The sequence below is a fragment of the Pinus tabuliformis genome, chromosome 4_1 (assembly GCF_031772625.1).
Source record: "Pinus tabuliformis cultivar Carrire ecotype Pingquan chromosome 4_1, CPIR1, whole genome shotgun sequence".
Taxonomy (NCBI): domain Eukaryota; kingdom Viridiplantae; phylum Streptophyta; class Pinopsida; order Pinales; family Pinaceae; genus Pinus; species Pinus tabuliformis.
Window position 1 is genome coordinate 944756953 of NC_142303.1, and position 72089 is coordinate 944829041.

At 37.6% G+C, this 72089-nt stretch overlaps 1 pseudogene; it reads left to right on the forward strand.

Moving 5' to 3' along the window:
• Nucleotides 1-13882: 13882 nt before the first annotated feature.
• Nucleotides 13883-16518, forward strand: LOC149179250 (xylan glycosyltransferase MUCI21-like; annotated as a pseudogene).
• Nucleotides 16519-72089: the final 55571 nt, after the last annotated feature.

A 72089-nucleotide genomic window follows, 5' to 3' on the forward strand; every position in this document is an offset into this window, starting at 1 on the left:
TATACATAAAAATGATGAGAGTGCGGTTTGGTCACCCACAAGTGCGTTAACATAAAAATATGTTGGGAAAAATGACCTGCTCGACCATCTGGCCAAATGGACTAAAGCGTATGGAGTGAAGCCTCAGCTGGAGTGGGTACATATGTTTTTTCATACTTTGGATGTTATACCGATGAATTGGTACTTGGAGATGGAACTTTGCCATGGCACTGAAGAATGGGATGTTTTTCGCCAAGGATTTTTTATGACGTTCAGCTTTGAGGATGGGTTTGAATGTATCGATGAAGCATTGTAGGAGGTTAAGGAAGCAATCTTTAGGATACCGCAGGATCCTCTAGATTTGATTCAACCTGATTGGACTACCCAGCTGAGCCACGCACTGGAGTGCTACAATGTAACAGTGAAAGAAGAAGATGAAGACTCGAGGAAGATTAATATTCTAGAGACTGAAGGTCACTGTGAAGTTGAGGGACTGCAACTAGAGAACCCAGACATAACCGAGCCACTCAAAACTAGATAGGTGAACATTGGCACGGAGGCAGAGCCAAAGTTTGCAAAGATTGGGGACTACTGGGACGACACAACAGTAGATAAGGTTGCTGAACTACTTAGTGAATATCAGGATCTATTCCCCACGAAGTTTTCAGATCTGAAAGGGATAATAGGGGACCTGGGTGTCATGAAGATCACTCTAAAACCAAATGCGAAGCCAGTTAAGCAAAGACCTTACCGCCTCAATCCGAAGTATAAAGAAAGGGTCCATTTGGAGTTGGATAAAATTCTTGTAGAATGTATTATTGAACCGGTGGAAGAATCTGATTGGGTGAGCCCAATAGTAGTTTAGGAAAAGAAGCAAAAATATGAAATAAGGATATGCGTAGACCTCAGGAAGTTGAATGACACCTGCGTGCATGATCCCTTCCCAACTCCATTCACCGATGAGGTGATGGATAATGTTGGTGGCCAAAAAGCATATTCGTTTACTGACAAGTTCTCAAGGTACCACCAGATCTAGATCGCACCAGAGGATAGGAGTAAGATGACCTTCGCGTTTGAATGGGGATGCTTCTAGTATACGGTGATACCTTTTGGGCTGAAGAACATGGCGACAATCTTTTCGCGCGTAGTCATCATGGTGTTCAAGGACTTCATTCATAAATTTCTAGAGGTATACTTTGATGATTGGACAATGTTTGGATTGGTAAAGTGCCACGTAGCAAGTCTGTGCTTGATGTTAGATACATGCCAGAGGTACCAGATCACACTCAATCTGAAGAAATGTTTGTTCTTTGTCCCTTTTGGGATCTTGCTGGGTCACGTGGTATGCAAACAAGGCTTGATGGTAGACCCTGCAAAGATCACGGTCATAATTAATTTGGAGGTGCCAAGGAGTGTGAAACAGTTGCGCGCAACACTGGGGCATACGGGATACTATAGGAAATTCATCAAGAGCTATGCCCAGATCACTGTGTCGATGGAAAAACTATTAAATAAGGATGTTACATTCTGTTGGAATGAAGAATGCCAGAAGAGCTTGGATGTGCTAAAGGAGAAAATGGTCACCGCGTCGATCCTAGTCTTCCCGGATTGGAAGAAGGAATTTCATGTGCATGTGGACGCATCATGTATTGTGCTGGGAGTAGTACTAACACAGGATGGTGAAGGGGACTTGGATCATCCTATAGCATTCACAAGTAGGAAGCTGTCCAAAGCTGAGAAAAATTATTCCACGACAGAGCGCGAAGGATTAGCTATGGTGTACGCGCTCTAGAAGTTCAGGCATTATCTGTTGGGTGGACATTTTAAGATGTATACAAACCATTCTGCATTGAAATACTTTGTCATCAAGCCTGTGTTGGGGGGTGTGAGATATGCAAGTGGTTGTTGTTGTTCCAGGAATATGATTTTGAAGTCATTGTGAAACCAGGATGATTGAAAGCAGGACCGGATCATCTATCGTGCATTGAAACGGGAGAAGAGCCTACTAATTTGGAGAATGGATTACCTGATGTGCAGCTCTTTGCAGTGTGCATCACATACAGTCACTTTGAAGATATTATACACTTCCTAACAATAGGAATGGCTCCGGAAGGATATACAAGTCAACAAAAGAAGGAACTGTTGGTGCACGCGACAGACTTTTTTGTCATTGTAGGCACTTGTACAAAATGGGATCAGATGAAATATTGCGACGTTATGTGCCAAAGTTTGAATGAAACAACATCCTCGTTGAGGTTCATGGTGGAGCCGTAGGAGGAAATTATGCAGGAAAGGCAATAGCGCAAAAGATTCTACGCGCTGGGTTGTGGTGGCTGACCTTGCATAAGGATTCAAAAGCGTATTGCAGGGCATGCGATGCATTCCAAAGTACTGGCAGACCCTCGTGGAGGGATGAGCTGCCACATAATCCAAAAATATCATTACATCCCTTCGAGAAGTGTGCAATTGACTTTGTGGGACCGATTCAACCTCCAGGAAAGAAGACGGGTGCACAGTACATCATCACCGCGACTGAGTACTTAACTAGATGGGCAGAGGCGCAACCTGTGAAGTGTTGATTTGGGGTAGCATCGGATGTGCTCTAGCCATGAAAATTGGTGGAGAGGCTAAGCACATGAGATCTCCAAGACCCATAAATGGTTTGGGCAGATTCTAACCGATTTGGGAGATATTAGAATAATTAATATTTTTTATGGAGTTCCTAAGCCTAAACTTAGGAAAAATAAAATATTTACAGGTATTAATATAAAATTGGGTTAGAAGGTTCCAAAAGTCATGGATCAAGCCAAATATAATCTTACCGTTGATTAGAGATTTAATCTCGGTCGTTGATGGACCAACGAGAAAAGTATAAGAGGAGGCTTGAGGGTTAGTTGGAGAAGACACCATAGTGATCAGTCATTCTATTCTCTAGAGCGAGGTTTGCTAAGAGAGATAGAATCATTGATCAACAATGAGGGGAAATGAATACATAGTAGAGAGGTAGAGTTGGTACAAGAGAGATAACGTAGAGCCAGGAGAGGTTGACGCAAAGGCAATTCGGTGCTACGTAGAGGCAGCCAGGAGCTGCACAGAGCTAAGAGAGGGCAACATGTGAGACGCAGAGGGTCTAGGGACTGACACAGAAGCTCCAGAATCTGACGCAGAGGCTAGCAAAACTGACGCAGAGCCAAAGAGGTAGCTCTGGGAGGATTTCTTGGGACAAACTGGGAGCTGGTGAGCCAGGTAGGGTGACGCAGTCCCTATCAAAGTGACACAGAGCAATGGGAGCTGCAATTTTTTCTGTGGGATTATTCATCCGGTGATTATTCAACCGAAATATCTGTCTCTAAGGAGAGGTACTACTGCTAAGGGAATTCTCTGTTGGGTGAGCCATTTTTGGCACCCTAGTTTTATTTTGAAAACTACATAATAATAAAACCCTTTGAATAGCTGCACCAGTTTTCCCACATTGGGTTTTTCCGGGGACATTGGTCCAAAAATAATGGTGTCACTTGTGTGCTTGTTTTCTTTCAGTTGATGATTTGTAGATGTTGATAATGTACTTGTGTTTATTTTCAGTATTTACACGGTAAATAACTTGTTAAGTAATTGAACAAGTAGGAAGAAATAAACTAGATAGTACAGGAAGAATTTTTAATGGGTTAAACTTAGAAATTCCAACATGAAGGATTGTACAAGCGCGACAATAACAAAATTCATCTTTGAGTACATGCTGACAAGGTTTGGGTGTCCGAAGATTTTGATGAGCAATCACGGTATGCATTTCCTTAATGAGACGATCAGTGCAATGACGGAGGAATTTCAGGTTTACCATCAGAAGAGCACACCATATCACTCGCAGGCTAATGGGATGGTAGAAGCTTTTAATAAAATATTGGAGAGCGTGCTAACAAAGGTTTGAAATGCTTACAGAAATGACTGGGATGTGCATGTACCTGCAGTGCTATGGTCTTATGGAATAACTTGCAATACGTTGACTGGACAAACGTTGTTAAGGTTGGTTTATGGCATAGAAGCTGTGATGCCGATGGAGTACATTGTACCTAGTCTGCGCATAGAGCACTTCATGTCTTCCGATTGAGATTGTTTAGGTTTTATTTATTTGGCTAGCTTTAGGTTATGATTACTTCATGATTTTAAAAATATTATATATTTTATGATGTTAGATTCGTAAAAAAAAAAGGTTAAATAAAATTAACATATTGAGTAAGCTTGTATGACTCTTTTTGTGTTAATGAATCTTTTGCTGACACCTACAACATATATCAACCACATTTATTAATGTGGTTGTGCTAATATATTTTATTATATAACAAATTTTAATTTTTATTAATGTAAATTAATAAATTTAATATTAACATTCAAATATATTAATATTAATTTTTTTATATGAATATCAGATTTCATAATTTAATTTAATAAAATAATACTATTCTTTTTAATATTAATGTTCAATTTAATAAGGTTTCTATATAACATGGTAACAAAACTTATAATAAAATTTGGAATTTTAAAATGTGGTAAAAACTTAAATTTTAGATCTTTATTGATTCTAAAATCTAAATTATGGTATTCAATTTTATTTTTTATTTTTTATAAAGGCTCAATCAAGCTATATAGCTTGATCGAGCCTCTATTAACCACGTATATGACTCAATTGAGGGTTTACAAAACCATCGATCGAACCCTTGTCAACCACGTATATGGCTCGATCGAGGGTTTATGAAACTCTCGATCAAGCTATTTGAATTTGAAATTTAAACACTCGATCGAGCCTCTGAAGTCCTAAAATCCACAATTTCAGCACCCCTTCTACAAAATTTCATGCAACACCATTTTGTACCCTAGCAGACTTAGGGAAAAATTTGTCCTTAAGTGGCAGAGTTGATCATGTTGGATTCATGAAGGAATCCTCTATCCAATGGAATATGAGTTTGACATTTTCGAATTCATATGATATTTTTCATCTAATTTCTTTTAAACATAATGTTTGATTTTTTTTTTTTAACAATTTTAAAGAGGTTGAATAAAAAATCAATATCATAAAATATACACAATGAAAAAATTTCAAAAAATACCACTATCTTCTTTACGAGTCCTCTTCAAAAGGGTACTCTTGGTTTTTCAATTTATTTAAATAGTTGAAAAAAACCTTATGCGAACACATGTATCTGCAAAATGCAATTGAAAAATTACTTCGCCAACTTCGAAAAATATATATATATTTTTTAATGCATAAAAAAGATTAATATGAAAAACTTAGCTCTCTCCGTGTAGATCATGCTCATATATATATATATATATATATATATATATATATAGATATTAAAAATTACACATTTTAGAGTAAGTTATGTTACGTGAACACACACATACCTCTTAAGATGTGTGAAAATTTTCAAGGACAAACATTTCATTTAATGGAAAATTGACATATTATACGACACTAAATATTTTTGAAAAAAATATCATTAAGACAACAACATAATTCTCCTCAAATCAAAACTCATAGTGCTTATATGAATTTTGAGGGTTTCAATTCAATAAAAGAGGAAAATTTTGAAATTTCATCGCCACATTTGGCCTAAAAGTGTAACCCATCTTCATGCATTCACCCAGAGGTACTAAATTTATTGAGGTACAAACTTCTTCTACAGTACGAAATTTGAAAAAAGAATTGTATCTTGAGAGTTTTGACCCCTCTCAACACTTGTTAGATATTATGCACACACTCTCTCTCACACACATATCATATGTGATTTCCCCTCTCAACACTTGTTAGATCTTACACAAATTCATATACATCATATGTGATTTTTCAATGTTTAAATTGCATTTTTGAATGCATAAATGAATTCAACATCTTGAACCTCTATCATTCTTACACACACACCATGCATGATTTTTCATTATTTAAATTGCATTTTTTAATGCATAAATAGATTCAAAACCTTGAAAATCCCCTTGAACACTTGGATTTTGTAAAATAGGATTTATCATTTTCAATTGCTTATATATATATATATATATATATATATATATATATAACATTGAGCCTTGATTTTTTTACCAAGACCTTGTTGCCTCTCCTTGCTCAAATATAACCACAATCTATCTCACACCTTGAACAACTTCTTTGTTCTATGTTGATCATGCCTTAACATGTATTACTCCTATGAATTCTACAACATTTCTTGTACCTGTATATGGGTCTGCTTGATCTTCTAAATATTTTTTCGACCCTTAAGGCATCCATTGTAACATCCTTCCTCACTCCTCCTTGCTGCCCATATGCACTATCTAAAGGTGAAACTGGAAAAAATCCAAACAAGTTACAAATGGGGAGTTACCAGTAGAAGTGTCAGCTACTCTTTTATAATAATGTTATATATATGAAAAGTTTTCATTTGAGGTCTTCATATGCTTGTGATTTTGTCCCATCAAAAGATATACCAAAGTGTTATTCAACTCCTTATGTTTTCCCATTTGTCTATGGATGGAATCTTATAGACCTCTTTAACGTCATGTCCATCTTCTCCCACGATGTAATCCAAAATGCACTAAGAAATCTTGTGTCCTTATTTGAAACGATGCTCCTCGGTATCCAAAAGTGCACCCAGACCTATCCAAAGAACAAATTCACTACTTATTTCCAACTGATGGTCTTTTTACAAGGCATTAGAACACATATCTTGCTAAACCTCTCAACTACCTAAATGACTAGTCATGTCCCATCCTAGTTATTGATAAAAGTCCAACAAAGTCCATGGAAATGCTTTCCCAAGGATGAGAATGAATAGGTAAGGGATGGTATAGAACGTGTTTCTTATTATTAGGCTTTCTAGTACGAAAATCATGCATCCTCTTATGAATCAAGCTACCTCTTCTTATATCTTAGGCCAATACACATACCTCTATAAGTTGGCCACTGTCTTCCCTAGACAGAAATGCCTCACGACCTTGGAGGTGTGATCCTTTCTCATCAAATATAGTCGCTTAACTTTAGAAATACACAACTTGTCTAACCTGTAGAGTAAGTCCTTCTGGAGATGGTAGTTAATCATATTATCACCATCACATAGATACATTTGGCTCTACAACTACTAAAAAACCTTCTTCAAGTCCTTATCCTCTACATATGCTTCTTTGTATGCATCATGGGTGAAAGACTCCACATGCATAAGAGTTCTCAAAGCTATGATACTTTATGTGGGTGACCTTGAAAGCATGTTGGCAAACTTTTTTATGTTGCCTTCTTGTACTTGATCACCAAATGAGACTATTGTAGAAACCCCATCCACTTGTAATGTCGAGTTTGTTGTAGCTTACTTTGAGCCTATAGGTATTATAGTGGTTGGTGATCTACATGGATGACTATTATTTTTCCATCAGATGGTGTTTTCACTTCTTCATAGCTTGCACCAAGATATAGAGCTCCTTGTCATAGGTAGTGTAGTTGAGAATTTCCCCATGAAATACTTCAGAATGGTAGCATACAAGCTTACCTTCTAGCATCAAGACCACTCCCATAACATGTTGACTCACATTTGTCTCCACTTTGAAGTGTTGTCGCAAGTTCAGTCATGTTAGAATGATGCTTGACTGTTATTCTTCTTTAACTCCTTAAAGGCCTCCTGTTGACCCTTTTACCACTGGAAACTCTTGCCACTTATTATTATGGCATTAAGTGGTGTTGCTGCATTTGAAAATAAGGCTATGAATTTTCTTAGGTACTATGTTGCCCCAATGAAACTCCTAACCTTAGAAAAATTAGTAGTCACTACACATTTCATGATGGTCTCCATCTTGGCAAGATCTATCTTCAACTCTCCACCTATCATATACCCTAGATACACTCAATATTGCTGTGAAAACTCACATTTCTTGATATTTTCCAACAATTGGTGCATTTTTAAATGTCTCTAGCACCAACCTAAAATGTAAGATGTTCTCCTCCTAGGATGCATTGTATAACAATATATAATCTAAATAGACAATAAAAAATGAATCTATAAAAGGGTGCATTATATTATTCATTAAACTCATAAACATAGTTGGCGCATTGCATAGGAAAAACAACATGAGTAACCACTCATACAAACCTTTCCTAGTTTTGATGGCAATCTTCTAGGTAACTTCTTCTCTAACTTAGGTCTAGTGATATCCAAACTTTAAGTCCAATTTGGTGAAGCATTTGGCTTGCTACAAGTAATCCATCAAATCGTCTATCTTGGGCAAGGGATACCTGTTGTTGAGCGTAAATTTTGTTTAAAACTATGTAACCAATACACATCCACCAAGTCTCATCCTTCTTTGGCACAATGATGATGGGTGACCCACATGATGAAGTACTTGGTTGAATAACACCCTCAGTTGCTACAATTGTTTCTTCACCTCACTTGCTTTTATAACAGACTGCTTGTACAACCCAATGTTTTGTAATGGGAAGTCTAGGAACTATTGGATCTCAAACTCCACTTCCCTCTTAGGTTGTAACCATTTAGACTCCTAGAACATACCCCTATATGTTCATAGGAAGTCTTCTCGTTGTTGTTTTTGTTTCTTTGTACAACCCTGCAAGGATGGATTTTCTCTCACTGACTCATACATATTGATTTTCTCTTAAAATAATAAAACATATGTCATGCTAGATCTAATCGGTTTCTTAGCTTGGTTGGAACTTATGAACAAAATTTTGGACTTGCCCTTTTGTGCATTGATGGTGAAGAATTTTCCATCCTTGATGAGGAAAAACTCAATGGATCTTCACTTGAAGATTACATCCCATATGTATATATAGGGACTTCCAAACACCACTCCACACATATCAAGGGGAACTACATCTAGTTCTACTTCATCAATAAAATCAAAACTAATAGCAAATATGATTTTACATTGTTTTATTACCATTATTTTTGCATCGTTATTTACCCGTCCCAATGGATATGGGATTGGATGATCACGAACTTCCAATCCCAATTTGTTGACCAACCCCACTGCAACGAGAATCTCTTGTGATCCTGAGTCAAACAAAGCATCGTTCTTTGTCTTCTTGACATATATCTTTATATGGAAGAATCTAGTATTTTCATTATCTCCTCGTTGTTGAAGGCTACTCAGATTCACCTCCTTATGCGCTAATGTACAAACGATCTTCTCATCTATGTCCAAGCTACTTTCAACCTGATTTCTCAAATCAATGGCCATATGTTCTTCTTATTTGCATCTTTCTTTCTATTCTTTGGGTTAAGCTATGGATAAAACTTCCATCACTCCATCTATGTATGAGCGTTAATGTTACATTTGTTAAAGTGGTTGCTAGGATCTTCGCACTGATGTGTTGTGGCTATTGTCTTTTTATCTTTTTCCCTTTTCCACTTCTTCTTTCCCTCGTTAGGAGCGCCTTATTACTCCTTTTACTTTGACGCACTTGATCTCCCTTTCTTCTGACTTGTGTTCTCTAAGTATTGTGCTTGTACACAAGCCTGATCCGTCGATCTAGGCTTGAACAAGGTCACTTGTTTCCGTAGATAGGTTGTGTGGACCCCCCATATACTTAAGGAGCACATATGGGTCCTTTGGGGAGATGCTCAACATTATGACAATCTTTCTAAACTTTGTGCTTTACTCTTGTACACTTTTCTATTTCTTCTGCCTAAAGTAATGTCAATGGATCAATTGGTCCTCTACATACATGATTGGGTAAAATCATGACTTTATTAGGGTTTTTAAATCCTCCCACTTAGTTATTGGAGTGTTTCCCTCTAACCTCAAGGTCTTTATGTGGTTTTCCCGTCAAGTTAGGGCATGACTCTCTAATTTCAGCTGAGTAAAAGAAATCTCCAGTTCTTCCTCTATATGATGAATACTAAAGTAAACTTCTAGTAGCCAATGATTCAGCTTCAAAGCATTGATCTAATCTTGATACTGCTTGATGTCGATCTTCGCTTCCATTTTGAACTATGAATGGTTCACAACAATTGAAATGGGTTGCTCTGTTTTGGGTTCTTTCTTAGATTCCCTCCTTGTTTCTTCCCATTTTGTCAATTTCCATTTTATTTGGCCTCCACGTTACATCCTCTATCTTCTCCAAATAACCCAAGCTTATTGGTTAGGACTGCCATGAGGAGGATAACATTACAATTTATATTTCTGACTTGTGCTTCTAGCCACACAAACCTCTCCTTCGTGGGATCATGATTATTATTCACAAATTCATTAGCCATGACTAGGGTTTTATGACTTTTGGTTTAGTTGATTTGGATTCCCTACAAATCCTCACAATATACCCAATGAAACCTACTCTGATACCAATATGATCTGTAAAGTATTGTAGATATTCTTATGGACAATTCATCACAACATATCTAATAAAATTATGCTTAAAATCCAAAATCTACACTATAAGTGTTTATTTCACCTTAGATTTATGGATTTGTAAATTATTGTTTATTGAGTATGCATGCAAATTATAATTATGTAGAAAATAGAGAATAATGAAATAAAACAAACAAACCACAAATTAACACAAGATATAACCTAAGAAACCCTTTCGAGAAAAAACCTAGCTGGAAGGTGATGCTCCTTTTCTCTCTTTCTCTCAATCGAAAATGAATGTATGTATAAAGAAGTGAGGCATATAGCCCATCGATTGTTACAATACAAAAATCCTCCCTATTTGCTCTCTTTCTACCCACTCTTGGCAAATTTATCATCTATGGAACAAAATGCTCTTAAATAGAATGGAACTCATTTTACTTTCAATGACCTAGTTATAACACAACCCGATAGCCTATTAGTGGTTAAGTTTGACTCATTCAACTCTTAACTAGAGTTACAATTTGAACTCTTCTAGAGTCTTCTTCATCATGATCACATGGCTAGCCCATTTTCCATGAATAATGGGGGTCGACGTAGTCCATTTTCCATGAATAATGAGGGTCTACGTGGTATTCTATGGTAGTCAAAAGAAGAATTTCAACTTTTGAGTAGCGTAATTTTTGCATGTGGACTCTCATTGAGGTGATTCTTGCATTATTAGAAAGCATGGGGGTTTCACTAGGATAGCAATACCATATCACGTGTATTCATATTGGTGGATATATATTGAGAAAAAAATGACATAATATATTGAGCATATAATAGGGGGTAAATGATTTTTATATTGGTAGGTATAAAAAATGGAGCTCAAAGTTAAGGAAAAAATATTAAGGGGTATAAAAAATGTTAATAAAAAAATGGATACCTACAATATCTAGTGAAAGTAAAGGTTTTTTAAATTGAGAAGGTTCATTGGGTTTGTATTGGTATGGGGTTAAACAATGTGATTTTTGGAGGTATTTTCTAATATGTAGTCAAATTAAGGGTATTACTAGTATGTCACAAATGCACGTGCTATATCAAAGGTTCATTGAGTGAAGCCCCTATGTTAGAAAATATCTATGTAGAATACTGCAAAAGGGTGTGCGTCTTAACTGGCAAAGTTTAACCCCCAAGAAAACACCATTTGATGTCTCGAACTGCTCTTAGAAGATTTCAGGCCTTAATTTGCCAAACTAGGTCCCACCAATAAATATGGTTCTACGAGCTAATTCCTCCAATTTTCTCACTCTAAACAAACAATATATTGTTATAATCCAAATCAATAGCTACTTTTTTATTTAGAGAATATTTTGTTTTTGTTTTAAAAGAGACACCGGAGAACTTCCATTAGCATGGAAACAATTATACATCTCCCTTATATTGGTTGCAGAAAGCTTCTCTTGGCCCAATATTTTTTTTATATAAGCTAGTTCACTAACATTTTATTTCAACGATAAACTATATATAGTTTGACTCATTAAATATATGATTTGTAGTTTTATTGAACATAACTATGAATATGGAAAGAATTATACATCTCCTTTATATTAATTGTAAAATGCTTCTTTTAAAACCCAATATTTTTTTTATATAAGCTAGTTTTATTTTAACTATAAAGTATATATAATTTAAATAATTAACTATATAATGTGTAATTCCATGCATTTAGATTTCATTAAAAAAATGCTTGATCTTTGTGATAAGGCTAAAAATAAAAAAATAATATGCATTTCAAGATGCCAGCAATAAAATTACTCAATGTGAAAACCAGTTAACTGCCATGTCCACAGTAAAATACCATTTGTTTCTACGGCCCACTGGAGAAGGGCTGGCCTGGTTTTACTTCTTGTCCATTTGCAAATATTTAAGTGTCTGCATCATCATGTTAAAACGCCCTATGACAAGCACGCGGTATCACCCTTGCGTCATATATATATTTCTCCCGCATTTATTGTTGCGTGAAGAGGAGAAAAACGATTCGGCAGCTGGTTTGTTTGTTTCATGCTGGTCCAGGTTGATAGAGAATAATTAGTTGGACTGATATTTAAACTCATTATTAAACAAGGAAATGCCGTGTGGGATGATCATACACCGCAGAGTTCTGACGCGTTTGGAATGATCCTGATAGCCGTTGAAATGCGACTGCTTGGGCGGCTGACCTGATGGTCATGGAAGTATACCGGGACGGAGGAATGGTAATGGACAAGTTTATAGAGGCGGAGGAATGGGTTAGGTTGTCAAAAGTCATCAGGATTAGAGTAATTTTTTTTTAATAAATTAAGCATTTAAAATCTGGGGTATTTAAAATTTTGAAGTTTGACAGCGTTAATCTGGATTTACAATAAAATGTTATTGTTTGGGCCTACCTAATAATAATAGATGGGTCTACTCAGGTTTATGAATGGTAATGGACAAATGATTTGGTTAAAAGTGGCCAGAATCTGGGCCAAAAAATTTCAAAAAATTAAACCATGTTTAAATCATGTTACATCAAAAACTTGTGTGCACCTAAAATCTTGAAATTTGACACTCGTAAACTGGATTTACATAAACCCCTACCTGAATTTATCAAAATATTACAGAAATTTCCATAATTTTCAGACCAAAAAAACAATCCGGTTAGACTACGGTGATGGTGATGGTAATGCTTAGAAACTGATTGAGAGGAGTAGAGGAGGAATTGCTGGGACGGCCAAAAGTGGTGGGCAAAAAAATTTCAAAAAATCTTGTAGATGTAGTATTTAAATTATGTTTTTGATGATGGGAATGGATTCAGCACCATCGAAAACCTTTAGGGCACCTAAAATTATAAAGTTTGACAGCTTTTACTTGGATTTACAAAAATCCCTGCCCAAGAGAGAATGCTGGGAAGCGAGAGAAATGGGCCATAAAAATAGCTGTTGAGGGATAGCTGCACTTCACATACAGTCAAATCCATACAACTTGAGAGGCTCTTGGTACCCAATTAATCTCACATTTTACTGTAGTATAACGATTATATTTTTTGTCATGAAAATTATAGAAATTCCTGCTATATTTTAAAAAATCTATATTATCAAAATTTCCATAATTTTCAGGCAAAATAATCATAATCATTAGATTACGGCAAAATGAAACAGACGAATTGCGTCCGAAGGGCCTCTCAAGTTGCACGGGTCTGACTGTATGTGAAGCGCAGCTATGCCTCAACGGCTATTTTCATGGCCCACTTCTCGGGCTTTCCGGCCTTCTCTATTTTCCAAGAACGCATTTTTCAATGGTCCAAATATCTAAATCCATGGCCCACTTCTCGGGCTTTCCGGCCTTCTCTATTTTCCAAGAACGCATTTTTCAATGGTCCAAATATCTAAATCCACCCACAGACTGGCATGGGTACACATGTTATTTACTTTGTGCGTGGAAAATTGGAAATTACTAGGAATTTCGGATATCCGGGAGGACCGCCTCCCTTGAGATGTTTGACTTTCATTGTCTTTCCCCTATGTCGGCCTTCTATTCGTCCTCCTATTCTTTAATACAAATGGATTCCTAGTGAGATAGGCCTCTCTCGAATGTTCCTCCCACTCCACGCTAATTTATCTATCTGGAGCAATTTCATTCCAGTCTGCTTTCTTCAGCCTCTGCTCCCGCTTCTGCTTATCCAAACTAACCTAATTGTTTCATCATCCTTTCCATCAGATTTGGGACATTCAAATCACAGAGAAAACCAGAATCATCCGTTCAAATGACTAATCGAACTAATGTTCCAGGGCTAGAGGATAAGGGAACAGGGCAGACAACTCGTGATTCACCCAGAAACAGAGGATTAATATACTCTGGATTGTTGGACATAAATCCAAGTCCAAGTTTAAATTCTTTCTGTTTTTTCTTTTACTTTCATATCTCTTAGGCTTTTGCTGTCTTTGTTGGGTCGATCCCATATTCAAGCTGTGTAAGCCATACATCCCTTTGTTTTTTATTCTAAATAGCTTCCTTTCTTTGTGAATGTTTTGTTAGCCTCAGGTTTTGTAATATGTTGTCAATGAAATATGTCTATTTCTTGTTGCAGATGGCCGCAGCGAGGAGATGGTTTACAGAGATGTATCTTTGCAAACTCGAATTGCTCTCCCAAACCTGAAGCCATCGAAAATCCAGAAAGAGGTCTTCCAGTCAAGATCGAACCCTCAACACTGCTGTGTGAGATGTTCTTCTCTCATCGATGGTAAACAACCACCTAATCGCTGCAATAAATGAGTACACAGGCAAGTCAAGTATGATGATGAAACTAATTTATTGTTTTCTGCTTTCTCAGGTGTAGGTGTAGAAAAAGTTAATACAACTATAAGGTATGGCAATGAAATTTTGTGCTGCGATCGTTCACACTTGAGGACAGACGTATGTTATTTGATCGGGGATGTGCGAACCCACACTCAATCTTCCTCTGTTTTCCTTTATTCCCATGAGAATAAAACTACTGAAGAGGAGAAAATCAGGCCATATACACGCAAATGGGAGAGCAGTGTTATGAACACGATTGATGATGTCACTCTCAAAATACTGAGCCGGAGAGATCATGAGAGTGAGCAACAAAATTCGTGCCGAGTGCAGCACTCGGTGCCTGCAGTGGTGTTCTCAACTGGAGGGTACACAGGAAAGGTTTACCATGAGTTCAACGATGGTTTATTGCCTCTCTATATAACTTCGTTGTGTTCATCATTCTTGAATACCATGAGTGGTAGATGATGAAATACCAAGATATTGTGAAGCAGCTGAGCAAGTGCCCAGTTATTGATTTCAGGGGAGATAAAAGAGTTCATTGTTTTCCAGAGATGATAGTGGGGATCAAAGATACATGACGAGTTAACTGTGGAGTCATTGCTCATGAAAACTGGTAAGACCATCAGGGACTTTCAGTCGCCCCTTGCCAAGGCATATGCTCCCCCTAAATTAAGACCTATGGCTGGATTTACAAACCTGATTAACGAATCCTCTACTGTTCCTCCTTATGGATTAAACACTACTTCTGCATCTATGAACATTAGCAACGTTTTAGTGCCCAGCTCTTTGAAGCCCAAACTCGTAATAATTTCTCGGCCGAAATCGAGAGTAATGCTAAACCAGAATGAAATTGTGCTATTGGCGGAGAAAATTGGGTTCCAAGTGGAAATTTTAAATCCCAAACCAACCACAGAAATGGTAGAGATGTTCAGAATTTTGAATTCATGTGATGTTATGCTGGGTGTACACGGTGCTGCCATGACACACTTTTTGTTGATGAGGCCTGGTTCTGTGTTTATACAGATAGTGCCTTTGGGTACAGACTGGGCTGCTGCTACTTATTACGGAGAGCCCGCCATGAAATTGGGACTGAAATATATAGAGTACAAAATCGTTCCAGAGGAGAGCTCTCTGTATGAAAGCTATGAGAGAAATGATCCTGTTCTTACAGACCCGGATTCCATAAACAGGCAGGGATGGTGGGAGACAAAGAAGGTGTATCTGGATGGACAGAACGTAAGACCGTCGTTGAAGCGTCTAAAGAAGCGGCTTGTCGGTGCGTTTACCTATTCTCTCTCTACTGCACACGCAAGAACAGAAATGGGAAATTTGCAAAAAGATTGAACATCTGGTTTACTGTATTATAACAGGCTGGGAAATGGAGGCAGCGATTTGTTGGCAATGGCATTAATTTGGCGGTGGCTACAGAGGTAATATTGGGGGTTATTGGCCACTAATATTTGTGGAATTATAACTTTATTAATGCACTGGCGCTGTAGCGTTGTGGGAGTGGACATACAGAGAGAAACAGAAAGATGGGAATGATATTGTGCAGAGTATTGGCTGACAAAATTTATGAATACGCAATTCTCTTTTGTGTGATGTCAACGAATGAATGTGAAATGAATCCAATGTCTCTATTTTTCGTTTATTAATTTATTGTAAATCGCTTGCGTGTAGCAATAATCAACAAAATAGTTTCGTAGCCGTGAAGGTAATGAATTGATTTTTTTGGGGTTGAAAATGGGTTTTCGGTATATTTGGAAAACAGGCGTGTCATAAGATTGAATAACTCCACGTAGAGAAGGAACATGTCAGTGCCAGGGTGGAATTTCAAAACGGACACATCTATTAAATTTGATGGTTTTAGTACTTACTCATCAGTATTTACTGTTTAGTATTTACTGTTTTAACAAAAGAATATGTTGGTTTTGTAATTTTTATTGGGAGATGGTTTTAGCAAAAATTTTTAGATTTTCTTATGTTGCATGTGGAAAATTTTAAGGTGAAATTTTGATTTGTGTTATTTAAATTGGTTTTTTGATTGTATATATATAGATTCAACACCCTGAAAAACCTTTAGGCCCCTGGATTTTGCAGTGTTACTCATCAAACTTATGTTTTCAATAAATTCCTGTCTAATTTTAGAGAAATTAGACCAGAAAAACTCACTAAAAAAACTTCCAAAAAATTACAATCATTTCATAATAAAGCTAATCAAATTCTATCCCTAACCAACACCATAAAACAAACCCCAATCTGAAAAAAAACATACCTACCCACAAAGAAATTATTATTTTATTTACTTTACAGAATGAGGAATTTTAGCTATTTTCAATCTCTGTGCATGAAAGCAAACAATTCCCATCTATGAAACTTCCACGTATTGCCCCTCTGGGAACTTTTATTATCTCTTTAAAAACAAATATCTTTGTTATTATTTTTATAATATAAGTGAAATTCACCCGTACTTTTAATTTCTTTCTTCCTTCAAAAACAAATATGTGTAAATTTTTATTATTTGTGAAAATTTTGTTGTTATTATTTTTTTAATTATAAGTAAAATTAGTTATGTATATTTTGTTAAAATATAAAATTTTTGTTTGGATTAGTTGATTTATGTGAGATTTAATTAATATATTATTAATTTGAATTATAAATATATTTACAATTTTATGTAACTAATGTATGGTTTATACAAATCAATAAGGCGGAGATTACTTTATTTGTGTTTTAGTCTATTTCAAGTTATTGATTTAAATTTATAAGAAGATTGAAGTTGGAGCCATTTATTAAGAATAAAAAATTATATCTCACAGTCAAATTGACAAAATAATTTATAATTTTTTTTTTTGATAAATAGCTATTATTTTAAAAACAAACCTTTTAAATGCAAATTACAAAACTTTAAAAGAAAAATTACAAATTTTCCTGGAAAAATATGCAACCTAGTTAAAATATATATATATTATTTACGAGTAACCATGGCTATAACATCTAATGTACTTTATGTCATTTATGGATAAGTTACAGTTACCATAACATGTCATTTATGGATAAGTTATACCGACCATAGCATTTAATATACGAAGGCTAAGAAGACGACGGTCCCCTGAAGGGTTATTTTTGTGAGGAAGGTTATGTATTTAAAAATTTCCACTCTCATGTGGGTAGTGTTTGTTTTAATTTTAGTTACCGCTTGTTTATTTACCATTAAAGTTGGTTGTGTTTATTTCGATTCTAGTTATTAAGTGTTTATTTACAATTAAGTTAATTAGACTAAATATGAGAAAATTTGTTCATTTACAATTAGAGTTAATCAAACTAAATATTAGAAAATAAATGTAAGGATGTTCGTCATTCATCAAAGTTAAAATTTTGCTCATATAGATCAAAATAAAAATTTAAAAACTAAATAACTATACAAAACATTTAAATAATGTTGACTAATAAAAAATTTAATTAACTGTATAAATAAAAAATTAAAAAACCATTAACACAACAAAGTTCAATCAATATTCTTTGCACTCGCTAGGTTTGTTTTCATTGTCAATAGTTGGATTCATGTGCTCCACTTACAAGTAAGTTCTATAATATGTTTTTTTGGCATAATCATGACTAATACACTCCAAACCTTGTAGTTTAGATTACAATACAATACCCTTGTCACATGTTTCTGTTTCTACATTTAGTCTCTCTATTACCTTAACTCAGTCACCAACACCCTTATCGCATGTTTCTATTTCTACATTTATTTATTTTTTCAGTATGAAAAAAGCATTATATATATCCAATGACGATTCAGTACATAAAGCATTGTATAATGCCAATACCATCATAGATCTTTCTGATACTGTCATTGTAACAATCCATCCCTATTTGTCAGCACAATATAGATCTCTCTAAATTGTGTCTATGTACCCAGTGGTAAAAATATACAAAAATAATTGCTACAAACATTGATCCATTTTAATCTAAAATGAAAACATCCATATGTTTACGTGAAAAGTATGCTATGCACAAGAAAAATATATATAAATAGTTTCAAACCCCCACTGGAAAAATCAAAAGAAAACAAAATATATCAGGTGTGTTCTCCTCGAAAGAGTGGATGATATCCTGGAAGTGGAAGCACCTCGACATCTACTATGTTGTCTCCCAACTTAATTTCCATATGCATCCCATCCAGTGCATCTTGCAGCCCCCTCTTAGACATGTGATCCACATTTTGATTGAACTATCGTCCAATAAGTACAATCGTAGAGTCTCTGAATGTGGCCCAAAGATTCTCGATTTGTCTGAGCCAGCCATGAAGCAATGGTTGGTATACTTTTGTGCAGCCCATTACATGGTCAATGATAATCTGAGAGTCCAAAAATGTGGATGGAAGAGATGTTAAGATAGTGTAAGAACTAGAGAAGACCCCATAGATCCATCACTTCAGCATTCATATTCGTGCCTTTGCCAGCACCCCAGTGGACCCAGAATTCCTGCTCCTTTGATATAGCAATCCAAAAACCACATCCACAATTGTTCCTTTGTGTCACACCATAAAAAAACCAGTTGGATACTCTTTCTCAATGCCTATCTTTTTGTTAATAATCTTCTTGGACCCAGTGTGGTGTTGTTTTCCAAATGTATACCATCTTATAATACGGTCCATCACCTGCATATCATTATCCCTGTAGTTTTCAAAAATAATTTTATTGCGCCATCCCCATATTTCCCAAAAAAAAGCAAGTGGGATGTTCCACCATGTGGGATTTTGTTTACTCCACCAACTCAAGTAGTCGGTAATGTTGTCGTATTGGTTATAAGTGAAACCAATGAAGCTAGTAATATAACTCCATATTTGTACAGTTATAGGGCACTTTAGAAAAATATGGGCATTATCCTCCTCCGCTTTCCTGCACAGTATACAAATCCCCGACCCCTGCCAATTCCTCTTCTGAAGGTTCTCCCATGTTAGATTTTTGTTTTTCCAAACCAGCCAAAGAAAAAGTATGATCTTAATGGGAATTTTAGTTTTCCAGAATTTGTAGAACCAACATACCTCAGTGTTGTGTACCTCCTGGTAGCAGAGAGCATTATATACATCAACCACCACAACACCACCTTCCTTCATCTTGCCTATCCAGGCAATCTGGTCCCCGCCTGCCTCACGACAAACTCCAACTAATTTCATGCTTATTCTAATCTTCTCCCACTCTCGTGCCATTTGCCCATCTAGGCCCAGTTCCCACGCTCGTTTCCATATTGGAATATAACCCTGCCATTCAGAAATGACCTGGTTCCAAAAGAAGATCCCACAACTGTTGATATGATGTATAAGGCCTTCTGATATACTTTTGTCTCTTTTTGTGCCAAGTATATGATCTAGTCTGATTATTATTCGATGCCCAGAACCCAATGTCCAACATATGTTCTGCAAAAAACATTTACTGATCTTTTTGAAACTGAGCCAAATGGTCGAGCCCGATGCGATCCCAATATGCCCTTTGTGCATCCAAATAGGAAACTCATGGTCCTTTAGATACTTATGTCTGATGATATTGCCCCATATTCCATCCCCAAATAATCCCCTCCATAATGACTTCTACAGTAATGCCCATCCAAATCTCTACAGATTCAATATCCCCTAGCCACCTAGTTATTTAGGAAAGGAAATATGATCCAAGTTAACCAAGTGGAGTTTAGTATTGTTGGTCACACCAGACAAGATATATTTGGCCATAATCTGATTCAGATACTTAATAATGGTGTGAGGGAGATAATATAAATGAGCCCAGTATACTCCCAACTGTGTGATCACCGATTGGGTCAGTGTGATACAACCACCCAAAGATAAACATCTGAATTCCCATCCAGTGATCTTTTTATAAAAACGGTCCACAAGCCACATCCAATCATTAACCTTATAACGACAGGGCTTAATATGATAACCAAGGTATTTCATGCCCCTCATCAATGTATCAGTTGCCACCCCAAAAAGTTTATGTATGTATGTATGCAATAACTCCCAGATCACACGTGCCATGTAGTATGATAGACTTCTGAAGGTTCATGTAAAGTCCGGTGGCATTCCCAAATTTTGCAAAGATATGAAATAAAGTCAGCCATGCAAACCTGTTGATCATCCCCATGATGAGCACATCGTCAACAAAAAAACTATGTGAAATCCTAATATCTCTACCCAAGACCAGTGCATCAAAATGACCCTCTGTCACAGGTTTTTTGATATGTAAGCTGAGCCCATCCATTGCCAATATGAATAATAATGGAGAAAGTGAGCAACCTTGTCTGAGTCCCCACCCTGCCCTGAAAAAATCAGTGGGGTAACCATTAATAACAACAACATAGCTAACATTTGTGATGCAAGTCATGATCCACTCAACACACCTGGCCTGGACACGAATTTTGTAGAGAACCATCCTCAGGTATCGCCAATCTAGGTAGTCATATGCCTTCTGGAGGTCGACCTTCATGATAGCGGCATTTAATTTTTTAGTATGGATCGAATGTATGCATTCCTCAGCAATAGCCACTACGTCATGAATTTGTCTATTTTGCAAGAACCGAAACTACTTAGGAGATATGTACTTTGACAGTGTGTGCTTAATCCTAGTTGCAATAGTTTTAGAAATAATCTTAAATATAAGATTACAAAGTGAAATGGGTCTATAATCTGAGAAAGAATCAGAGGATGTCCTTTTCGGAATGAGTGCTATGTAGGTAGAATTTATATGTAGATGAATGTATCCCATGGCACTCGATTCCTCCACCATATCAAGAAGATCCCGCTAAAAAATGTCAAAGAAGTGAGTGAAAATTTTAACCGTCCACCCATCTGGGCCCAGGCTCTTGTCTCCCTTTAAATATTTGAGCACCCCCAGGATCTCCTCCCCCGAGACTGCTTTGAATAGGTCCGTGTTTGCATCCTCATCAAACATGGAGGGATATAAATCCACCCCCCAAATTTGGTCCTCAGCACTGTCTAAATCCCTGCAATAGTAAGCCCTCACAAAATGATGTACTACGGCTCTACAAATATCCTGCTGCATTTGAAACAGGTTCCCTTCTGCATCATTGATCTTCCTTCTATGATAGGCAAATCTGTGCAAGCATTTGGTGTTTCTATCCCCTTCCCGAATCCATATGGCCCTACTCTTTAGGCGCCAAGTAGTCTCTTTAATTGTAGTATTGGTTTCCTTTTAAGTTCCAAAAATTGTATATGATTCCTGAGGGCAGTTTGGGGATTATGCATAAGAATTTGAGGGCATATGGCATCCAACTCCACCGAAATATGGTTTAGCTCTTTTTCCAATTGGCCTCATTTCCTCCTCTCCCATGCTTTAACCTCCACCTTAAGGTCCCAAAGTTTTTCCAGAATATGCGTCATGGGAGAGATATCCCGTACCTTGTCCCGATTCCATACTTCCCGCACAAGTTTGTTAAAATCTGGGTCTTCCAACCACACACGGTTAAACTTAAAATGCATCCCACATCTGTGATCCCCCCATCTCCAGTGTAGGATAATGGGATGATGGTCCGAGTGTTGTGGTCACCAACAACCCCCCTCTTTGTTGGATATTAGCAATAACATCAAGCAAAGGGGGACCCTTAACAAAAAATCCCAAAAATATTTTTATCAAAATTTTTGTATTTAACTCCCTAAAAGCTATATCGCATCGCAAAGAGAGAGTGAAGCGTTTTCCTATGCGCATAAGTACGCTGCAATGAAGCGATGCGACATTCATCGCATCGCATATTTTTGAAAGCGCCTTTAAAAGAAAATCTAAGGAATCGCCGACGGCCGATATGCGACGTCGCATATCGCAACGTCACATAAGCAGCGCACAGTGATCAAATGAAAAATGCGATATTGCGATATTACGACCTGCAATTTTGCGATTTGTGATCTGCGACGAATGAGACTATTAATTGATGCGATGCGAATCACAGAAACCACTCATCGCAAAGTTTCTTCGGCATGATCTGTAAACCCAAAATTGAGCGCGCACCTTAAGGAAAATTAATGATTGCACGCCTGAGTATCCAAAGATGATTGTGTTGCGTTTTTCGAAGAGTCAAGTCATTATGAGTGTCATGATTATGCATTCATTAGAACTTAAAGCTTTCATGTCAATCTTTTTGTCAATTCTCTTTTTCTTTGCGTGATCTGCAAGGCAGCAACTAATATAAATCTACATGCAGGAAACATCCAAGGAAAAGGGGAAAGCACCAATACTAGAAGAACAGAGAGGATATGCCTTCGCAGAGGGATGTCGCATGCAGCAGAGCCACGGATTCCAGAGTATCACTCCACAGGCACTGATGAAAATAGACTATCCAAGACTCAGAGTCAAAGGCACACAAAAGCAGCATGTTTGCAAAAGATCCTGAAGCTCAGATTGGATAAAGCAAAAAGAAAAACGCTGAAAAGGGATGATGCTTCAGAAAAGCCTGGAATAAAGAACGGAAGCAATTTTCAATATGTAAGATTGTTCAGGCAACGAAATCCCTAACTCATTGAGTCATTCGCATGGCCGGAATCCAAAATAGCAACAACACAATCAGTTTGAAAGAAATCTGGGTTATACTAAGTATACACACAGCAAAAAAACACCCAGCCAGAGGAGGATTTTCAAAAATATCTTCTAGTTTGTCAGAAAGAGGTGCCAGCTTTTTTTATTTCTACTTTTATCGCTCGAGCAAAAGGAAAAGACAACCAGCCGACTCTTTCCAGGCGAACCTTGCATTGCTTACAGCACTAAGGAGCAGATACAGAAACGGTTAGAAATTAGATTCAATTTTTAGAAATAAATTTGTTTTAGTAAAAGGGCGGTCATTTGAAGCCGTTTCCTAAATTTGTGTAATTAAGATTAGTTAGTTAGTAGTATTTAACCCTTCTCATGGCATTTGGAGAAGGGTCCGGAAATTTGTCAAAAAACTTGTCCTCAGAACATGCACTTTTGCACCCTCGGAGGGGGTTTTTGATGAATGGATGGATCGAGATTTATTTATGTTTACATTTTAATGTCTGCTACTGATGTTGCACTTCTGTACTCTTAGTAGATGTTAGAAGTAAGTAGAGATAAATCATTATTGCTTGAAGTTTGTGAGTGAAATCAGTCATAAATGGTACTTTTATCTCTTGATTAATTTCTGCTCATATTCTTAGAGTGATATACCGCTGAGTTGTTTATATGTTAATGTATGAATGTGTGGGTTACCATTTGGCACTTTTGTACGGTGGAGTCATTTTTTTGTGCTTGACATATGAATAACTAATTATGCGATATGCTGTTCACAACTGTTTTTCCTAACTTCTTATGCATAATGGTTTATCTTAATTGATTTATATTCTTATGATAGTTGAATGATCTTTATTACCAGTTGTTGTATGAAATCTTTTTAGATCGCATAATGAAAGAATCTTACCCCGGGTTAGTATAGATTAGATGTGTTGTTTTTGTTAGATTACAGTAGCATAGAGTCAGTTTAGAGTCTAGAATTAAATTAGCTTAAAATTACCTTTAGATTAGCATCGTCAAAATCTACACTCACACACACATCTTTTAGATTGGGAAGCTGGTCCCATTATCCCCAATCGGACCCGCTACACCAAACGAGAAAGGAGCCGCCAACCAGGTTCCCGACCGGGTGGGTATCCCCCTTGTTGTTGACCCGATTTCGGGGCCCTCAACATATTTGGCGCTAGAAGGAGGGCCCGAACTATGAATGGCAACTAAGTCAAAATCTAAATGCCATTCTGAGAGTAAATCACCCTCATCAACTCCTCTGACTTCTCCAGTACGGTTAAACCCGGATTTAGAAGTCGCTCGAGTATCCACCGCTGCTACCTACTCCAATATATCAGACCAACTCATTATTGAACCCCCTGAAATTCAAACTTTGATTCGTAAACTCCAGGGATTCTCTATTTTTTCTCATAGGTCTGATAAATCTAACAGCAGCGTGACTTCGCAGTACAATCCTGCTCATCCTCTGACCAGATTGAAGAGTGAAAAATTTGGTATTCAACCAAGTGAACTCCCTCTCCCTACTAGGAAAAGAGCAAGGAAAGCACCACCAGAGTCTGACTGAGAGACTCTTTCATCTACTTCGTCCATTTCAACACCCTCACCGCGAAGTCAACCACCCACATCCTCATCCCAAATCACTCATCCATCTTCCACAACACTTCCTCTTCAATCATCAAAGATCATAATACCTTCATCTTCTCAGCATCAGGGATCATCTTCTGCACTCTCATTAACTAGCGGCTCAACGATGGCCCAGTTTCCATGGAAAAATCCTGGGGCGGTTTTAATGCCTCCACCCCTGAGCCCAATACCGGCCCATCCTGAGAAGTGGCTACCTAAATTCAATCCAGAAACAGGCATGCTAGCTGAAGAGCATATCAATAATTTCATGCTTTCTGTTAATCTCAACGGAGTTACTAACGAAGATGCTGTCGTCCGACTTTTTCCTTACACAATGCAAGGAACAGCTGGGTCATGGTACTTTTCGTTACCTTACGGGTCCATCACAAGTTGGGACATTTTTCAAAATCAATTCCTCACCAAGTTTGGCGATGACAGATCAACAGCGACATTGATCAATGACCTATCTAATCTTAAAGTTGAGGCTAGAGAACCCATTAAAGATTTCAATTTAGGGTTCAATAAGATCCTCAACAAAATTCCCGCTGCTTCTCAACCCAGCGAGGAAGTAAGATGTGAATGGTACATCACGGCCTTACCATCAAACTTGGTTATCTTCGTAGATAGGGCAAACAAGACGACCTTAGTTGAAAACTTAACTGAGGCGTTGGCAGTAGAAAAACGCGTAGTTGCCCTAGAAAAGAGATCCGCAATAGAAGAACGCAAATCTAAGAAGATCTCTTTCAAAGAAGACACCAAGAAGAAGCAAATGAAGGATCCTTTCGATATGGAAGGATTACAAAAGGTGTTAAAGGCCATGTCCAACGAGATGATTGATATTAGAAAACAAGTAGCAGAAACTTCTTCAAAAAAGCCCTACAAATCTTTTAAAAGAAACCTTCCCATGGAGGTGAAACCACCCAATGCTGTCTCAAACGTTGAATCTGAAGAAGAAGAAGAAGAAGAGAATACCACTGAAGGGCAGACCGATGATGAAGAAGTTGTGGAACTACAAGGAATGTGGGATTTCATCCTCCCACAAGAAGAGGATCAAGAAGCATTTCCGGTTAGCACACGAAGCAAAAATCAACTTGATCCTCCCCAAACTACCCCTAAATAGAAGGGCGCAAGACCTGCAACAAAGATAAGGTCGCAACAAAGAAAACAACTGCTAGAGCGACCCAATTTAGCCCAGTCCAATCAGATCAAGCACCTCCATCAAGAACACTGATAGTGTCGAATGAAATGGAGTATAACATTATCGATGACATGAAAAAGACTAGGGCTAATATCACTCTTTACGAATTGAGCAAATTGAAACATCAACAGAAAATAATGATGAAAGAATTACATGTCGTGCCTACTACATCTTTACCTACAGCTGTAGCTTCCCACAACATGGGAAGACCTCCAACCAACATGATCAATAAGATTGATCCGAATGACATTTCTTTGATTGGAGGAAGGTCAAGATCCCATACTCCTCCTTTTCTTCTCACTTATGAAATTTTCATTAAAAACGTGCACAATTGCTTGATTGATTCTGGTGCTTCAACGAATATTCTACCCAGATCAATATGTGCTAAATTGAATGTTCAGCCTCAGAAATCCGCAGTGCGCATAGTTCAACTTGATCGATCTCAAGTCGAAGTGATTGGTGAACTTAACCAGGTGACCATAAGATTGTCGTCTAACCCGAAAGTATGTCAGGTTATCGACATTCTAGTAGCTGATATCCCTGAATTCTATGGTTTAATTCTTAGCAGGGATTGGTCCGAGAAACTCCACGGATATTTCTCAACCGACTGGTCACACATGTGGTTACCCTACAACGGTAAACCCAATCAAATAAAGGTTGAACGAGAATTGCACCAAAAGTACATAGTGACAGAATTGGAAGGAGAGAACGAAGCAATAGCATACAATAGCAGTATCATAGGCAATTACTCGGTAGATTCTTTCCTCGGCAATTTCAATGCTCACACTTCACCTTACTTAGAAAATTTAGTTGTGTCCCAAGTTGAATTTTTTTCCCAAACTGATGATTCAAAGTGTTTTAATTTTTTAGGTAACTATGTAAATACGTCTTTATTTTGGAAATTATATTTTGATGGCTCTAAATCTAACGAGGGAGCAGGAGCAGGATGCGTTCTGATTAACCCAGATGGGAACAAGATCATGCTTACATGCAGACTTGAGTTCGATTGCACAAACAATACAACGGAGTACGAAGCTTTGGTGCAAGGCCTATACAAAGAAATCGGGTTGAATGTTAAGTATCTTCAAGTCTTTGGAGATTTCGAAATTGTCGTCAAACAGGTACGTAACACCATACATTGCCTGTCAAGTCATTTAAAGCACTATCAATCTTTAGTACAAGATCTGACTTCACATTTCATAGCATTCAATATTTCGTCAATCCCAAGACTCCAAAATGCGAGCGCAGACCTGTTAGCTAACGTAGCCTCTAGACTGATTCCCTCCGAAGATTTTAGTCCCGATAGGTTTTCAATAGAATTAATCTTTAAACCATCCATCCCTGACAACATCACCAACTGGAGAGTGTTCAATGACGATCCAGACATTGTAAATTTCCTCACTTCTGAAGGATCCTACTCAAATCAAATAATTGACGAAGACCATCATGATCACCAAATTCAGCAAAATAGCACTGATAATGCTATACCTAAGTCGGTGGTTAAGTTAGAAGATTTATATGATTTGAAAAGTCGGTTTAAAAGGTCTGCCAATTCTAAACTCTACAGTTCAACTCTGAACTATGAATTAGTGAACCTAGGAACCGATCAGAAGTTGCAAAACGTTAATCTGGGCCACGGCCTAGCCCCTGAAGAAAAATCAGCATATATCTGTCTTCTGAGACAATAAAAAAACGTTTTTGCGTGGAATTACGATGAACTGAAAACATACAACACTTCTATTATTCAACACACTATCCCTATGATTGACAATGAAAAACCTGTCCAGCAGAAGCTCAGAAAAATCCACCCCAACTTAGAAAATCAGATAAAGACTGAGCTAAATAAATTGTTGAGAGCCAGAATAATTTTCCCCGTCAGACACTCCAAATGGGTATCCAATATGGTGCCTGTTAGGAAGAAAAACGGAGATATTAGAATCTGTATTGATTTCCGGAATCTCAACAAAGCCTGTCAGAAAGATAATTTTCCCCTCCCACCTATGGAGCAAATACTACAGGCAGTAGCGGGCTCAGAATTAATGTCTTTCCTGGATGGATTTTTAGGATACAACCAAGTGCTGGTACATCCCGATGATCAGTTGAAAACCACATTTCGAACCAAATGGGGCACATACGCATATCGGAAGATGCCATTTGGTCTGATCAATGCCGGCGCTACCTTTCAGAGAGCCATGGACATCGCGTTTAAAGGTTTAGTCAATAAATCGGTAGTGATTTACCTGGATGATATAACAGTGTACTCCAAGAAGCGAAGCGACCATCTCAAAGATTTGAAACAAATCTTTCAAAGATGCTTAAGGTATGGGATTTCACTTAACCCAAAGAAATCTTTTTTCGCCTTAAGTGAAGGGAAATTGCTTGGATTCATAGTGTCGAAATCTGGTATTCACATTGAACCTGACAGAATCAAAGAAATTTCCGAAATATCCATACCCCATAACAAAAAGGCCATGCAATCTTTCCTTGGACAGATCAATTTTGTAAAAAGGTTTGTCCCGGATTTTTCACGTATTATTTCTCCTTTACAAAATATGATAAAAAAGAATTCAAATTTTAAATGGGGTCAAGATGAGCACGAAGCATTCAACTTGATCAAACAAGCTATCATCAACGCTCCATCTTTAGCTACCCCAAATTTTTCAGAATCTTTCATCTTATACACTTTTGCCTCAGAGAAATCTTATGCCGCGATTTTGACTCAAGTAAATCAAGAGAAGGCGGAAGCTCCAATCGCATTCTTTAGCTCGAACTTACAAGGTGCTGAACTCAATTATTCAGACGTGGAGAAACAGGCATATGCCGTTTTCAAAGCGATCAAATATTTCAGACCTTTCTTACTTAAAGCCCATACCAAAGTCGTAGTACCGTTTCCAGCGGTAAGAAACCTTTTGGTACAGAAGGATGTGGGCGAAAAGAGAGAAAATTGGATTACCGCTCTACAAGAATACGACCTTGAGATCAAACCAGCAAACATCGTAAGGGGTCAAGGCTTCTGCAAGATGTTAGCTGGAGCATCACAAATTCCTGAGAACTCATCTGAAGAGGTACACACGTATGAGGTAAGCCTAAACGACGCAGAATCATTATATGCGGACACCATTTATTATCTTAAGAACGGATATGCTCCATCACACCTAGATCACACCAAGAAAAGAGCTCTGAGATTGAAAGCTAAATAATACCAGCTCATAAATGATGTTCTATTTAAAAGGAATTATGATTATGTACTTCTTAGGTGTCTTGAGAAAACTGAAGCCGAAAAGGTTTTGCAGGAACTCCACGATGGACCAGCAGGTGGACACTATGCTGGAGAAGCTACTGCGTATAAGATCTTACGTGCAGGATATTATTGGCCCACGCTGTTCAAAGACTCATACAATTATGTAAGGAAATGCCAAATCTGCCATACTGCTGCAGGGAAACAAAGGAAATCGTCCATGCCACTACAGCCGGTTAACATCGAGCAACCATTCAACCAATGGGGCTTGGACATAATAGGTGAGATCGTTCCTCACTCTTCTAAGCAGCATAGGTATATCCTCATGGCAACAGATTATTTTACTAAATGGGTAGAAGCAGTTCCTCTCAAGACAATTAATTCTAAAAACGTTATTGAATTCATAGATCAATTTATCATCACTAGGTTTGGATTGCCAACGGCCTTAATGTTTGATAATGCATCATACTTTTCTGGAAATACAATGACTGAGTTTGCAGTAAAAAGAGGGTTCAAACTGAAATATTCTGCCAATTACTATCTGCAAGGTAATGGGTTGGCTGAATCAACAAACAAAAACCTAATCAAGATTATCAAAAGAATAGTCGACCAAAACCAAAAGAATTGGCACAAAGCGCTGGTAAATGCTTTATGGGCAGATAGAATCACGAAGAAAGCTTCAATCGGCACTTCTCCCTTTAATTTAGTTTATGGGAAAGAAGTGGTTCTTCCAACTCACTTAGTCATTCCCTCTTTGTCTTTAGTACAACACATCGATGAAGTATCTACTTCCTCTTTGCAATTGAGACAAATGGAGATAATCAAACTAGAAGAACGCCGAGAACAAGCTAAGAAAACCCATGCTCACTACCAAGCGCTAATAAAATCCTCTTTTGACTCAGCCATCATAACCAGAAAGAACTTTCAGATGGGAGATTTAGTTTTGAAATGGGATAAGGCTCATGAAGAAAAGGGCAAACATACGAAATTTCAGAAGCTGTGGCTTGGTCCTTTTCAGATTGTAGAAGTCATAGGCCCATCGACGTTTGTGTTGCAGGATTTGGCAGGTAGAAGAGATTCTTTGCCTGTGAATGGATAGATTCTTAAAATGTATTTTCCATAGAAGATCACTCTTCTATTTTTGTAGGATAGTTTTAGTTTCTTTTATTTTGTTTTTCTCTTTCTTATAAATAAAACCGGTTGTAAATGATCATTGAAAAAGATTCATGAAAGAGCACACTAACTCTCTATCAGATTTTGATTTCACTTTTACAAATAGCAAAACTTTTCGAAAAATCTGATTTTTATTATTGAAAAATAGAGTTAACTTTAACCTGGATTTGATATTATTTCAAACTCTCAAAAAACTTTGATGAGAACAACCTTTGGTAAAAAATTGTTTTATGCCAGCACAATGAAAGGTATCATCAATAATAAAATAAATATTCTCTGCAAAGCTGTTGTTTTCAAAACTCTATTATTGTCGTTCAGAGCTTTCTTAAGGAAAAACAATGACTTCCTCCCTGCTAAAGGAAACCGCAGCATTCAAAGAAACAATCCGAGAAAACACTATATCTCAAAGAATAAGAGGTCTCATCACGAGCCGGCTTATCATGATCACAGATATTATAACTTGCTGACTTTGCCAAAACTGTCTATCAAAACAACGCAACGACTCAAGATTGTTGCAATCAAAAGACAAGGGGTCTCATCACGAGCCAGCTTGTTCAGCAAAAGTGTAAATCAAGTGAATGACTGTGTCATAATTTGGCCACCAAACTAAGACATTGTTCTTTAGAGAGTAAAAAAGAAAAAAGTGTCAAAAAGGATTTTTCTCTGAAATGTTGTAAATAACCTCAAGAAGGAAAAAGGATCATTGTTGGATAACATGGTAACCCTGTCGAGGCTATGGACGCTTGCGGGCAGCAGAGGCTCTACCTACGAAAAATGAGCATATTTTAAAGCCAGTACGCAGAGAAGACTTTATTTTATCTTTAAAAAAGGACCGAGTAATGTCTGGTATGAATGCAAGAACTAAGCCTAAGGAAGCAGACAATTGGAATAAAAGAAAGGTTGAGACAAAGTATCATAGACAGGATAAGGGGTAATCTACTCTATCTGTCCATAACAAAATTTAGACATATGAAAATTTTTCTGTTTCGGAAGTGGAAATGTCAATAGAAAAGCAGAGATAACTGGTTCTTCACAGTGAATCGCCATTGTTGTGGTCACCAACAACCCCCGTCTTTGTTTGATATTAGCAATAACATCAAGCAAAGGGGGACCCTTAACAAAAAATCCCAAAAATATTTTTATCAAAATTTTTTTATTTAACTCCCTAAAAGCTATATCACATCGCAAAGAGAGAGTGAAGCGTTTTCTTAGGCGCATAAGTAAGCTGCAATGAAGCGATGTGACATTCATCGCATCGCATATTTTTGAAAGCGCCTTTAAAAGAAAATCTAAGGAATCGCCGACGGCCGATATGCGACGTCGCATAAGTAGCGCACAGTGATCAAATGAAAAATGCGATATTGCGATCTGCGATATTACGACCTGCGATTTTGCGATTTGCGATCTGCGACGAATGAGACTATTAATTGCTGCGATGCGAATCGCAGAAACCACTCATCGCAAAGTTTCTTCAGCATGATTTGTAAACCCAAAATTGAGCACGCACCTTAAGGAAAATTAACGCTTGCACGCCTGAGTATCCAAAGATGATCGTGTTGCATTTTTCGAAGAGTCAAGTCATTATGAGTGTCATGATTATGCATTCATTAGAACTTAAAACTTTCATGTCAATCTTTTCGTCAATTCTCTTTTTCTTTGCGTGATCTGTAAGGCAGCAACTAATATAAATCTACATGCAGGAAACATCCAAGGAAAAGGGGAAAGCCAATACTAGAAGAACAGAGAGGAGATGCCTTCGCAGATGGATGCCGCATGCAGCAGAGCCGCGGATTCTAGAGTATCACTCCACAGGAACTGATGAAAATAGACTATCCAAGACTCAGAGTCAAAGGCACACAAAAGCAGCATGTTTGCAAAAGATCCTGAAGCTCAGATTGGATAAAGCAAAAAGAAAAACACTGAAAAGGGATGATGCTTCAGAAAAGCCTAGAACAAAGAACGGAAGCAATTTTCAATACGTAAGATTGTTCAGGCAACGAAATCCCTAACTCATTGAGTCATTCGCACGGCCGGAAACCGAAATAGCAACAACACAATCAGTTTGAAAGAAATCTGGGTTATACTAAGTATACACACAGCAAAAAAACACCAGCCAGAGGAGGATTTTCAAAAATATCTTCTAGTTTGTCAGAAAGAGGTGCCAGCTTTTGTTATTTCTACTTTTATCGCTCGAGCAAAAGGAAAAGACAACCAGCCGACTCTTTCTAGGCGAACCTTGCATTGCTTACAGCACTAAGGAGTAGATACAGAAACGGTTAGAAATTAGATTCAATTTTTAGAAATAAATTTGTTTTAGTAAAAGGGCGGTCATTTGAAGCCGTTTCCTAAATTTGTGTAATTAAGATTAGTTAGTTAGTAGTATTTAACCCTTCTCATGGCATTTGGAGAAGGGTCCGGAAATTTGTCAAAAAACTTGTCCTCAGAACATGCACTTTTGCACCCTCGGAGGGGGTTTTTGATGAATGGATGGATCGAGATTTATTTATGTTTACATTTTAATGTCTGCTACAGATGTTGCACTTCTGTACTCTTAGTAGATGTTAGAAGTGAGTAGAGATAAATCATTATTGCTTGAAGTTTGTGAGTGAAATCAGTCATAAATGGTACTTTTATCTCTTGATTAATTTCTGCTCATATTCTTAGAGTGATATACAACTGAGTTGTTTATATGTTAATGTATGAATGTGTGGGTTACCATTTGGCACTTTTGTACGGTGGAGTCACTTGTTTATGCTTGACATATGAATAACTGATTATGCGATATGTTGTTCACAACTGTTTTGCCTAACTTCTTATGCAGAATGGTTTATCTTAATTGATTTATATTCTTATGATAGCTGAATGATCTTTATTACCAGTTGTTGTATGAAATCTTTTTAGATCGCATAATGAAAGAATCTTACCCCGGGTTAGTATAGATTAGATGTGTTGTTTTTGTTAGATTACAGTAGCATAGAGTCAGTTTAGAGTCTAGAATTAAATTAGCTTAAAATTACCTTTAGATTAGCATCGTCAAAATCTACACTCACACACACATATTTTAGATTGGGAAGCTGGTCCCATTATCCCCAGTCGGACCCGCTACACCAAACGGGCAAGGAGCCGCCAACCAGGTTCCCGACCGGGTGGGTATCCCCCTTGTTGTTGACCCGATTTCGGGGCCCTCAACACCGAGATATAATTATTCACAATATCCTATTGGAAAGACCCGAGCCTCTTGACTAATTGTTCATGTAAAAGGAAATGATCCAACCTTTTCGCCACATATCCATCCCCCGATCTGCCATTGTCCCAAGTAGGAACAATCGTAGAAGGGCATATATCAACAAGGTTAAAGTCGATAATATTATCTTTAAGCTGATCAACCATAGTATCTACTTTTTCTAGATCTCCCCCATACCTCATCCAGACCAATGGTACAGTTCAGGTCCCTTGCAATGACAAGTGAAACCAGTCCCAAAATCTTTAATGCGACCAGTTTATTCCAAAAGGAGGTCAAATCTCTGTACGGGGCATATACATTTAATATGTGGATGCGACCCTGTAAACCTCTTATATAACCGGTAAGAAGAATGGCCACAAAACATGAATATGACTTCACTTTGACCCATCATGGAACCCATAGAGCCACCAGACCCCCCGAGAGGCCTGCAACATCTATGGCTGCCATATGCCAGTCAAGGAGCATCTTCCTGAAATATTTTATCACTTGAAGAGTCGAATGCATAGTTTCCTGTAGAAGGATGATATAGGGACGAGATGAAAGAAAAATTTCCTTAAGGGCCATATATTTTGGATGATCAAGTGATCATGCCCTAAGTGGAAAAAAATGCTCAAATTTGGAATTGCTCAAAATTGGTTGAAACTAGAATGACAGGATAGGCCTCATCAATAGGATCCTGTAGCCGTGAATGACACTCAAATCCGACACTGTATGTGAAAGTTATTCAAGTTTGAAAATTCACAATTTCATGCAAAAGTCCAGTTTGACTTGGGTTGACTTTGAATAAAAAAATGTTAAAAAAGAATATTTTGAGAATATTCCTCAAAATATTTTGGGAATATTCCTTGGAATATTCCATAGAAGATTCCCTGCTGGCCAATTAATGGACGTCATGTGGCATGCCCGGAGACCACCACGTGGCCCCAAGGCTGTAGTTTATTATGGCAAAATTATATTCAGTTCGCAGGAATCGACCTGAGTCGGGTGGCCGCCAGCCCACAAGCCTGACCGACCCGCCTACATGACAGTTCTTAACAACCTATGGCTTTATTGTGTATTTGAAGTTTGTTAAAGGTAAGGTTTGGGTAGAAACGGGGCCAACCCCTAAGGGCCAGCCCCCTATCCATAAGACCATGGCTCGGAACCACAGGTAAAACCCGGTGGATAAAATTTGAACACGACTGTTAAGATAACGATTACATGTGCACAGGTTTCGGCGGTGACTCGTTAACGGTAAATGCCACGGTTTCATAACCGTTGGCTCCACGGTTCTGCCGGGGGGGGTTTAGCTAGTCCATGTGACCACTACCCCAAACATTAAATGTCACCTCTAACGGTTCCAACAAATTCGGTGGGGCACGCCACTTTGGGCAGCGTTTGCCAAAGCTAGCGGGGTTAACTGTAGTTACTCCAAGTTTAGTGGAGTTTTCTTAGGCCAGATTGGACAAAACTTCTGGAGGTCATAACTTTCACTAGGGAGAACCTTTTTGAGCGATTTTTTTTTTTTGAGTATTATGATCATTCTAGAGCCAATGGTAGAGGTTTTAGAGCAATTAGAGCTCATCTTTAGGTACTTTTTTCAGCAAAAAAATAAACCTTGGAGAGCCATAAGGACCTCGGGAGTGTTGGAGCTGTATTAGGCCATAGTTAAGCATTGGAGGTGAAACAAAAGCCATTCTTTACTGTTCTCTATGTTCTAAACTCATTTCCACAACTTATTTTTCCTGTTTAGGCTTTCTTTTCACTGTATAACCAATTTGCGCATCTAATAAGAGAAAGGACATGCCCATTTTGGGGGCCTTGGACCCGACAGATGTAGCCTAGGAGGGTGAAATGCCTTATTAGCTGTTGTGTTATATTATGTGATTTTATCTTGCTGTATTTTTCAGATTTGATATGCTAAACAGTAAATTGAAATAATACTCCTTCACACATAAGACTCAGAAAGTTATCAAAAACACTTTGTTTCAATTGCAAGACATGAGTAACAATTTTCACATATAATTTAATGGAAATGAATACCTTGAACAACAAATACAAGTAGTTTCATTTTCATATCAGTTGGTATCAGAGATCAAGTTTTGAGTATTAGTTTTTTGCAAAGATATTTTTGACTATTTTGCAAGTTTTAATGCTTACCAGGCTTAAACTCCAAAGAGGGAAAGGACAATTGGTTAGAGCACAAGATAATCCTCAACCAAGGAGGGCCAAGGTGCCATTATCTCCACCTTCTAATTCACCCTCAATAGCCTTAGAAGAAGCTTCAAGTATGTTTTAAAGGGAAGGAGAAGTTCCTGAAGACATGGATCCAAGAGAAGAAGAACGGGTATTCAGAAAAGCTTTTTTGGACATGACTGAGATGGTAATAATATTATACCAGGAAAGGAATGATAAGTTGGTTGGATAAGGGTCTAAACATCAAAAAGAAGGAGAGGGCTCTTCAAGAGGAAAGAAAGGTGATGATAATCCAAAGAAAGGACATGGAGGAAATGGCAATCCACCATCTCCATCATCATTATTTTTCTCTACATCGTCATCCTCTACCTCGGTAAATCAACCTCATAGGCTTAAATCTTCTGGTAAAAGTCCATTTTTAAAGCTAGATGTTAAATTTGAATTACCCATGTTTAACGGTGAAGTCAATTCATAGAAACTTGACAACTAGATAAGACAGTTGGAAGTTTATTTAGGGATACAAAACTTACAGGATGACGACACCAAGATTCAGTTAGCCTCTTTAAGAATGGATGGAGTAGCATTGGTATGGTGGGAAGCCAAGACCAAGGATGAAATTAAGAAACATGGTAAGATTACTTTAACATGGGCTAAATTTATTTCCGCAATTAAGAAGAAATTTTATCCTCTTGCCAATTTACAAAAGGCTATAATAAACTAGAAAAACTTTAGACAAATAAAGGGACAAAATGTTCAAGGCTACACCCAAGAGTTTAGGAGAAGAGCACTCTTATTAGGGGTAGACTTACAAAGTCAAGACACTTTGCTGAAATATATAGGTGGTTTGCACAACTACCTTAAACACACTATCCTTATATTCAATCCTACTAGTCTAGACGAAGTTTGTGTACAAGCAACACATTTAGAGACTAGAGGGAAAAACACTTTTGATGGAAATGAGGATAGTGATTTTAAAGGCAAAGGAGGAAAAAAGGATTGCAAACTCTAGAAAGGAAAAGGGAAATTCTTTTGCAAGAACTGTTCAAAAACAAGCCATGATGAAGATCACTATTGGAAGCTTCATCTGGATCTGAAACTAGAGAAATATAAAACCAAAGACAAAACCAAAGAAAAGGGAAAAACTGTAGCAATTGTTGAACACGACTTAGGGTCTGAATCAGGTGATGAGAAAAAAAGTGTCGCCATGGTATTAAAGAACATAAAGGGGAAAGAGGTTGTACAAGAAACAAATCCCAGTTCTAGCACATTAAGCTGTCACAAAGAAACTCAAAATGATAAGAGGAGGATAGAGTTATTTCATGTGAGGATAATCTCAAACCACACAAAGATAGACACAATTTTTTATAGTGGGTCTCAAGCTAATCTCATCTCAGAAGACTTGGTCAAACAGCTAAAACTTGAGACAATTCCACATCCAAAGCCTTATCCACTTGGGTGGATATGCAAGGATGCAAACTTACAAGTCTCAAAGAAGTGCATCTTCTGCTTCGCCATAACAACTCATTATGTTGATTGGGTTGAACTGGATGCAGTACCGCTTGACATTACAGGTGTTGTGTTGGGTTGTCCATATTTATTTGACAGAAAAGCAATCTTCCATCACCATGAGAATAAGTATCACTTGTTCAAGGATGGAAAAGAGTACATTGTGAGAGCACATAAGAAGAAGCTAGAATCTTCTTTATTCCATGCAGGGCAATTGAAAAGGCTAGTTAATGCAAGTCAAAATCTGACTTTGTTGATGGTCAAATAACAAGATTTTGTACAATTTCCTTTTCATATTATTGTTGATATAAATGATGATATGTTTCAGTTTGATAACAATTCGTCTTTGAAAGAAGATGACAAAAGGTTGCACAAGATACCTTTGGTGTCGATTGGTGTAGAGAACGAAGTGTCAGTGCAAAGTGGTGCAAGATTCCATGAGAAGGAAAGGCATGCAAGCAAAGAGGGCACACAGTTCAACATGGGTCAATGTTGGTTTCAGAATGGCAGATTGGTATGGCGAGAAAACTTGGTCAGGATTTGGCACAAGTACAGGGCTCATTCAGCAAAAATTCGCCATGTGAACAGTTGGCAAGGTGAACTTTATTTTAAGTCTTCTTTGAAGTTTGACCATTGTAGAAACAGTATGCTTTCTGCAAAATATAGTTGCTGTTATGCAAATTTCAAGAATTTGCATCATGACTCAATCAATTTTAGCAACGATCAGTCAGTGAATTCAAGGGAAAATTTATCTTTTTATGAGAAGCTCAATTTGATGAAGTCGGGAAGATTTCAGTTATTCAAGGTTGGAAGAGTGGAGAATCAGTCTCCTCATCTTCATTTTCGGTAATCAGAGAGCTTTTGGGGTCCAAAAGCTTCCCATTTGGGAAGTGTGATAAGGTGATCATGCACTAAGTGGAAAAAAATGCTCAAATTTGGAATTGCTCAAAATTGGTTGAAACTAGAACGACAAGATAGGCCTCATCGATACGATCCTATAGCTGCGAGCGACACTCAAATCCGACACTGTATGTGAAAGTTATTCAAGTTTGAAAATTCACAATTTCATGCAAAAGTATAGTTTGACTTGGGTTGACTTTGAATAAAAAATATTAAAAAATAATATTCCAAGAATATTCCCTGCTGGCCAATTAATGGACGCCATATGGCCTGCCCAGAGGCCGCCACATGGCCCCAAGACTACAGTTTATTATGGCAAAATTATATTGAGTTCGTAGGAATCGACCCTAGGTCGGGTGGCCGCCAGCCCACAGGTCCAACCGGCCCGCCTACATGACAGTTCTTAACAACCTATGGCTTTATTGTGTATTTGAAGTTTGTTAAAGGTAAGGTTTGGGCAGAAAGGGGGCCAGCCCCTTATCCATAAGACCAAGGCTCGGAACCACATGGCAAACCCAGCAGATAAACTTTGAACCCGATGGTTAAGGTAACGGTTACATGTGCACAGGTTTCAACGGTGACTCGTTAACGATAAATGCCACGGTTTCATAACCATTGGCTCCATGGTCCTGCCGGTGGAGGTTTAGCTGGTCCATGTGACCACTACCCCAAACATTAAATGTCACCTCTAACGGTCTCGACAAATTTGGCAGAGCATGCCATTCTGGGCAGAGTTTGTCAAAGTTAGCGAGGTTAACTACAGTGACTCCAAGGTTAGTGGAGTTTTCTTAAGCCAGATTGGACAAAACTTCTGGAGGTCATAACTTGCACTAGGGAGAACCTTTTTGAGTGATTTTTTATTTTTTATTTTGAGTATTATGAGCATTCTAAAGCCAACGATACAGGTTTCAGAGCCATCAGAGCTCATCTTCAGGTACTTTTTCAGCAAAGAAGCTTGGAGATCCATCAAGGCCTAGGGAGTGTTGGAGTTGTATTGGGCTATGGTTAACCATTGGAGGTGAAACAAAAGCCATTCTTTACTATTCTCTGTGTTCTGAACTCATTTCCAAAGCTTATTTTCCTTGTTTAAGCTTTCTTTTCACTGTATAACCAATTTGAGCATCTAATAAGAGCAAGGGCATGCCCATTTGGGGGCCTTGGACCTGGAAGATGTAGCCCAGAAGCAGTGAAATGCCTTATCAGCTACTGTGTTATATTATGTGATTTTATCTTGCTATGTTTTTCAGATTTGATATGCTAAACAGTAAATTGAAATAATACTCCTTCACACATAAGACTCAGAAAGTTATCAAAAACACTTTGTTTCAATTACAAGACATGAGTAACAATTTGCACATATAATTTAATGGAAATGAATACCTTGAACAGCAAATACAAGTAGTTTCATTTTCAGATCATTGGAGCAGCCCCCAGACCCCAGATATTTATAGAAAGGATGAAGTTCATGTTAACTCAGGTGTAGGAAACTGTTCTCTAAGGGCAGGAGGAGAGGTAGTTGAAGCGATAAGAACGTCAATGAGAGCATGTGGGTCAAATGAACTAAAAGGAAGAGGTCGAGCGTGTCCTATGAAATTTCTACTATCTCGTTTTTGTTTCCAATGGACAGTGATATTTCTCGTCGAGGAAGGACTGATGTGGGGAGATGATGAACCAAGTGGCTTGTGAATAGTAAGGGTTCGAAGGTCCAAGGTCTTCTTCTAGAGTAGGAAATCTATGTCACTATCCACCAAGTTGGTAGGTGAATATAAGGGTGAAATAGGTGATGTAGGTTGGGTCCTAGTCACCGAGGATGGATGTGAGGCGCGTGTACGGGGGGGGAGTACAGGGATGTACGTAATATGTGAAGAGGAGGGTGCATCATATGTCATCGAAGGGGGTGGTACAATATTCGGGAGAGGCGAGTCAACACGGGAGGGGAGGGGAATCCTATCCAATGGGGATGGTGAGGTGTCATCAACCGTAGGAGTACCAAAACCTTCTAGAGTCTTGGGGGATGAAGGAACATGAATAGGGGTGGAATCATCATGTTTCACATAATGAAAATTAGTGGAAGGGAAGGGATAGGAACAAAGCGGAGTACCTGATGAATGTTACGTGTTTCCTAGATGATTTGTCAACTTGTGTCCATTCACAGGTATTGCATAATGAGCATCAACCTTCTCCTTTGAACCAAAACCATGCTGCCTTTGTGCCAAATTCCTGTCACCTAGTCTACGTGGACATTGTGCCATAAGATGCCTAGTATGATGACAAATAAGACACCAAAAAGGTACACCCCAGAAATCCAGCCGTTACACTAGGTGGGTGCCCTCCCATTGTAGTTCAATGTGGTCCGAGAATCCTCCTCTGTATTCCTTTTCGATAAGGATCCATGCAATTCTCTTATCTTGTGCACCCAAACACCGTGGGTCGACATAAACAAACTTTCCAATTGCATTTCCAATGTCCATGAAAACTTCCTGAGTAAAAAATTCAATGGGAAAACCAGGCAATTTGACCCAAATTAATTTTTTTTGTGGCATCTCCTTCAAGGGATTAAAACCAACATACCAAGAATGGAGAGCTAGGAAAATCCTCCATTTAATCCATGGAATGGCCTTAATTTTCGTTAAATCATCTTGGCTGAGGAAATGGAAGTTGTACCAGCCGCTCAACAATCGCACCACCATAGGCATGTAACACAGTAGTGACCTCCATTTAGTTTCTACCCAGCTCCACATTTCAACTTCAGTTAATTCAGCGAAATGCCATTTGCCCACAAGCACCCTCTTCTGGAGACTATTAACCCAGTCAATCAAAACATCATGGCCGAAACAAAGCACAGGCTTCCGGGTGGTAATTTTAATAAATCATGGTTGATGCCGAGATCGTCACCCTTTGTTGTCATGTAGTACCCCATGAGATCCTGGATCTACGTGTCCACCACCTAGTATGTGCATCGAGGCGTCCACCAAGTGCGAAGTGTCCAGATCATTGGGACCTCCTCCCCGCTCCGACCCAAAAAATAGACGGTAATTTGATTAAGCTTCCAGCATGGCACAAATGTAGGCCTCATTCGCTGATGTGTCTGATGCCAACAGATCCGTTGTATCACAAAGCAACAAGATATGATGGGAGCGAATAATATGAATATGAATTAAAAACAAACTTAAAATCTCATTAGAGTGGTAGGTCAGAAATAGGTGTATCCATTAGAAAATCTCGGCCAGGAATGTCTTGGGATCTTCAAAATGCCAGACCCGTAATCAGAACCTGCAGAACATAATACCCACATACCCCCAAAAGAGATATACCACTGTCAGATCTCAATCCGAAAAGGGAATGATACAGATGAATGGAAATGAAATATGGGATGCCCGATCCGGATCAACAACACGTAATCACCAATATCCAGTATGTCAGAAGACGTATGTCAAAGAATAAAGTGAGATGCAGACCCAAGCTATCTCATAGAGTGTGATTCGAGCAACCACCAACAGAAAATTCAAATACCACCAGAAAATAGATATTCTGAAAATGGATAATCTAATACTCCCCGGTGCACCAACATCCATAGCATAGCTTCCAAGTGATACAACATCCAAGCAGAGGCGATGAATAGGTGACTAGATTTATACTCCTTCACAACAACAACAACAACACCCCAAACAAGTCCACCACCTATTACAAACCCGGAAACCAAATGCCTTGCAAGGACTAGAAATGACGAAAGAATTAACCCAACGTTGTCAGAGTGGATAAAAATTTGTAGCATGTAGACAAGATTTCCTTGGTTATGTTGTGGACAGACAAGAGTGAGAATCTCAGTCCATATAGGCATTACGACGCCAGAAGGGTGAGGGAATGTGGGTCTGAAAAATGCAGATAAGAATGTATATTGCTATACAGAGAATCATCAGAATGTGTATGATTTCTGATTGTAATAAGGAGAGAAGGTCATCCAGGTACACAAAGGGCATTCTATATGCAAAATAAGAATGGAAACCAAGAAGAATAACCCAATTATAAGCCCCACGTCCAAGGACGGATATAAGAGCAGAGTGAACCAAAAATTTTCAAAGACAAATACCATACACATCAGACCCAACATGGGGTATTATACAGATATAAATGATTCAGTGTGCCTTACTATACTTCCACCCCAAGAATGGAAATAATACCCAAATATAACCACCCCAGCAAGTAGTTATGCAACCATGATGACCCGAAAACTAAGGAAAACAAACAGTGACACAAATATATGACATAGCAATTCCAAAATCATAGCGTGAGGACCTGTATGAGCTCTAACCTCAGTATGAGAACTTGTATCTCTTGCTATCTTTGGATATTGGATGGTTATTCTACTAGTCTAGCCTAGGGATCACCTTCTTCATTTCAGGAAATTCGTATTTTTCTCCCACTACTGCCAATTGAGTTCTTCGATTTCCTTTTAGAGCTCCTCTGCAATCTTCTCCACCTCGATGCATCTCACTTTCCGTTACTGTGATAGATTCATCACCATTAAAAATATATAAGACACCAAAATCCCAAACTTGAAATTTCCGCCCAATTTTAACAAAAAACAACAAAAATTTCCATTATTTCCTAATCTAAAATATTTCCTCCTACCACCATGCATTCAATTATAGTCTCTCTGATTATCATCAAATTGGAATTATTATCAGATTAGAATTTCAGTCTCAGTAGAATTTAAGTGATAAAATATCTTCTTTCTATTTGATATCGAATTACTCGTACATCAAATTGGAATTATTATCGGATTGGAATTTCAGTCTCTGCGGAATCTTTACATTTAGTCTCTCTATTACGTTAACTCGGTCACCAATGGTCTCCACACATAAAAGATGCTTGATTTTATGCTAATTCGAGCAGGAATGCCACAACGCACCCTTCCATTACCCCCTTTGAGCAGTTGCAAGTAATATGGGGCTTCAAATAGTCTATGTATGCATTGAACAAAGCATAAAAGTAATAACTTGAAAAATCACATAGAGTACCCTATATCCAGAAATTAACAATTGTTGTGCATAAAACATAATATCATGGTCGAAAATATAGACAACAACCTATTGGAAAAAGATTAATTCCAACCACCATCTGCATTAACTATGTTGGGTGTCAAGTCGCGTGTCAAGTCTTCTCGAAAGTTCAGGAGATAACTTTGAGTCTTTTGGAGATTTCAGGTAGTGTCCTGAAGAAGCCATCGACAACCAGAATCAAGAAACTTCTCCATTGTATATAAAAACCCTTGTTTGGTAATGGTATGGCGAAGCGGTGTTTTGTGTTCATGCTCCGTTCTTTGATATGGTATCAGAGCTCAGGTGAGCTGTGAGGAGAGGCTGAGTGGTAAATCGTTGCGTGACGTTGATTGTTGTGCTAAGTGTTTGAGTATCCTCCTTTGAGTGATTGAGTGTGCAAAGAGCATGAGCTCTTGCTGTCGTGGGAAAGCAACATAGTGTGAAGCAGTTGAATTTAGTTTTCAACATTGTTATGATTTTTAAGACGTAGTTGAGCTGAAGAGTAAGCCAATATGGAGCTTCATGGAGCTTCATGGAGGTACCCAAGGGAATAATGTAATAATGGGATGGGCCATAGTAATAAATAAAGTGGTTAACCTGTATCATGTAAGGGACCACAAGTAGTTAGCAATAATGTAATAAGCCCATTGTATTAGATAGATGGTATTAAGGGAACCATGGTAATGACCCATGGTATTGTATGTATGAGGCCTATATAGAGGCTAGAGACTCCCCATTGAGAGATGTCAAGGATTATTGTATGGACAAACATATGGCTTGTGGAGTGTTCTCCTTCCTTAAGGAGTGAATGTATAGTGTTGCCCTACCTCAAGGGTTTGAGATTAATAAAGTGAAACATTTCTATATTCAGATATTGTTATTTCTTGGGTATATTTCTATTATCATATATTTTCAGGTTAGATCTATTACAAGTGGTATCAAAGCACTTTCTTGAGCAAAGCAGAATATTTTTATTTTATTTTTTGCAGGCACTTTTTGTGGCGGTGAGTTTGCAGATCAGATATGTACATTCTTGTGCAACATATATAGAATCTAATTGCATATCTGGGTTTTTTGCGAAAAATACCCAATTTGAAAAAAAAAATCAGCCGAATCGGAGTCCGAATGAGGCAAATATCGTTGATTTAAAAATCAGCTGTGTTGCAGACATTTTCAGGGCGATGAGTTTGCAGATCATATATGTATGTTATGGGTCAACATTTATAGAATCTAATTGCAGATATGGGTTCTTTGCGAAAAAATATCCAATTTAAAAAAAAATAAGTTGAATCGGAGTCCAGATGAGGGAGATATCACTGATTTAAAATCAGATCTTTTTTCAGAAATTTTTGTGACGGCCGGATAGTTGTAGCGTGACTCTGAAATTCTAGTGCCTAGATCGATATTTCTATCACATGGGAAGATGTAGAATGGTCCTTCCATTTCCGAAAACAGGTCATAATAGGGATTCTGAGCCATATTGACTTAATTGTGGCCATTTCAAATTTTCGCCAAGTAAGCGATTTGTTTTCAAAACCCTCTTCATGGCTTATAACAGTAATTATTTTACAGGAAAAAATGATGGGCGGACTATTGAAAAATTTATACAAAATCAGAAGTGTGACAAACTATTCTTTTGGAAGGACACCATAGGGTATTATTTTAAAGATGAGGCTGCTATATGCTGAAATATTAATAATGTGGCATGCAAATTTGGATTGGAGACATGTTCTTTCTAGGCATGTTGTGATTAACCACATAGCGAAATATGCAGAAAAAGTAGAAAAAGGGTCAAAGAGCTTCCATGATATGTTGATCTGTATTTCTTCTATTCAAAATCCAAATGAACCAGCGACACGTGCATATAGAACATTTTTGTGTGAGACTATTCTTAATAGGGATATAGGAGCACAAGAAACATGTCATATGGTTTTGAAGCTTCGTCTTTCTAAATATAGTCATAGATTCATTGTTCTTGTTGTAGCTTTTTCTATCTCATGTCACACAAGTGCTTCAGAAGACATAAAAGCCTCCTAGAGACAACATATGGGTTGATCGGAGACCAGTGCAAATGCAAAAGCCTTAAACTCCATCACTAGTGGAATCACTGATTCTGAATTTACAAAAGTCGTGAATTATAACTCGGCCAAAGAAGTATGGGATAAGCTAATAAGCTTATACGACGGGGACTCCTAAGTTAAGAAAGCTAAGCTTTAAACTCACAGAAGGCAATTTGAAAGTCTGAAAATGGATGATGAAGAAGATATCGCATCATACTTTCTCCAAGTAGCTGAAGTAGTCAACTCTCTTAAAGGATTGCAAGAAAACATTGAATAAAGCACTATTGTTGAAAAGGTCTTAAGATCTCTCCCAGACAGATTTGAATCCAAAGTAAGTGCTATAGAAGAAATGAAGGATCTAGATACCCTCAAGATGGATGAACTTCATGGAATCCTCATTGCCTATGAGATGAGAAAAGGATGCCCAAGTTCCAAAGATGTAGCATTCAAGGCCTCAAAATAAAAATAAAAAGGGGAAAGAATGGAATGTCAGTAGTGATGACTCCGATGTTGAATCCGAATTGGCACAATTCGTACTAAGACTAAAGAAAGGATCTAAGCTAAAAGGTAAGTACCCTCTTATTTGTTTCAAATGTGGAAAAATAGGTCATTATGCTGCAAAATGTCCTCATAAGCATGATAGTGATGGTGAGTAAAATTATAAAAGGATGGTATACAAAAAGAAAGGGTTCAATAAGAAGAATTTCTTCTCTAAGCAAGATGAGTCTGATGAAGATGAATTTGTAGTCATCAAAAAGAAATAAACTAATTAGTTCCCTCACTGCAAAGGAGGTAATGAAGAATCAGATGAAGAAAATGACCATGCTAGAAGCCAAGAATTATTATTCATGGCATTCACAAATGATGATGATTCAAGTCCAGAAGGAAATGTAGATGAATTGTTAATGAGTGCCATTGAAGAAAATGAGAAATTATGAAATAAAATCATCTCTCTCAAGATAGAAAACGAGGAAACAAAAAGAAGGGAAGACCTCTTGAAAAATAAGCTAAAAGAAAAAGAAGAGATTTGTGAAGAACGTGAAGCCGAAATAGTATCTCTGAGGAAGGAATTGGAGCAAGTCAAGAAGGGTTGGGAAAGTTCTCAAATACTTGACACTATCCTAAATAATCAAAAACCTCAACATGATAAATCTGGAATAGGTTTTAAAGGAGAATCATCAAGTACTAAGAACAATGCGAAAAGCTATGCCGACGTACTTTCCAGCAACCCAAAAGAAGAAAGATTATTTCATCAAAGGCCCATCTCAGATCCAAAGAATGAAGAGAGAGTAACTCCAAGGAAGAATGTTGATTCGGATCATGGCTATTACAACAAGTACAAAACATTATTTCATCAAAGGCCCATCTCAAATCCAAAGAATGAAGAGGGAGTAACTCCAAGAAAGAATGTTGATTCAAATCATGGCTATTACAATAGGTACAAAAATATATTTTTTGGGCATTGTTTTTATTTTAAAAATTTTGGTCATCAAGCTAGACATTGCATGGCTCGTAAGAATGAAACACCAAAATTGAAGGATCAAACAAACAAATCATATGGTCCCAAAGGGCAAAGACAAATCAAGACCTACAACTCTTTTGATCCCTTGGCCAAATTTGATCAAATTTTCTCATTATGTAATGATAATGGACACAATGAACAAAATTGCCCCCTCAGAAGAAGAAAAGCAAAAAATGAGAATCCCAACATGAAAAAATGTGGCCTAGCTCTACGTGCTCACAGTGATGAAAATCATTGGTTTGTGGATAGTGGGTGCTCCAGACACATGATAGGGGACAAAAGGAAGTTTGTCTCATTGAAAAAAAAGGAAGGAAATGTATCCTTTGGAAGTGGATGTGCCAAAATTGTTGGAAAATGAATTGTTACCCTTAGAAATGGAAAAGGAAAAGCTCAAAATGCTTTGCTAGTAAACGGGCTCAAACACAATCTCCTGAGTGTTATCCAAATCTGTGATCAAGGACATAAAGTTGTCTTTAGCACTAAAGACTCTGAAATGAGGAACTCTTCCTTAGGGGAACTTGTGGCTAAAGGGCTTAGAACACTAGACAACATCTACATTCTGAACAAAATTCAAGAAGATAAATGTTACTTAAGTCAAACAGATGAAAGTTGGTTGTGGCACAAGTGACTTGGACATGCAAGCTTCGATAACTTGATCAATATCAGCAAGATTAATGCAGTACGAGACATCCCAAAGCTATTCAAGCAAAATCAAGGATTATGTGGTCTATGTCAACATGGAAAGCAAACTAGAACCAACCACAAGACCAAATTGTTTTCTACATGAAAGCCTTTGGAGATCATCCATGCTAATTTATGTGGACCAACTAGAACTCTGACACTCCAAGGAGAAAGGTACTTTGCTTTATTTGTTGATGACTATACTAGAATGATGTGGGTATATTTCATAAAATATAAATCCGAAGCATTTGAGTGTTTTAAGAATCTTAAATCTCTTGTAGAAAATGAAAAGGACTCTAAGATTAAGTGTCTCAGAACAGACAGAGGGGGAGAATTCACATCAAAAGAATTTGATGAATTCTGTAAAGAACATGGAATCGAAAGAGAACTCTCTACTACCAGAACACCCAAGCAAAATGGGGTAGTTGAAAGAAGAAACTGAACAATTCAAGAAATGGAAGAACAATGTTAATAGCAGCTAACTTGCAGCCAAAATTCTGGAGAGAAGAAGTCGGGACAACTATCTATACCTTGAATTGAACTCAATTAAGACCAAATAATGAGAAGACTCCCTATGAATTATGGAAAGGAAGACTTGCCTCAGTAAAATACTTCAAGATTTTTGGAAGCAAGTGCTTCATAAAAATCAATGATGGCTCACCAGGAAAATTTGATTCTCGGGTTGATGAAGGGATCTTCCTTGGATATTCTATAAGGAGCAAAGCCTACAAGTGCTACATTAATCGACTACGGAAAATAGTGGAAAGAATTGTTGTGAAGATCGATGAAGACCTTCCAGAAAAAGAAATTGAAGAACATGAAGTTGACCCTCTCATTGAAGAAGAACCTGAACAAGAAGAAAAAGATCAAGAAAAAACCAAGGAAAAGGAACCATCTCAAACCCCTTCAAAGATGAAGTTTCTCCAAAAATATCACCCAAAAGAGAAAATTATTGGCAATATAGATGAAGGGATGCAAACCCGAAGAAAGATAACAAGTACACCAAAGAAAAATGATGTTGCTCTACTATCCATGATAGAACTAGAAACATTTACTCAAGAAAGTAAGGATCCTAATTAGGTAAAAGCCATGGAAGAAGAAATGTCTCAAATCAAGAAAAATGAGACATGGGAGCTGGTACCTTGTCCTAAGGATAAAAATATAATTGGAACCAAGTGGGTGTTCAAAAACAAAATGAATGAAGATGGACAAATCATCAAAAATAAGGCAAGACTTGTCTGTAAAGGCTATTCACAATTTGAAGGAATTAAATTTGAAGAAACCTTTGCACTAGTAGCTCGTGTGGAAGCTATTAGGATGTTCTTGGCATTCTCTTGCTCAAAAGGATTTAAAATCTATCAAATGGACGTAAAATCAACATTTCTGAATGGGGAACTCAAGGAAGAAGTCTATATGGAGCAACCAGAAGGGTTTAATCTAGCAAAAGGAAAAGATTTTGTTTGTAAGTTGAAAAATGCATTATATGGGTTGAAACAAGCTCCTAGAGCTTGGTATGCAAGATTGGATCACTATCTACAACAACAAGGCTTCAAGAAGGGGGTGGCAAGAAGTAATCTCTACATAAAGACGGATGAGGATAAGTTACTAGTGACACTTGTCTATGTTGATGATATGATTTTTGCTAGTAATAATGATGAAATGAGCCATGAGTTTGCTCAAAATATGTCAAAAGAGTTCGAGATGTCAATGATAGGAGAGTTATCTTACTTCCTTGGACTACAAGTATCTCAAACCACGGCAGGCATGTTCATATCTCAAGCCAAATATCTTAAAGACATGCTTAAAATATATGGGATGGAAGACTGTGCACCCATGAGCACACCTATGACCACTGATTGCAAATTAAGCAAAGATGATGACTCCCCTCTGGTAGATGCAACTCATTACAGGTCAACAATTGGAGCCCTTCTATACTTAACAACTATGAGACCCGACATTATGCAAGAAGTAGGAATGGTGGGAAGGTTTCAATCAACCCCTAAACACTCCCATTTGATGGTTGTAAGAAGAATTCTTAGATACTTGAAATGAGCTCCTGATTTTGGTCTTTGGTACCCTAAGAGCTCAACTCTTACTGTGACCGCATACACCGATGCCGATTAGTTCGGAAGTTTCGATGATCGAAAAAGTACTAGTGGAAATGCATTCTTCCTGGGAGACTATCTAATATCTTGGCTCAACAAAAAACAGACATCCATATCACTATCTACAGCTGAAGCCGAGTATATAGCTACTCAAATATTATGGATGAAGGAAGCTCTGAAAGATGTCAACATAGGTACAAATCAACCAATCACCATCTATTGTGATAACACAAGTGCTATTAGCCTTAGGAAAGATCCAGTGATGCACTCAAAGACCAAACATATACCAATCAAGTAGCATTTCCTTCGTGAACAAGTAGATGAACAAAACATCATCTTGGAATATATCAATACTAAGGAGCAGATAGTTGATATTTTCACAAAACCTCTTCCTCGAGAAGCATTTGAACATCTTCTTCAAAAGATGGGGGTTATTTCTTTAGCAACACTTTAAGTTGATTCATAAAGATGTTTCATGATAGGGGTAGTAGTTCGACAGGGGGAGTCCTTGTGCATTCCTTTGCCATTGATGTCAAAGGGGGAGAGAAGAAGAATATTTGCATCAATAACAAAGCAGGAGATTGTTGATCTAGATTGTCATTGATGTCAATATGGAAATATTCTAGATACTAAATAATGATATGAAGCCAAGGAGAAGCAGAGTAGATCCGTGAAGAAACTGGAACAAGAAGCCAAGGAGCGAAGCCAAGCCATGAGTAAAAGTCTATTACAAATTGTTCTTATTAAGATATTGCATGAAATATCAGAGGAGCCATATCGAGAGTATCGCATGTAATATATGCCCAAGAAGTCCTGCAAAGAGGAAGAATTCATCAGAAGGAGCAAAGAGGAACACACAACGAGGAAAGAGCCAACAGGAACAACAATTGTCAGAAGAGCAGGGGTAGGAAAGTATGACTCAAGTCCCGCACTTGTGAAGTCCCGTAAATCGTCGTTTGTGATAAAGTTGTGGACCCAGTTGAGTTATCAAAAGAATCTTATTGGAATACCATGTCACAAGTTATGAAAGGCTTATCACATTGAATCCCCCGACAGCGATATAAGGAGTGGACCTGATCACTCCATTATAAACTGTCGTATTGTAATATCGCATCTGCATGGACCCGTTATATTATTGTGGACCTGTTACACCATTACAACATGATTTAATGTTATATCACATCCGCATTGGAAGTCATGTATTAAAAAGGAATGCCACTTGAAATTTGCGATTGCGATATATATATAGACTGACGGGACCATTACAATACACTGTAATACAACATCGCATCCACCACATCGCAAGTTTTTTAAAGCTATTGTCACATTAAAACCCCGATTGCGATATAAGTATGCGGACCTACTGCACCATTATAATACGCCCTAAAGAAATATCGCATCCATCGCATATCACAAGTCTTGAAGAGATGTAACTATGGAAAACCGTCAATTACGATAAGGTTATGGACCAGACGGGGTTATTGACAATTTCTTAAGGTTGCATTGCATCCACTCCATCAGCAGTAGCGGAATCACTGTGTTATGTGCAAACCTTCGAAAAACTGCGATTGCAATTAAGGTGATGATGTGGCTGGTGGGACCACCCATAATATGTTTCATTTTTAACTATGTTGATATATGAAGATTGATGATGTTGATATCGGAGGACAGAGTATGTTATGGGCATGACTTGAAAAAGACCTCCGGAAGTTGCGATTGCGATTAAAGGAATGACGCGGCATGTGGATCTCCAATATGGGTATAACCTCTCTTGTGATGCGATTTCCGTGAACAATTAATGTATATTGTATGAATATTAAAAAGGGCCTCTCTGATATAGTTTTTAATATGCAACACTTTTGTAATTCAACCTCTCTTCCAAATGAATGTGTCCTTTGAGTATTGATGAATTCGAAGAGACAGAGGAAGTCGAAAAGCGAGCGTAGAGGAAGCCGAAAGATCAAGCGAGTGAAAAGGAAGCCAAAGGTCAGGTGTATCAAGCATATATAACAGAGAACAAGGAAAGTTTACTGGTTGGTTAAAAACTGTAAGAAACAAAGGAAGCCGAAGGTCTGGTAGACATGGAAGAAGGAGGAGGATAGAAGTAAGCCATAGGTCCAACAGGTTTGGGAGCAGAGAATTACTACCAAATAGATCCAGACAATTTACAATAGAGGGTTGGAGCCCTTGGGGTTGGTTCCTCAGAACTGGAAGGATTGGTGTCTTGGGAGTTGGTGCTCCTAAATCCAAGGTTGGTGCCTTGACAAGACATGCTTGGTGCTTTGGAGGTTGGAGCCTCACAAAAAGTCCAAGCTGGTGCTTGGCAACTAGTTGAAGCTATATATACATTGTACTTGATTTATTGCAAAGATTATATTAATAAAAGCATTCATTCCTGTTATTTATTTCCATGTTCTAAATATAAATTATTTAACTAAAAAATTAAAAATTGAAAAGAAATACTGATTCAGCCCCCCTCTCAGTATTTCCAACAAATGGAAACATAGAATTTGGACCTCTTGGGTGCAAAATTCTGGAACCTCTGTTAAGTGTTTCTTCCCTATTTTTATAATGAGATGGGAAGCTTTGAAAGCAGTTACAAAATATCTCAGTCGAGCTCAAGTTGTCTGACCAACTAGCTATCTCGGCATGTGAAGGTCTGCTGCTCAAATCATTACAATCGGATTGTTTCCTTTATTTAAAATATAGAAATTAAAGAATAAAAGACCAAAGGAAAACTGAATGATGGTTAAGGAAAATATCTCCCTGTCATTCCTGTGATGGCCTCTGATCAGGCCACTTCTCTGCCACAATTCTCTTCTTTACCTACTCAGTCGGTTCGCCTGTCGCTTTCCTCTTAACTGCTTGAACTTCCCACTTTCTAGAGCTGGGAGCGATCAATTGTGGTGGCCTTAGTGGTGTCATAGAATCACAGCTATCGACTCATCCATCTCTTACCTCTCTGCATTACACTATTAGAGTCCAATATGTCCTGTATTATTACCATAGTGCTATATCAAATATTTTCCTTATCGGAACTTTATTCTTAAAGAACCTTACAAAAAAATTGATTTACAATGTCCTTGGCCCCTTTTGTTTAGCCCCTTTCTATTTTCCTCCATGGGACTGAGCGTTGTGACCTGTTGCTTAGTCTTAAGGCACTAGGGCATTTTGTTCCTGCCAGGGGCCATTTTTCCTTTGTAAAGTACTTTGCACCCCTGGTCCTTTAAGTTCTTCTAGACCATGCACTAGCCCAATATCAGAGCCCCTCTCATCAAAATTTTTTCAAGTTCCAAGTGTTACAAAGTGTTGATATCCTCAACCTCCGATATGCAATCTCTGTTATGATGTCATCACTTCCATGTGGCACCTCATGAGTGGTGACATGTGTCACCCTGATTTTTCCCCATAGGCCCCTCAAAATACCAAAACTGCTTGCCATGTGTCCTTATCGGAACAAGTTATATACTGCCATGTCCCATAAGAGGAGAGAGAAAAGGGCCCGTCCACCTTTGGTTTTGCGATGAAATCCTTTTTAAACCTTTATCAACATTCCCTGGTGGTTTTAAATTCTATCAGAACTTTTCCCATATCGCAACTTTTTAAAGGTTCACACGTTCAAAAGTTCCAATCCTGCGAATGTCGATGTTCCGATCTGCTTGATGCTCCAATGTGCCTCCAAGCTCCGATGTTGTGATCGTCGATATGTGTTTGTCGATTCTCTAGATGCTCAGATGTTGCAATGCGCTGGTATGCCTGACCTCTTATATGAGATCGTCAGTATCTCTGGTGCTTTGATGTTGCGATTGCCGATATCTCTAACATATGATATGCGATCGTCGATATCTTTGGACCTTCAATATTGTGATCTCTGATATTCTGATGTGCCTTCACAAAGCTTAAATCCTTTAAACTTCAAAAGACCATAAATTTTGTCTAAGCGTCCATTTTTGGGCTTCCACATATCGTTTGAAAGATTATCCATAGAACTTTCTAATGGAGAGGGTCTGATTTAGGCTTTGAGTCCTTTTGAGGCTTGGAAGATGACTACAAAATTCTCTGCTCATTTACTCTTTTGACAGCTGAAAACACATTTTGCAGTCAGTGACAACAATTCTAAAGGCTGGGACAAAGGTTTTCAAATAAGTAAAAGTTGATGCATATAATGACCATAATGATAATTCTCTTATTAATGCATAGATGAAGAGACTTGTGAGTATGGAGCACCTTTCATTGTTAGAAGTTGCTAGATCGTGGTCATATGGAAAACATTTCCATGAAGAGAAATGGTTACCACGAAATAATTGCAACATTGTATGAGTCTTTCCTAAGTTTTCTTTAGTTCCCCCTCGTGACAATGATAGGTTTGTGGAGTTTTGTTGGTCCGGGTTGGTATTGTACAAGTCATTTCATGATTTTCATACAAATATTGGATCTACAGATGATGACATCATATGAAATTGGGAAAAATTTTCCTATAATCCTTGGCATATTAATCATAATCCAATACCTTCAAAGGATCTAGCTCAATTTCCAAATGAGGATGAATATTTTTTAAATGTACATAATGATTCTAAGCAACATGAGTGGGAGATTATTTCAGGTTTGTATAAGAATACATTTATACATGCCAGTGAATTTGACATGATTGGATTTAGGGATTTTGATGTTATGAACAATTGGATCTCTAGCTTTGTTGATGAAGAGACATCAAGAAGTGTAGTGAAATTCATATTTAATAAGAAAAATGTGAATACAATTGTTACTACTGAATCTTAAAAAAAATATTAATTTCATAATTTAGGAGAAAAGGAAAAAATAGCTTATAATATAATTTTTGAACATTACAAAGGAGATGACAACAAAGAATCCTTGTATATGATTATCCAAGGGACAACAGGTACTGGAAATTCTCACTTGATTAGTGTTATTAAACAAACACTTGAAATGGATTCTCTTCCTCATAAGAGCCCATTGTCTTTTTTGGGCCCTACTAGTGTTGCTACATTCAACATATCTGTATCAACAATACACTCTGCTCTTCATATACTAGTAAGGAAATTCACCGATTTACAGGGGTCACCTTTGCTTCCCTTAAAAGAGGATATGAAACATGTTAAGTACATCCTTATTGATGAGATGAGTTTTATAGGGAGAAATTTGTTGACACATATTGATGCTCGGCTTCGTCAAGCTTTTCCTCATGATAAAGAAGTTCCTTTTAGAGGTGTATCAATTATATTAGTTGGATATTTGGGACAACTACCTCCAGTTATGGATAAACCTACATATTCATGTGAAGGTCATGCAAAATAATTATGGAATTTATTCACAACTATTGTAACTCTTGATACAATATTCAGGAAAGATGGACAAAGCAATGATCAAAGATGTTTTCATCATCTATTAATGAACATTAGAGCAACAATAGAAGACTAGAAATTACTAATGACATGAACATATTCCAATTTGGATGCTTCAACAAAAGAGTCATTTAATAAATCTATACATTTGTTTGCAAAAAATGTTGATGTGCACAATCACAATAAGCGTTGCTTGATGTCCCTAAAACACCTTGTTGCACGTAGTGTTGCTACAAGATCAGATAGAAACCACACCATTGAAGTATATGAGGAAAATTTGGATAATGAGCTCCTTCTTGTTGTTGGAGCTAGGGTTATGCTTACTTCAAATTTATGGACTAATGCAGGACTTGTCAATGGTGCCCTTGGAGTAGTTCAAGATATTGTGTATAATCCTGGAACATCTCCTCCTAATCCTCCAACATATGTTTTAGTAAAATTTGATAATTATGTTGGAGTTCCATGGGATGAACTATCCCCTCATATTGTTCCTATTATACCTATTGAAAGAGGTCATAATAGACAAATTCCATTGAGACTTTTTTGGGGATTAACAATTCATAAGTCCCAGAGATTGACACTAGAGAAGGAAACTATTGATATTGGAAGGATAGAGTGACAAGGTATTACTTTTACAATGATATCTCGAGTTAAATCTTTGGATGAACTTCGATTTCAACCTCCTTTTCCATATGATCGATACGAAAAGATGACAAAGTGTGCCAGTGTGTCTAAGGGAAAAGAAGAAGAAAACATATTAAGATTAAATACTAAGTGATTTATGTGTTTTTCAATATTTTCTTCATATCACATCTAAATGATATGATCAATGTATTTGTTTTTCAATATATTAATAATTATTTCATTTTGTTGATCACTAAACATTGTTACATTGTAATATATGTTACTATTTGTATTTCTAATCATGTAAATTTCAAAGTATGATGTACAACTAAAAAATATACATAATTATGATAATCTAAAAATGTGACATTATTGCCCCCAACTGGAACCAACCTAGATCCATCTAACTCCAGATCTATAATGCACCGAGAGGGATCAAATCCTCGAGTTGAAAACCATTTCTCAAAGAAGGTTTTCAGGTCCAGGGATTTAATCTCTCTCAATGCATGATAGATTTGGAGTTAGATGGATCTAGGTTGGTTTGTAAATTAAAAAACATGCATATTATGATTGTCTTTCCAAAATTTCACTATAAAACATTTGAAATTGAAATGTCCTTCCATAATTTAACTATAAAAATATTTGAAATAAAAATATTTATAAATATTCTAAATTAGTAAATAATTATTTTAATCTAAATATAGATAGATAAATATTATAATAAGAATAAATTAGCATACAAACACACATTTGAAGTTGAAATGTTTATAAATAATATATATAAACGATATAAAAATAACAAATTTATTATTAATATACAAATAAATATTCGAAGGTATGTAAATTTATTTTAATTTAAAATATATGATGTGTAGATATTGTATACTCTTATTTTTTAAATAATTAAAATTATAAATTTGTAAATAATTAAAGTATAAATTCTTAAAAAAATTAAATTTATAATAAAATATTTTTAAATAAGCTTGTTTTCGAGTTTAAATTAATATTAATATGTAAAATTTCAAAAACCAAATTAATAATTAAATAATTTAAAAACTACAATTTAATACATAATTTTTGTCAACCAGTATTAACGCTTTTTGTGTGAAATGTAAGGAAATTACATGATATATACAAATTTTTGATGAAAGGAATTTGTTGATGATTTAGAATGAGATTTTCCATACACCAACACTTTGAACTTCTCGGTGGCTTGCAAGAGTTAATATGAACAACAACCTTGTTACTTTAAGCTGCACAATCAAGGTAGGGTCAATGCCAAGATCAACACAACCTAAACCGATTGCCACTTAGAAGAGAATCATCATTAACACAGAAGAGTCTTTGTTAAAATTGGAAACTAGCACTAAATTCCACTTTGGATAGCTCAGTTGATGTAGATAATCATTCCATTAAATTCCTCTTTTCGAGAGGACCAAAATCGATATAAAGATCATCCCATTTGGACAAGTGGAAGTGTGATTTTGAATTTTTGTTTTCTAACAAGCAAATTATCAAGGTCAGCCTCACCTCTATGTCAGCTCATCAAGTCCAATAGTCACGTCTCTTGACCCCAATGAATTTTATATATATTGACCCCAATGAATTTTATATATATATATATATTCTCAACATCATTTACACAAATCACTTCACATATTTCTCCTCTCTGAAATAGCCGCAGAAAGAAGATGACCTCAACGAAGGAGGAAGGGTAAGATTGGCATTTTGGTTGGGTTGTTTGATGGGAAAAATTTCAAAGGAAAGAGGCCGAGCATGTCAAGGGTAAGCCTGGGCTTACTTCTAGGCATATCTTTCTCTTATTGCAAGCCTGGGTTATCTCTGAGGTTGATCGTAGAGCAGGAGTGTTTGAGCATGTTTCTATGGTATAAAAAACTCTCTCCTGGTGGGCCGCATCTACAAGGACCCTTTCTCAAGCAGGCCACAGTCCTCATATTACTAAAAAGTAGGTCGATAGGGTCAGTGTTTGCCGAGGTGGACCGTAGACCTATTTTGGTAAGCATGGAAGCTTGTTTGGGGGCTGAACTATGCCCTATTATGTAGCAGAAGGAGGACAAGTTCTCATGAAGAAAGGTCGCAATTATGGAAGGTTGTTTTGGGTGAATTTGTGAGGGTTGTAGAAGTGTGCCACATGCCCTAACCAGGAACATAAATCAACAACAACACACTCCTTCTCTTTTCATCATAAGGTATGAACATAAATAATGTATTTGGGTAGTTTTTGCATGCCCGTTGGATGGTTGTCTAGATTGGACAGTATGGAGCAGTTTCTTGATGGATTGTAAGTAGTCCTCACTAGATTAGCTTCTACTATTGTATGACACCTATTGAGAGGACTTATATTGAAGTGATTTTGGATTGCGATGTTGAATGAGGCATTTATATCTTATGGAAGATCTTCAAATTGAGAAGTCAATTTTAACTTTGAATTATTGTACTCTCTCTCCCTCTCTGCTGAAAAATTGATAATGATAATAAGAAGAATTGATCAAGGGTTTTCCCCATCTTGGGGTTTTTCCCTGGCTTGAGCCATATCATTGTGTTCTCTTGTCTTGGCTTGTCTTCTGTAACTTTTGTTAATGTTATTTATTTATTTAATGTCAATTTGTTAGTGATTTATGTGATTTCCAATGGAAATGAAATGGATTGATAAATGAGCTCATATGGAAGATTGAAGTAACTGTCCTTAGCAAAGAACATGTTAACTAAAATTAACATGGTATTAGAGCCAAGTGAAGACAAGCCCAAGCAACAGAGAACACAATCAATAAGAAAAAGAAAAGGGAATCACTAAATATTAGGCTTCATCACGTCAAAAGGAAGAGATACACCTAGGACCGAGCTCCTTGTGGAATTAAGATAAATTCAGGGCATGATCTCAAGCCATAGTAATTACAACTCTGCCGAAAACTTATCCAAGGAAAAGCAAAGACTATTTTCTGAAGGATTGATGGGCTAATCCAACAACTCATGCAAAGCCGAGTTACGTGTCAAATAAATCACAATTAACAGGACCATACTACTTTTATTGAAGTACAAGACCTTGTGGCAAGCTAAGTTCCATCATTTGCATAAATTACCAGGAGACCAAATCATCTTATTTTATCTCAGGTATTGTTCTTGAGAAGCATATTTAGGAGGCTGAGTACCCTAATGAAACTGAAATTTCTTTGAGTAGGCTGAATCGTTCTGACTACCTCATTTATTGTTGGAAGGGACAAGCTCTTATTATACATGGGTTCTAGCTACATGCACATTGTTATTTTCCTGTAGTAGGCCATATAATATCTCCCTATTGAAGGCTGAATTTAATTTCTTAGATTGAGGGATGAGATCATTCGTTCCTATAGGATGAAATCCTAGTATATCAAAGACAAAATTATTATCATGAGTAGGGGTCCAAGTTCATTTGTTCTAAGGGTGTTGAAGTACTTACATTCTTGAGTAGAACTCCATTGCTAGTTAGCTAAATGTATCAGTATATTGAGGATCGATTTGTGAGGCTGAGCTACTCAAACAGAAGGATCAAATTTTGTACTTGATCAAATTGTTGTTAGTAATCCTGAGAAGTTGAATTCCTTGTTAAGATGTCATTTTCATTTTGAACTATTGAGAAGACAAGATCCGATGTCATGCTAATAAAGCATCATCTCTAGAAGAACAACTTTTTTTAGAATTCGAACTATTGAAGTATTAAGATTCATATGATGAAGAAGATTCAAGGGTTAGCTCGAATCTAGGCTTGCAAATTATAACATTACTTCTGACAGTGGGAACTCTCTCCTTTCTATATAAAGGGATGCATCGAGATCCATAAAAATGTCTTGAGTAAAGATTCAGTTAAAAATCGCATTGGAAAGAAATCTTAGCAAAGATCTTAGATCGCTTAAGAAGGAAAGGTCTTCCTAGAAGCTTGTAGACCTAAAGATATCTTTAAAATCAAAGATAACATCACTTTTGAAGGAACAGTCTAAAGCAAGAGGACCATATTAAGAAAAGCAGAATTGCCTTCTTTCGAAAATTTATCCACTATGAAGAAGCTATCGGGATCTATTGCAACACCCTTGTCTTTGGCATCTTGGATAAGGGGTAAAGAACCTTTGAAGTATTCAAGATTAGTTATAAGAACTTGACATCCCATTGAAGGCCTTTGATCATGAAGCACAAAAGTAACTGTGGTGGCAAAGACACTTGGAGAGGATATCTATACACAGATTGGGATGTGCATCTTGATTGCATGACCCAAACTATGAGAGCAAGAAGGAACCTTACCATCTGAAGGAATCAATAAAGGAATATTTTTCTACTGTCATTGTGGCTTCAGAAGCTTCTGATATTTTTGATATGAGCTGTCCGATCTCCATGACAATAGATAGGCATGACTAAGAAAATGGGATGGATGTAGTGATCTTGTCCCTGAATAGTTTTTTTTGTTTGACTCAACAGATGATTTGACCTTGAATATCCCTGATGCAGTAGCATTATTTGTTCCTCGTGCAGTAGGTGATGACATACTTCGTCCAGACTTTCTGACCAAATCATCGATATCTCTTCCAGAGGATTCCGAGGAAGTTGAGGTAATTCCAAAGGAAGAGAAAATATCTTGTCATCTCCTCTTCATATGGACACATATGACTAGATGAGAAGAAAATCCTTATAATGAATTGGGAAATTTAATGAAATTATCTAGCAACACATTGTTGAAATCTAAATGACCAACTGAATTAAGACTTCAGTGGGAGCTATAGAATCCTTGGAGAATGGCTCAATGACTCTCGCCCAATGATTATTTCAAGAAGGATAATCATGTCAAAGGAGGTTGACAAAGGCTATACATAACATCTGATTATGATCTGATAACTGATAATCTTTGCTACCTGAGAAGAAACATGACTATAATTAGCTGAATTTGGCACATGGATCAAAGGATTAATAATAGGGTGTAAATTTCTCAATGGTTATAATTTGGGCAAGGTTACTTTTCCGATAATTTGAGGGAGTAGTTGTTAAGCTATTATGCTTGAATGTAGTTATTAATGATGTCTGTCAAAATGGTGATTCTCTTATTCATCAATGTAAGAGGGAGTTGACTTTTAGAAGTCAAGATGAAGGACCTAGCTTTGTTTCTGAGCTTAAAGGTCTGATATGATGGAGAAGTTACTGATTCAGACCCTAGTGTTATTGATAAACACTTGATCCGTCATATGCCATACTACAAATATTTTGAGACAAATCATGGTTAAGCCTCATACATTAGATTGCTGTTAAGAATCCCTTGAGACATCTCTGGGGCACAATCTATTATGGACTGAGATACACTGCATGAAATTTGAGGTTGCACGAATATATATATGATGACTGGGCTGCCAGTTTGGTGGATCATAAGAGCACATCTGGATGTTTCTTCTCATTGGGATCTGCTTCAATTTCTTAGATGAGGAGGAAGCAGAAATCAGTTGCACTAAGCACCACTGAGGCTGAATACATTGTTGCTAGTATGGCCTGTTGTGAAGCTTTTTGGTTGAGGAAGCTCTTTAGTGAGCTGATTGAGCATGTGTTGGATACCATTGTGATCTACTGTGATAACCAAAGTGGGAATCGTCTTTCAGAGAATCTCATGGTTCACGACCGCTCCAATCAAACTTGCTAAGTATGTCCAGCCACTTGGCTTCTCTTCGGTTTAGCTTGGGTTTCTAAAAAAAAATACTTCAGCCCACTATGGTCTATAATAAGTTTAAATTCTGACCAAGAAGGTAATGCCTCCACATCTTCAAAGAATGAATGATGACGAGCAAATCTAGATCATGATTCACATAATTCACCTCATGCTCATTTGGTTTTCGTGACTCATAGCATACCACCTACCCTTCTTGCATCAATACTCCACTAAATACTTCTTTGTAGGCATCAGTGCAAACCACAAAATCCTTGTTAGGATCTGCAATCCTCAACACTGGTGCATTTGTGAGTAATGATTTAAATTTCTCAAATCTTGTTGCACATTTAGTTTTCCACTAAAATTTCTTTCCTTTTCTTTGCAAGGATGTGATAGGATAGACTATCTTAGAGAAATTTTTAATGATCTCCATAGTAACCTGCCAAGCCCATGAATGATATGATCTCATTCACATTCTTTAGGCTTGGATACTCCATGATATCCTCGAATTTCTCTAGATAAAAGAATATTCCTTGGATACAATATGCCCCAAATAATGTATTTGTGACTGAAAAAAAGTCACACTTACTAAGCTTTGCATAGAGTTTGTGCTCACTCAACAACTATAGCATTGCAACTAAATGATTTTGATACTCTTCCTCTATCCTTGAGTACACTAGTATGTTGGGTCCCTATAATACTAGTGATTACCCCATTACTATTGTAGTTATACCCCTTATTTATATTGTTGTGCCCCTATTACCCCCATATTTTTATTTCTGTGCCCCATAGAATCCCTCTATTGTTATTTTTGTGGCTTTATATTATTATTGTTAGGTCGGCTGGATTATATTGTGACTCCTTAGACTCCTATATATAGAAAGGAGGTTTTGTCATTTGTATCATCCAAGAATTGTTCATTTATGTAATGTAAAGGAGGTTGCCCACTCGAAGAGGCTAAATTCTAAGGCGTTGATCTATCTTTTCTATCTTTTCTTGAGCTGGTTTCATAACATTTGGTATCAGAGCTTTGGATTCTAGGGTTTCGCTGCTCCAAACAGGTCATCGTGGAATTTTTGCTATACCTTTTTTTCTGTGATGTTTCAGAAGTTTAAAAAAAAACCCATTTTAGAAGAAATCGCGCTGAACCTTGGGTCCGAATTTCAGATCTTTTTGCGCGATATTTGCGGAGATATGATCTGAGGAAGTTGGTCTTTTTGCGGACTCCTGAATTACATTCAAAACAGGTGACCTGGGGAAAATCGTCATAACTTTCTCTCTGGGGATCGGATTGAAATTTCGTAAGAAGGTACAGAAAGAGAACAGACTGTAGTTTCGTGTGTGTGTGTTTTAGATTCAAAGGTTGAAACAGTGACTTGTGGCACATCGTACAAGTTCACTCTACTGAACCAGTCTAAAATCAAGTCACTGTGGGAGATTTCACATAACGCTTCCTTGGAGAATCCAATTTGGCTCAGACTTGTGGCATTGAAAAGAGGACATAGAAGGATACTAAATGTAGCAATTTCAGAATTGGATGATCCAAAATTACAGAGATACATTACATTTAATATCAGGCTTCTATAAAGTGACAAAAGGTGTGTAGTTTTTTTTTTTTAATTTTTGTGTAAGCTTGGTTTAACGGAATTCAAAGGGCATAGTAAAGCATTATTATCGGTAACTGATGCCCCGAGGAAAGAAAATCCAAACACCTAGTAAGGAACCTGAAAGCTCTAGCATGACTCATGAAGAAGAGGAAGAAATGCTACATGATATATCAAAATTACAAGAACAAGTGCAACAAATGTCACGCTCACAAAAGCTAACAGAAGCTAAGATAAGTGGCGTGGAATCTAAGATAAATGGCGTGGAATCTAAGATAAAGGGCATGGAAGCTAAGATGGATGATTCGATGGAAGATTTGAAGATAGATTTGAAGACAGACATGGAAGAATTGAAGAAGTTGCTACAAGAAAGGGTCACTAATGGTGAAAAGGTAGTAAAGGAAACTCATGATGAGAACAAAAGAAATGTTAATCATGATTCCATAGATGCTAATGTTGGATCGAAGAATCACCATATTCCAAAAATCGATATGAGGAAGTTTGATGGCAAGGATCCCGCCACATGGATATTACAGATGGAGCAATTCTTCGATCTCAATAATGTGCAAAACGCACAAAAGGTACGTATGGCAACTGTATATTTGGAACCAAATCAGTTTGTATGGTATCAATGGCTTTGCTCTCGTAAACAATTTATCACTTGGGCAATTTTTACGGAAGAATTGATAGCACATTATGAAGATACAAAAAGCAACACTTTTTTTAGCCAATTGATAAGTCTCAAACAAAAGGGTTCAGTAATGGAGCACATTGAGGAGTTCCAAAAATTGAACATAAGGGTAAAAGATATTCCAGAGGAGCATAGGATTGATGTGTTCATAGGGTCTTTAAAGGATAATATCCAACATGATGTTTGCCTTTGGGAACCTGATTCATTAGAGAAGGCATTCAGGTTAGCAAGAAAAATGGAAAGCAAAATTATGGCAACTAGGAAGCATACCACTCACAACTATAAAGACGGAAGTGTTGTTGCCCCTAGTCTTCCACAACCTATAAGGTTGACACCACAACAATTGGAAGAAAAAAGAGCAAAAGGGCTTTGTTACAATTGTGATAGCAAATACACTAAAGGTCATAAGTGTGCTGAGAAGAAATTATTCTACATAGATTGTGAAGAGGAAGAAGAAAAGGAGCAAGAAAGGTCAAAAGAAGAAGATATACTCCAGGAACAAAGCCTAGATGAAGAACAAATAAATCCGACCATATCTTGTAATGCATTGGCGGGAATTACCACTCCTCAAACCATCAAGATAGAAGGACAAATCAAGAAGAAAAAGGTAATAGTGTTGATTGATTCAGGAAGCACCCACAATTTTATTCATTGTAGGGTAGCAAAAGAATTGAATTGCTTCCTATATCCAGCACCAGAGTGTCAAGTGATGATTGCAAATGGAGGAACAATAAATTGCTCTGGAAAGTGCCATAATATCAAGCTATCCATGGGAGAATATGTATTGACTAGCCCAATGCTTTCCATTCCAATGGGAGGTGCTGATGTTGTACTAGGAGTCCAATGGCTACAATCCTTGGGTACAATAGCTTTTAATTTTCAAGAACTTTTCATCAAATTTTCTACGGAAGGAAAGGAAGTTGAATTAAGGGGTATTGCAGGGAAACCAGGAAAGATAATCAGCTCTAATGGCATGACAAAGCTTCTTAAAAAGGAGCAAAGAGGTGTAATTGCACAATTATGTTCGCTAGATGTTTCCACATTGGAATCATCTATTTCTCCAGATCTCCAAAAAGTCCTGGACAATCATTCCAAGGTATTTGAGACTCCCAAAGGTCTCCCACCTATGCGTGATCATGATCATGCTATTCATCTGATTCCAGGAAGTGTTCCTCCAAACATCAGGCCGTACAGATATCCCTATGCCCAAAAAAGTGAAATTGAACGTATGGTTGCAGAAATGCTAGAGGCTGGTATAATTCAACCAAGTCAAAGTTCTTTCTCAGCTCCAGTAGTATTGGTGCACAAGAAGGATGGATCATGGCGCATGTGTCCAGATTATAGGGAGCTCAACAAGCTCACTATTAAAGATAAGTTCCCCATTCCTGTTATTGATGAATTACTGGATGAATTGCATGGATCAATTTACTTCACCAAGTTGGATCTTCGTTCGGGATATCATCAAATCAGAATGAAGATTGAAGACATTCCGAAAACGGCATTTAGAACTCATGAGGGTCATTATGAATTTTTGGTCATGCCTTTTGGCCTTACCAATGCACCTTCAACATTTCAAGGTTGATGAATTCAATTTTCAAACCATTCCTTAGAAAATTTGTGTTAGTATTTTTTGATGATATACTAATCTACAGCAAGTCTTGGAAGGATCATGTTGAACATGTTGACAGGGTGCTACAACTATTGGAGGAGAAACAATTATATGCAAAAAGATCCAAATGTTTCTTTGGAGTCCAGGAGGTGGAATATTTGGGTCATATTGTATCTCATGAAGGAGTTAAGGTAGACCCTAGCAAAATTAAAGCCATTAAGGAATGGAAAATCCCCACATCCATAAAGCATCTGCGAGGATTTCTTGGGTTGACAGGGTATTATCGCAAGTTTGTTAAGAATTATGGGAGAATAGCAGCACCTCTAACAACATTATTGAAGAAAGATTCATTTTCATGGACTCCGGAAGCAACAAAGGCCTTTGAACATCTTAAAGAGGCAATGTGCCAAGCACCGGTCTTAGCTACACCGGACTTCACAAAAACCTTTATTGTGGAATGTGATGCTTCAGGAAATGGAATTGGTGCTGTTCTAATGCAAGATGAAAGACCCATTGCTTTTGAAAGTCGTCCAATCAAGGGAAAGTTTTTAAGCAAAGCTATTTATGAGAAGGAAATGTTGGCAATACTCCATGCACTTAAGAAATGGCGACCCTACCTAATGGGAAGACACTTCAAGGTAAAAACGGATCATGATAGCCTTAAATACTTTTTAGAACAAAGATTATCCTCTGAAGAGCAACAAAAGTGGGTCACAAAGATGTTGGGTTATGACTTTGAAATCATCTACAAAAAAGGGAAGCAAAATGTGGTGGCAGATGCACTCTCAAGAAAGGATGAGGATGTGGAAGCATTGTTGTGTGCCATTTCTATTATCCAACCAGATTGGATAAACGAAGCAAGGGAGGAATGGAAGAATGACGAAGAAGTGTGGGCACTTATTCGAAAGCTACAACAAGATTCCAGTACTTCTGATACATTTAGCTGGAAAAATGATTCGTTATGGTACAAAGATCGCTTATACCTCTGTAAGAATTCCCAGCTAAAACAAAAGATTCTTATGGAATTGCACACTTCTCCCTTAGGAGGGCACTCAGGATTTTTAAAAACTTACCACAGGGTTAAGAAGGAATTTTTTTGGGATGGCCTTAAATCAGATATTCAAAAGTTTGTGGCGGAATGTTTGGTTTGCCAGCAAAATAAAGTTGAAACAATTAAGACACCGGGTCTATTACAACCTTTATCCATTCCAAGCCAACGTTGGGAGGAGGTTTCAATGGATTTTATCACAGGTTTACCCAAGTCTGAGGGAAAGAGTGTCATCATGGTGGTAGTTGACAGACTTACCAAGTATGCACACTTTTGTGCATTATCACATCCATTTAAAGCCAGTACAGTTTCTACTGCATTTATGGAAACAGTTCAAAAGCTACATGGAAACCCAAAGATTATTGTAAGTGACAGAGATCCCATTTTCACTGGAAATTTTTGGACAAAATTATTTTCTTGTCTTGGTACTCAGTTAGCTCATAGCTCATCTTATCATCCTCAATCTGATGGGAAAACTGAGATAGTAAACAAATGTTTGGAAGGATATCTTCGTTGCTTTGTATCTGATAAACAGACACAATGGGTCAAATGGTTGCCTCTGGCTGAATGGTGGTATAACACTTCCTTCCATACAGCAACAAAAATGACCCCATTTATGGCACTTTATGGGTATCAACCACCATCCATCACATCATATTTAAGAGAAAATTCTAAGGTTCAGGCAGTGGAACATCACATCGAACATCAACAACAAGTCCTCCAACTCTTAAAGGATAACCTCGTGTTGGCACAAAATAGAATGAAACAACAGGCAGATCAACATCGCAGTGAAAGAAGTTTTGATGTAGGTGATTGGGTATTCCTACGGCTACAACCATATAAGCAAATGTCCCTAAAGCAAGCTAAGAAGGATAATAAATTATCACCAAAGTATTATGGTCCGTACAAGGTGTTGCAAAAGATTGGTACTATGGCATACAAATTGGAGCTTCCTGCAGCTTCTCGATTGCACCCAGTTTTCCATGTTTCATGTTTAAAGAAGGTTATAGGTGACAAGCTCCCAATTCAAACAATATTGCCAGAACTTGACGAGGAAGGAAAAATTATATTGGAACCGGAAGCAGTCACAGAAACAAGAACTCGACAGCTACGAAATCGATCAATTTCAGAGTATCTTATCAAGTGGAAGAACTTATCCGCTGAAGATTCCACATGGGAGGATGAGAATTTTATGCAGAAGTATCCAGAACTACTCAAGCGTTGAGGACAACACTTTTTTGAAGGAGAGGGGCATGTTGGGTCCCTATAATACTAGTGATTACCCAATTACTATTGTAGTTATACCCCTTATTTATATTGTTGTGCCCCTATTACCCCCATATTGTTATTTCTGTGCCCCATAGAATCCCTCTATTGTTATTTTTGTGGCTTTATATTATTATTGTTAGGTCGGCTGGATTATATTGTGACTCCTTAGTCCTATATATAGAAAGGAGGTTTTGTCATTTGAGTGGCTCTCGGTCATTAAACTTGGGTTACCCTATTGCGGGACGTTGTACATTTTTCTTAACAACATTGTAGGTTTTTGCTAAGGTCAATGTACAGGGGATGGGTGCTTAACTTCCCTCTTTTTGAGCTCTTCTTAGGCATTTTTTTCTTATTCCTAGTGCTTCTTTTTACTTGATAGTTACCTTTGATCTCTGGCCTTCATTTTTCTTTCTCATAGTAGTGCTTTCGCTTCTTGATGGCATCTTTTAGAGTTTGCGGTTCCAATAATTCAATTTTATCTCTGAATGCCATAGGAAATCCTCTAATGAATCTCTGAATTTTGACTTTTTCATATTTGAGATATGGCACATATATCAATAGTTCTGAGAACTTGGTGACATATTCATCATTAGTTAATTTACCCATCTTGAGTTCATATAACTCTTTTTCCTTTCTATCACAATAACATTCATACAAGTATTTCTCTCTGAAGAGTTTTTCAAACTCATCCCTGATCAATTATTTCTTGACAATGCCTCTAACGTTCTTCAAATCTTCCCATCATATATTTGCTTTCCACTTCAGGCTATAGGTGGAAATTTTAGATTTCATATTTTAGAATAATCATGGATTTTGAAAAACTTATTCGCGCCCAACAACCATGCTTTTGCATCCTTTGATTTCTTCATTTCCCCACCAAACGTGGGTGGCTTGGATTTCTTAAATTCCTCAGGCTTGTGATTATTTTCCTTGTTTTATAAATGACGATGATGGTGATGCCTCTTGGTAGCAAAACTAGATGGTCAACTAGAATGATTCACATGTGTGTTGGTTCCTCCTCTTGGGATGCTTAATGGTGCATCTCCGTTCATAGTATCTTCACTTTCATGCTTATCCTTCTTCCTGGACCTGTCACCATTTTCCTCATTTGTATTTTCCTCTAACTCATGAGGGATCTTCCTGCCTCTATGGTTAGCCCTCATCTCATATTGTTTTTGTCTATGCAAATCTAAGAGACTTCACAGAATGATTGAATTTATCTCAGCTTGTCTCTCTTGGGCTCTTACTAGACTTTCATTATCTTCCTTGTAGCTTCTAACTTTAGCTTGTAGAATTTTCAAGGTGCCCAACCAGTCTGGAGAGTGATTCCCTTCCCCTTGGTCCACTGACCTTTCTTCTTCGTTGGCCCTGACCTTATCACTTCCATGTTGTGATTGATGAGAAATGTATTATACAATTCCAGTCGTCATTTCTTCTTTTCCTCTCTCTTATGTTAATCGTGATGTGTTTTCAATCACACAAACTATTAGATATTTCATCTAATAAACAAATAAACATAGAAATGGCCATGAGATTTTCTCATGGGGAAATCAATTCCATTCATGTTGTAACAAAACAACTAAGTTAGTATGCCATCATATCAATAAATTATATGCAACAATCAAATAACCTAAAACTCCACTATTATAGCATAATTGGTAACTAGAAGCAAGATTGTGGCCTTGATATTGCTATTATAGAGTTGTTGTAAAAGTTGTCTACAACAAACAACCCATATTACCACATAGTTATTAAAAAACATCCAATCACTATATAAAAAAGCATGCAGTTAATTTATTTGGACCTACTTTTAACAGCTAAATAATTTGTTTAGATACTTTCTAAAAGTTCTTTACTTTCTCATGATAGAGCCCATCCAGTCCAAGTGTTGAACCTAGATGCTCTAATACCATATGTAATAACCACACACATCTTACCCCATGGGGTGGCTGCCACTACTAATCTAACCCTCCTTGTGCTATGAGAAGAATGGGCTAACTTACATTATCTTTTTCTTTTTCTCAATTATACATATATGTATATAAATGGACACATTAGTTACTCTCTCTCTCTCTCTCTCTCTCTCTATATATATATATATATATATATATATATATATATATAGATATATATATATCCCACCGACCTTACACTCCATTGGTGTGCTTACACTTCATAAATCCAACAACCCTCGTCCATCAATGCTACTAATACATGGTTGCGCCAAGCTAAGATGTCCAACGTTATTTTGATAGGAGGAGTCAACACACTCACTATTTCAGTTTCAAGTTCTAGTGTCTCCATCGAGCGACCCACATTTTCACCATCTCATCTTACGGCTAAAATTATTTGCATGACCCCTTCTACCTCCATGTTGAAGTCACCAAGGAAGGGTGTCGTAACACCACCTCTGTCATCTGATCACCAAATGAGATCTCATTTGTTCATTGGTTCAGTGGCCCCAACACGTTATCCCAATGTTCTCACACTGACTCTTCTTATGCCTCCTAGGTGGGACCTCCGAGACATGCCATCCCATCCTTCCCGTCCCGACGATACCTTGGTTGCATTCCTTTGTTCTTCTAGGATCATTTTGCTGGGTAGACTTGGCAGATAGGACCTCCTCTCTGCCAATGACCTAACTATAAGGCTTACGTGTATGTGGGGTTGCACAGCCTCCTCTTCCCTCTCGTTAGCCATGCTGACCAGATTGCCACCTCAATTTGATTCCATGTCACTCCGCCTCTCTATTGCCTTAGCGTTTGAAAGCCTTTGGGGTCTTTGCACTGGGCTATCCTGTCAGGTGGGTCTACCCCCTGACCAATGGTGGAACAACCCGGCTTACGTGCCTACACACGTGGCCATTCTTAGATCATCCTGCTTGTTTTGTCCCGACACTCATATTATTTCCACCCTTTTGGACTAGTGGGTCTCACCTCCACATGTCATCACGCATGATTGGCCCACTTGGACATGTTAGAATAATTTCATCCCACTGCTTGCTACTTCGACACTCTTTTTACATGTACCTCTTGCACTTCCAGGATAAGGCCCCTAGGCCATATGATAAGTGGGGCGCCACACCTCGAGTCAATGGTATAATTGCCAGGCTAGAATAGCTTCCAACACATCTCGACTGACATTATCCCACTCCTTTACTTCTATGTGCTTGAAATTCCATTGCGATTGAACCACTAGGTTTCGCTATCCTGTGGGAACCACCTCCAACCAGTGGCAGGACCGTCGGGCTTGCGTGTTAGCCAACTCATCCCGGTAGTTATCATCCTAGTTTATCCCTCTACTGCGCAAAAAAACCTCTAGGGTACTATTTCTGGACCATGTCATCTCCCTCTCATCCAATCACAATAAGTGAAACTAGACATGCCAATGCTAAGCCTCCATGACTAGGATTCCACCTGGTGGAAGGATACTGTTAGTCAACCTCTTTATAAAGTTAACCCCCTTCCCTCCTTCATCATAACATTTCTCACACTTGAACTCTACCATGGCCGACCAAAGAGGGCCTTCACATCTTGAGCCATCTGCCTAATCTTAGTCTTAGTGTTCCTTTGCAAGGCTCGCTCCTTTTTGTGCATCTCGCCTTTCACTAGCTTTCTTGGCCATGACTCGACCATGAGAGTTTAATAAATGCCGAAATATGCATCCAGTCTGATAATGTCAGGGGCGGCTTATAAAGCACCTATCGACACTACGAGCTTGAGCTGAAGCAACTCCAAAAAGTTCCAGGCCCTTGGGTATTACCTATTTCAAAACAAGGAATCCCTCGCATGCCCACGCTAGTGATCTGTTGGCCACCCACTGCTAAGGACTTGTAGTGAACTCCTTAAAGGGCTCCACCTCTCCTACCACATGTTAAGATCTCTAGACTCTAAAGAAATCTTGTAAGCAACTCCATGGAAATTCTCATGGGTTTTAGGGGCATTTGGCTATTAGCAGGGACATGCACCCCCCAACATCAATGCCCCTAGGGAAAAAATGCAGGCTACTAAAAATGCAAGGTTGAGAGGCATTTAAGGGTTTCCATCGACCCAATAATGTGCAACACCTTGACCAGCTACTTGGTGGCGCTTGTGAAAGACCTCCATTCCATTCGAACACAAGACACAGTATGAAGGACGCAATCTGGTGAAAAACGGTTTAACATCGACACCACTAGAACGAGAACAATTGACACTAAAAATGCAAGGATGGAGAAGCCTTGACGCAAGGTTAAGGGTTATTAGAACCATGAGAGGGAGTCACCCTCTACATCAACACAATGCCTCATAACTGTAATATGGCTCATAGCCAACATATGTACATTGAACCTGTCGAAACATGCAATCTCCATTGTAACCATTGCACATTGATAGAGAGAGTTCTTATATTAAATAATGTTATGGTTTAGTTCATATCTTTTTAGCCTCTTTTAATGCCTTCAAGGATTTACAATGTATTTTATTCATTTTTTTTAATCTTAGAATGTGTTTAGGTAATTCATAAGCATACCATTTCATCCAGAATGCAACATAAAACTGCTTATTATATAAATACATTGCATATTTTACCATT